Source organism: Nicotiana tomentosiformis, chromosome 6, assembly GCF_000390325.3.
Source record: "Nicotiana tomentosiformis chromosome 6, ASM39032v3, whole genome shotgun sequence".
NCBI classification, from domain to species: domain Eukaryota; kingdom Viridiplantae; phylum Streptophyta; class Magnoliopsida; order Solanales; family Solanaceae; genus Nicotiana; species Nicotiana tomentosiformis.
This window is the reverse complement of record NC_090817.1, coordinates 146465907-146537995: the sequence shown is the minus strand read 5'-3', so window position 1 is coordinate 146537995 and position 72089 is coordinate 146465907. Positions and strand designations below refer to the sequence as shown.

At 34.7% G+C, this 72089-nt stretch overlaps 3 protein-coding genes and 1 non-coding gene across 12 annotated transcripts; 2 read left to right on the top strand and 2 right to left on the bottom strand.

Annotated features, from left to right (window-relative positions):
* Positions 1-33054: 33054 nt before the first annotated feature.
* Positions 33055-51698, top strand: LOC104088108 (myosin-9-like). Of its 9 annotated transcripts, none has more exons than XM_070178007.1 (33): positions 33055-33471; positions 34896-35036; positions 35609-35752; positions 35879-36024; positions 36110-36266; positions 37041-37099; positions 37212-37371; positions 37469-37618; positions 37695-37831; positions 37915-38061; positions 38148-38249; positions 38326-38383; positions 38469-38570; positions 38712-38749; positions 38891-39017; positions 39125-39307; positions 40207-40338; positions 40418-40527; positions 40655-40715; positions 41395-41572; positions 43120-43325; positions 43411-43530; positions 44253-44351; positions 44576-44797; positions 44961-45100; positions 48564-48817; positions 49099-49308; positions 49928-50036; positions 50232-50478; positions 50556-50718; positions 50795-50986; positions 51093-51221; positions 51338-51698. In XM_070178007.1, the coding sequence occupies exons 1-27, from the start codon at positions 33469-33471 to the stop codon at positions 49149-49151; spliced, it is 3429 nt and encodes a 1142-aa protein (XP_070034108.1). In that variant the 5' UTR covers positions 33055-33468; the 3' UTR covers positions 49152-49308; positions 49928-50036; positions 50232-50478; positions 50556-50718; positions 50795-50986; positions 51093-51221; positions 51338-51698. The 9 variants fall into 9 exon arrangements, with proteins under 9 accessions (XP_070034108.1, XP_070034106.1, XP_070034105.1 ...); XM_070178005.1 differs by having other exon boundaries at positions 50232-50491; positions 50576-50718; XM_070178004.1 differs by having other exon boundaries at positions 50232-50491; positions 50851-50986.
* An 863-nt stretch (positions 51699-52561) lies between these two features.
* LOC104088107 (uncharacterized) lies at positions 52562-55363 on the bottom strand. The gene is made up of 2 exons (XM_009592726.4): positions 54932-55363; positions 52562-52894 (listed from the first exon to the last, which is right to left on the bottom strand). Exon 2 carries the CDS (start codon positions 52884-52886, stop codon positions 52704-52706), a length of 183 nt encoding a protein of 60 aa, XP_009591021.1. The 5' UTR covers positions 52887-52894; positions 54932-55363; the 3' UTR covers positions 52562-52703.
* A 1261-nt stretch (positions 55364-56624) lies between these two features.
* TRNAG-GCC (transfer RNA glycine (anticodon GCC)) lies at positions 56625-56695 on the top strand. Its single transcript has one exon. It is a non-coding gene; the product is annotated as a tRNA-Gly (tRNA).
* A 2054-nt stretch (positions 56696-58749) lies between these two features.
* Positions 58750-60232, bottom strand: LOC104088106 (LOB domain-containing protein 16-like). Its single transcript, XM_009592725.2, has 2 exons — positions 59852-60232; positions 58750-59188 (listed from the first exon to the last, which is right to left on the bottom strand). The coding sequence occupies exons 1-2, from the start codon at positions 60131-60133 to the stop codon at positions 58880-58882; spliced, it is 591 nt and encodes a 196-aa protein (XP_009591020.1). The 5' UTR covers positions 60134-60232; the 3' UTR covers positions 58750-58879.
* Positions 60233-72089: the final 11857 nt, after the last annotated feature.

The window sequence follows — 72089 nt, the reverse complement described above, 5'->3', positions numbered from 1 at the left end:
TAAAATATTAGGTTTTAGAGGTCTATAACATACGTTGAACACCTTTTGTCGTGAAAATTTTCTTCACTTCTTTCAAGTTTGAACACCCTTGAAGAAATTTTTGGCTTCGCCAACTGATCAGAACACAATAAAACGTAATGAAAAATTCTCATACCATCATCTTATTCATTAAACTTTTTTAGTTTTAACAATAATACCAAACTGTATATAGTACAAATTAACGTCCTTTTCTGTTGACAAGGAAGAAAAGGCTATATCGAGCAAATTCAAGGATAAAAAGTTAAGCGCGTTGCCAGTATTATATAGTTGGGAACATAGGCGTATCCAAGTCGAGGGATATGGGTTCACGTGAACTCATACTTCTCTCCCTAAACTATGTATAATAATATTATATATTTTTTCAAAATTAATTAAATATATGTGTGTGAACCCCATGCTCAAAGACTATTATGGTGCAATTATTGGGTGCACCTCTACAAGTAAAATTGGCAATTCAAATCTCACTCTGAACGGTCTAGTTTTCGACACGGAGTATAGATATATATGTAAAAATTACTAAAATTTCAAAAAGAATATAATTTTGAACATATACTTTTAAAAGTGTTCTGGGTCATGATAACTAAAGTTAAATCAGTCAAATATAAATTCTAGATCCATCTCTTCATAATAATACCCCTATTCTCTTGAAATCCTGGATCCGCCTTTTGTCAGGAGAAACGTAATGGGAAACAAAAAAAGATAAAAGGACATTTCCAATTTCAATCACCAAATTTGAAAGTGTTTCAAATTTTCTACATGTTTTTTATATGTTAAGTTTATATGTATTTTTTTCCCCTTTTGGGGGCGGAGGTGAGGGGTTGGTTTACTTATGTTAAAAGATTTATTAATGGTTTACTTATGTTTTATTCCCTTGAACTATGGTCATCACTTTGAATGTATTATTACTCGCATGCGATGACTTTGAAAATTATAAAATTTTCAGGTTTGTACCAATCACTGCTACATAAGTGTGCTAAAGATTTCAAGATTTCACCCCAAAATAGAATTGAACAAAGTGAAGAGAAAGGGTATTTGGTTGAATCATATTCCTAGAGTATTAGTTCCGTCACTTGGGTGGCTAAGGTCGTAACCCATACGTTATTGACTAAAGTCTACATTAATGTCTTGTAAAACTAGGGGAACAAAAATCATTTGACTTTTGTCTTCGTTTGGGGTTAAAATTACCCAAAGATACTTTTAATATAATGTGACATTGTCCGCTTTGGGTCAAGGTAAAAATTGCATGGGACGCCCTATTTGGTCTTCCATTTTTAACTTATACCCGTTTTATTTTTTCGTTTGCATCCGTACCTATTTTTTTTATTAAAAGCATTTTAAAAAGATGATTTTGCCCTTCTTTAATAAAAGATTATTGACAAACTGCAAGACAAAAACTTAAGCATGTTTAGGCTGAAATTTTAACAAATAAACTAAAAAACTTCAGTTTGTTTAGACTGAAATTTCTGATAAAACTCAGGACAAAACTGTAGACTGCGTTACAAAACTTCAGCATGTTTTGGCATGAAATTTTAGCAAATGAACTAAATAATTTCAGCATGTATTAGTAAAAACTCTTTAGAAAATTATATACTGCAAGACAAAAACTTATGCATGTTTAGTCTGAAATTTTAGCAAATGAAGTAAAAAACTTCAGCTTGTTTAGTCTGAAATTTTAGCAAATTAACTAAATAACTTCAGCATGTTTTGTCTGAAATTTTAGCAAATGAACTAAATAACTTCAGGATGTATTAGCAAAAACTCATTAGAAAATTACATACTACAAGACAAAAACTTAAGCATGTTTAGTGTGAAGTTTTAGCAAATGAACTAAAAAATTTAAGCATGTTTAGTCTGAAATTTTAGCAAATGAACTAAAAAACTTAAGCATGTTTCGTCTGAAGTTTTAGCAAATGAACTAAATAACTTAAGCATGTTTAGCCATAAGTTTTAGCAAATGAACTAAATAACTTAAGCATGTTTAGTCTGAAGTTTTAGCAAATGAACTAAATAACTCCAGCATGCATTAGCAAAAACTCATTAGAAAATTACATATTGCAAGACAAAAATTTAAGCATGTTTAGTCTGAAGTATTAGCAAATGAATTAAAAAGCTCAAGTATGTTTAGTTTGAAGTTTTCGCAAATGAACTAAATAACTTCAGCATGTTTAAACTGAAATTTTAGCAAATGAACTAAATAATTTCAGTATGTTTAGACTGAAATTTCGGATAAAACTCATGACAAAACTGTAGACTGCAGGATAAATAACTTCAGCATGCATTAACATGAAGTTTTAGCTTCAATGTGAAACAATTTCATGCTATATTAGCATGAAGTTTTAGCATCCAATAAATGATAATAAATCCATATACATGAAGAATAATTTTAGAATCTGAATCATTTATATGTTGATACAATATCATGTGTTGTGAGTAGCTGCTGATTCAGATACTCATTGACATTCTGTCATGTAATCAAGTATGTCCCAAAATATTCTTCAACATATGAGATTCAAAAAAAAAAAAAAAAAAACCAACCCATAAGAAATACTATATAAATAAGTAAAATTTGATAAAAGTAGAAAAAAAGAGAGTAAAACATTGGTTGAAGCGAATGCGTACATATTTTGATAGTCCTGTAACTTTATCTGAATTTAATGAACGTGTTATGTTATGCTGATGAATAAGGCAAATTTATCAGGGGTGTAATTGTAATACTATTACGAATTTTTTGTCAGCTATTTACCAAATCAATAATTTTTAAAAATAGAGTACAGATTAAAAGGTGACACAAATATAGGGTACAACTGCAAATCTCCCTGGGTCAAGTCCGTACTGTTTTCCCAAAAGGCCTCACACTATTAAGACTTTCTAATACCTTGAATTTTATTTTTGCTTTCTATGTGAGACTTTGTTCACACGCCCAACAATCTTCTCCTTGAAGAAGTTCTACGTGATCCATCACTAATTTGGAAGATTAACTGTGTGATAAGTTCCACATGACCCATCACTAATATGAAGATTAACTGTGTGTCACCCACATGATCCGAGTATTTACAGTCAATGAAGTCCATGGAGAAGTTGTACATGTACACGTCTTTAATTTGAAGCTACGGGTAAAGGTAGTAAATCGGCCCATAGACGAGCAAAGGCACTAAGCCGGGCCCAACGCCATCACTCTGCCATATTCATACTCGTCCCCCCAAACTATTAACTCTCATACCAGTTGTTGAGCTAAAATGGCTCAAAGATATTCTTAATATGATGTGATATTATCCGCTTTGAGCCAAATCCGCACGATTTTCCCAAAAGACCTCACACCTAAGTGTTTCCAACACCTTATAAGTAGAATCCTTTTCTTTTCTACTTTGCATGTGGGATTTTGTTCACGCCCAACGTCATGTACCTACCATTGCAAATCCTAAATAGAGAGTGGATATTAAGAAGAAAAAGGTATTGACGATAAGGTCTGCCAAATCTATACACACCGTATCAAATGAATACATCACATGTATTTTTTAATTTGTTATTGCACTAATCAGAGCTAATTAATAGACTCACATATCAATGTATCAGTTAATCATGGAAAATTAATATAATTTGGTTTAAATATGGAGTACGAATCAATTACTATTACCTTTTGTACATTTTACAGTCGATGTATACATATCGCGTTAAGAATAATATAGAGACAGTTTATACTTTGTACCCAACGGTATATTGAATTAGTCCATGTATGAACTTCTCGTTTCATATACGTACATTGAAATAAATAAAATGATCAAAATCATATAAGAATAAAATAAATAAAATGAATATCCTAAAATTAATTAGTTTATAGCACCGTCAGCTGTAGTTAGGTCCTGTTGTTAATGGGGGCTAATTATCTTCAATGGGCAGCTAATTATTAGCTAACTGTAGCAGTGAATATTCATCATTTGAAGTTGGAGGAAGAGGAGGAGGATGAACAACTTCTTTACGACCAGCAAAATTCCTTTCTGTAATTTGGTTAGTAATGTCAGTACTAGTAGTATGTGCACCAGTACCGGGATTGGAACTAGGAGTACGAACTGGTGGCCGTTTTTGCAAAGAAGGTAATAAAAGATGTTCGTCATATCTAAGAACTCTTCCTGCAACTTCACTTGTTTGACTGCAAATTGTAAAAATAATTAGCACTAATATGATTATCATACGAACAGGAGCTGAAAATTTGTTAATTTGAGTTTTCATGATGTTGATATTTTCGTAAAAAGCTGGGAATGAAGGAATTAGATTTTGATGAGTTTTGATATGAAGATGATTATAAGAAACTTATCTTCTGTTATTATATAGTTACATAATATAACGTGTGTTAAGACTTTGATTATTTCGCGAACCGCTAGTTTTATGGGAGGGCTTTGACCATTGACTGTTGGGCTTGAACTGAACTGGTCAGATTTGAAAAAAGAAGGAAAACCTGAACTGGTCATATGTGATTAAACATAATAAACGCGACACCAACAACAATAATAAACTCAGTGTAATCCTACTAGAGGTGAACCTATGCTAGTAGAAGAGGCAGGGGCGGATGCAGTGGTAGTTACGGGTTCAATTGAATCTATAACTTTCGACGCGGGGCAAAAAATTATATATAAAAATTCATTAAAATTTTAAAAATAATAGATATGAACCCATAACTTTAAATATATAATGAGTTCAATGTTAAAAAAATTTAAAGTTGAACCCATAGAATTTAAATTCTGGATCTGCCTCTGAAAAAAGGGGTGACCCCGTTAACTTCGGCATTGAACATATATATATTGAAAACAATCATAATTTTATTCAGAACCCTTAAGATCAAAAGTTCGATGGGGGCAGTGGTTGAGCAGTTCGCTCATGTGCCCCGCCACCTTCAGATCCTAGGTCTGCCTCTAAATCCCACAAGTGAGGTATGCGAAAATATTATCTAATTGCTTACTTTTTTTAAAAAAAAAAATTATGTTGGTTTATGAAAAAAAAAAAAAAAAAAAGATTATGAATGTAGTTTTACTTATTTGTCTGTTGTTTACGTTGCCTGATCAATATATGCTTTATTATAGAAATTATTTGTAATTGACTTTTGAATGACATGAAATTGTAATTGTTTTTACACAAGTACGATTACCTGATATATAACGGGTCGTTTACTCATGTTTTGCATGTCACTAATACAGGATTATTACAAAAGTTACATGTGTAATTATTTTTTTATGACATGAGAAAGTAAATTTTATTTTGCACTATGGAATTCAAACGATGGTAGTGGCAAATCACACGCAACTTGGCGCATTTAATTGAACAAAATACGATAAACATAAGAGAAAAGGAGAGAAAAATGAAACAAACATTTTAGCGTTGGCCGGAGCATGAGGAATTTGCAAGCTTAGCTTATTCTTTGCAACTTGTATATTTTACCTAAACCATTTAGATTGAGGACTAATTGCCAGTTTGACCAAGCTTCTTTTTGGCCAAAGTATTTTTTTTTTTTTTTTTTGTTCTCAAGAGTATTTTTTTTAAAAAAAAAATTTAAGTGTTTGCTCAAACCTTAAAAGGAAAAATATACTTTTAAGTAGAAGCAGAAGTAGTTTTTGAGAAGTAAAAAAATTAGCTTCTCCATCAAAAGTACTTTTTTCGAAAAATGCTCTTGGGAAAAATATATTTAAAATCACTTTTAAAAGTTTGGCCAAATATTAATTACTGTTCAAAAATATTTTTGAAATAAATTAGCCAAACACAAAATATTTTTCACCAAAAATACTTTTTGGAAATCACTTTTGAAAAAATCATTTTGAAAATAAGCTAATTTTAGAAGTTTGGCCAAGCAAGCTATAAATCTCATTGATAATCGTTTCTTCTTGCTCACGGCCTATCCTAAGTCAAAAAGTTTGACAAAGAAGTAATTAAAATAAATTTGGTTTGCTAATTATTACTTGTTAGTTAATCACACTTTTTTACTGTTTCCAAATTTGAAAAAGAAACATTTTTTTATCACTTTCAATAACCTCTCTAGTCTGATACCCAAAAAAAAAATAAAAAAAAAATTCTATGCTTAAATTATAACTTCAAAAATCGTGCGTCCCCTTGAGCTTACATGCAAATGTTCGTGAAGCAGTTAAAACAACTAGTTTCACTCCCTCCATTAATATTTATCAAGTACACAAAGATTTAAGAAAATATTATTTCAAATTCCATACCTCTCTTTTTGCCCTTATATATAAAAGCAAAACGCAATAAGTAAGAGAGAATTTTCTAGAATCTATTAAATTAGTAAAAGCTAAGATATCATTAGTCAACTAATTGTTAAAGAAGAGAAAATATACTTACGAAAGACTAATATCTACTGCTGAGGAACGAAAAAATAACTTTCATAATGCTCTCTAGCATAGTCAAATAATGTGGGAGAGAGGAGCACGATGGAGGGAAAATGTCTTATTTCTATAATCGTCTCATATTTTGTTCAAAATAATAGCTTCCTCATTTTCACTGTCTTTATATTTATTTATTTTTTGTTTTTCTTCTCCCTTCCCCTTCGCCAAGGTCGAATCCTTTTTCTAATAATATATATATTGCCTTTCTCTATATTTGTTTTCCTTCTTCTTCCTCTTTTTTCGTTTCTTTCATGCATAATTGGCAATACTAATTTGTGTTAACAGTAGTGATTATAGCAATTTGATTGAAGGTAATATATATATATATATAACCAATACAAAATTAAAATTAACTACATCAAAACTAGGACCAGTAACACTATAGTAAAGTCTATAAAAAAATAGGTAACTTCAAATGTAATATTATTTTCATTATTTGGATTTGCTTCGATGTGAAGAATGATAGGGATTACATGTAAAACAATAAAATAATGAAAGAAAGAAGGAATAATCTTGTATTATTTGACAGGGCTCCGGGTTGAATAGTTTGATACAACAACTGCATGCTACCGCCTCAATTGGGGTCGACTACATGAAATTTACTATTTATGTTACTCCATTTAAACTCGTCTTGTTCAGCTTTCTGCATGTGGATTCCAATTGGAAGAAGCACGAGTTGGTGTCTGAGTGAGAGGAGAATGGGCAACCCTACTGCGACCGGCGAAGTTCTTCTCCATAACCACCGCTCGGCTGGCGGTGCCGCTACTTCCGGTGCCGGGGTTCGGTGTAGGAGTGTGAACGGGATTATACAGAGATGATAACAAAAGATTTTTGTTATTTATCCCTCTAACTCTTTTTTCTAACAGAACCCTAGTGGCTTCTGCATGTGGTGTGGTGCTAATTAATAGCAAAATTATGGTACTAGTTAAGAAGATAGCACTGCTTTGGGGTTTCATATTGATGGTTAATTAGTGGAAAGAAAATTTTGAATCAAGAAATGTTTTAAAAAAATTATGATGGAGTGAATGCAAAAATAGAGGTCTATTTATATGCATGAAATTGAGTACGTAAGAGGAATCAAGTTTCTATTTTGACGAGCTGTAATTTGAGTCATTGGAAGGAACTTTGACTGTTGACGGCAGGGTTTAACGACGAGAATTTAGAAATTGAACGGGTCACAAGTTATAACATAGGGAAATTCATATAGACCACCGTTAGGACCAAAAAATATTGTTCGAAAAATTACTCATTTGTTGTGTTTGGTTGTAAGAATTTTTTTTTCAAAGAAAATATTAGGAGTATTCGTCAAAATTCAAAAGGTAAACCTTGACTTCCTTAGTATCGTTTCGTACGGCCTCGAGAGCTGATCAGGAATTTTTTCCTTTCTATACACTATATAAAATTTATTTACATAAATTCTCCAAATATTATAAATTACCCGCCATAAACAGGGTTTCCCTACCAATATTATACAATCGCCTAATATAGCGTCCTTCTAGCTGAGGGCTTCTCTAATTAGGTGGAGACTTTTTATCTGGTATTGCATGTCGGAATTTTACCTTTTTTTGGGTGAATCTTGTGTAAAAGCACCCAAATCAAATGTAAGAATTTTACCATCTCTAGAATCAGTAGGTTTTTTAGGGCTTTTCGTCGGAGTTCCTTTTTTCTTCATCGATATAGAAGGAATTGTTGTTGAACTAAGGATTTCGAATAATGTCAGGCAAACCTAGAATTTTGAGAGAGAAATTGGAAATATTTTTTAAAAAAATAAGAAAGTCCAGCGTTAATGGAGGGAGAGAGGTTCAGAAATGTGGGGGAGTGGGAAAGGAACGTTAGAGAGACACGGGAGTAATTGATATCTCAATTAATTCTTAAAATATATATAATTGGTAAAATATATATACCCATATAATTAAGTTAAAATTTATTTAGAAAGGGTAAAAAAATTCATATAGTTTATAGCTAGGTAAAAATCCCTTCAAAATATGAGAGTCTAACTAAAAAGAGTAGCCTACTAAATAGGAGAGCCCATTCAACCTATAATTTAATTTGAGGAATTTACATAGAATACAATTTAATTTTAATGCGCTTTGCAATGAATGAGTAATTCAATTACTTTATGACACTTTAATACTGTTCTATTAACTAGTATCTATAAACGTGCGTTGCATGTTAATAATGACACATGATGGTTTAAATATTTATTTATATGAAGAAATAATAAAATTAAATTAAATAAATGATCAATTTTAGTCATATTAAGTTGATAATTAAGTATCGTAGTTTAAAGGTATCGAATGTGATGGTATCTTACCAAACACTTCTTTATAAACAGTATTTTTTTGTATATATTTCCTTCTAATGCTTTGGTTACTATTGTGATAAATATAGTTCAATATTTAGGATGTTTGTCCTTGTGCTTTATTTATTATAACTACAAAACATAAACATACTGAAAATTATTTTCACACAAATTTAAAAGGATATTCTTTAGTTTCGAAAGATAAAGTTGCATTCGGGGATAAACACATACTTAGAAGTATATTGACATGTATCATAAATTCTGCATGTATGACGTTATTGTCAAAACTTCTATATACCATATGTGTACTATTACATAAGTTATTCAACGGATCTAAGTTTTCAGTAGCATGACAGGCACTATATGCAATGAAAGATCAATTTTAACTTAGTCTATTATATATATGGTGACACAAACATACGTAAGAAATAATGAACTTGACAACAAACATGTACGGTAGAAAGCCAATTGGTATTAAAGTATTTAAGTATTCTTCTTGGTAGTTATTGTTGGTATTATCTTCTGTTGAGTCAAAACTGAAAAATATTTTGTTTTTACCATAAAACTTAGCAATCAACCTTTTATTTAGTTGATCAACATATTCATTTCTGCTAGCTAAGATAGCTCTTTAATTTCTATCATATAATTTGCACAAATTGTGTTTTAATTTGATGATGAAAATATTTTCCTTATTAAATGCACTACTGTTACTATTGGGGTTGATAACCAAGTTTTCTAGAAGAACCAAATCATCTTTTATTGGATGCTCTTCTTCGTTTCTGACACCAAGCAAGAAGTCACTGAATGTTTGGATCTTTTCTTACTTTTACATTTCTTATCATTTGAATTTGAATATTTTTTATTTGAGATCATAAGTATAATTTTAGCAAGCTAGTTTTTACAGTTTCTGCTTTGGTCATTTTTGAAACTACTGATCGTACTTGACAGAAATCATCTCCCAAACTATTACTTTTCTACCAAACGGTTCATCGATATCCAATATATCTCTAAAACTATGCGCGATTGTTTCGATCGTCTAACGCTTAGCCAAAAGAACTTCATCCCACATTATCACTTTTGCTTTCCTTATAAATTTAGTACTATTGATCTGATTTTATATATTTGTGATGATTATTTCAGTTATTTAAAGAGGTATATCAAATTTAAAGTGAGTTGTACGATTTCATAATAAAATCATTGCTAGTACACCACTTGTTCTTATTGCTAACAATATCATGCCTCTTGATATGACATTTGCAAGTAATGCATTACATAGGAATATTATTTCGATTCCGCCGGAGGCATCTATAAAGGATAATTCTGCTATACCAGGATCGATTTTTTATAATATAGTCTTGAAAGCTTATTCTTGTTCAGGATTTAGCTTTGATTGTGCTTCCTCAAACACTTGTATGGCCTTCTTAATATTATATATTTTTTCAATTTGAAAAATAATTTTACTCATATGATGAATTTAAAAAATAATTTAATTAGATTCTCTTGCTAAATAATTAATTAAAAATTTAATTATTTGGTTTTAACATAAAATATAATTTGTCACACCTCCTTTTTTCCGAGGGGATAGGGGATAGGGGATAGGGGAGTTTTGCTAATTAAAGTGACATAAATCGAAATGAGATTGTTTATTGATTCATAGTCGCCACTTGAGATAATTTATGGTGTCCCAAGTCACCGATTTATTTTAAATCCCAAATCGAAGAAATTTGACTCTATTTATGGTCTGCGAACACAGGAGACCGGGTAAGAAATTCTGTTAAGCCGGGAGAAGGTGTTAGGCATTCCCGGATTCCGTGATTTTAGCACGGTCGCTCAACTATTAATAATTGGCTCAATTATCTGACTTATTACATATTTAAAACCTATTGTGCTTTTTAGCCTTCTGACCACTTTTAATTATTTATGGAGTTTGTTTGAATAAGTCGCAATATCGTACACTTGTCATTTTGGCACACGTCGCAAACCGCACCATATGAAATGCACCCGCAATTTACGACATGCTTATTTTAATTATTATTAGAAGTTGTGGTCGGGTCACATGAAATACACGCCCGAATGAGATTTACGTATCGTGACCATGCCACGAAAACCGTACCCATGGCCACGATGATTCATTATTAATCACGCCTAAAGCAAGCTACGATGTTCGATAAGTTATTCTTATTTCTATTAATTTACAAGAGATAAAATAACCTTTTCAATTACTTTGAGCCTTAAAAAGATCAAATTATTTCGCCCAAGTTTAATTTTCCAAAAAAAAATGATCACTCCATGGCCAAAACAATTGAATAGCCAAACTTACTACTTGAAAGGTTAAGCCAGCTTCTACCTAAACCAAATGAACTTAAAAGCTTCATTCTCAAAAGATACCATATGACCCATTAACGGATAAATTAGCTCCTAATTATCAATTGCCAAGCATGAATTTTTCTTCTAAATCTAACACCCACTGTGTACCAAAAATCAACCACTTAAGCAATAAACCAGCAAAGCTTAATGATAGGATGGAACAAAAGTTAATAAGAGAATTATTTTAATCTCACAAATCACATAAAGACAAAATCATATATCCATGAACTTAGTATTCAATTAAATGCACATCGGAAGAAAGGAACCTCAATGGCAGCCGCTGAGAAGAATACTGAACAAAAGAACGAAGACCGTCGAACCGGACCTCGGAGCGGCGAGCGGCGACCTCGAAGCCTACCGGTAAAACTCGAAACTCAACAGTGGTTCGGTGTTGAGACGCAGCTGATTTTGGGTGGTTTTGACAGAGTTTTCTGCTGCGTTTTTACTGCTGGAAATTCGCAGATTTGGATGACGTTTTGCTGGTATTTTTTTTACTGCGTTTGGTGTTTGTTTGTTGGAGTTTTTTGTGTGGAAACAGGGCTGTTTTTGGGTGATATTCATGGGTGATGGGGGCTGGACTTGAAGGTTGTTTTTAGGGACAAAAATGGCCGGTTTTCATGGAGATTTGAAGGTCGCTTTACTTCTGCATTTTGGGGACTGATTTCAGGTTATTTGTGGTGATTTTGAGAGTGGTTTAATGGAGGATGGTGGGTGGTTTTCTCTGATTTTCAGAGCTGTTTATGGCTACTTCATGGAGCCGCTACTTTGAGGAAGGAGAAGCAGTCCCCTTTTCTCTCGTTTCTCCTCTGTATTTTTTTAGATCTCAGGTGCTTTGTTTTTTGTATAGGTTGCGGCAGCTGGTTCTTTTTTGTGTCTGAAGTGGGAGAATTAGCCTAGGGTTTTTGGGTGTTAATTTGGTTTTTATATGGTAGTGGGGAGTGAGTATTGGCTTTTGGATAAAAGTAGATCAATGGCTATGATTAAGGGAGGGGTTTGATGGGTGAGAAAAGGGTTTGGGCTAAAAGGGATTGGGAAGAATAGGCCTTTGTCTTGCTGGGCCACCAAAATACAAAAATGAGCTCCCAATTGGCCCAAATTCAATTCTTACTCATTGAGCAAAAAATAAAAATAAAAATACTAATACTATCAAAATATACTAATTAATACAAAAACTATTTTTTGGTATTTTCAAATAATAATAAAAATAATATCTTTCTAAAAATACCTAATACCTAAATTAAATAGAGAAAATAAAACTATTTTTGTATTTTTTCAATTTTTATGCTTTAAAAAATAGAATTAAAATTAATAATAAAGTGAAATCCTATAGAAATAAACTCAAATAAATATTCTAAAAAATACTAGGACTATTAAAGGTAATTCTAATGTGTGGGTCAAAAATTACGTGCTTACAGCTGCCCCTCTTTGCTTGGAAACACAAAGTGTTTTTGAACAAAGAAACAAGTAAGCAACGTAATTGATTTTTGACCCGATACTTATTCAAAAAGATTGTGACCGAGCCCTGGTATCTGAGCTGCCTACATATCCTTCGCTATAAAGGAATCAGGCCACGTGTAGTTCAGAAGTGATGGAGTGTGTGGAGAGGATGAGAGAGTCGAGTGAGATACCGTTCCGTCGAGGTTCCGGTCCGCGATCCTGTTATTACATCAAAATCAAAAATGAAAAAGACTAACTAAGCCTGTCAGCTATGAGTTACAAGATTCCTATCTATAAGTCTTCTGGAGCTTGATCTTGAGTCTTGAATGGTTCTTCATGCAGACTTTTGATTTGAACATTGATGCTTGCTAGCTGCAGGTGCAGATTCATCTCTTCAGCTTCTTCGGATCAAGACGGGGCATGCAAAGCTTACGACTTCAGTCATGTCTTGAGCAGCCCATATCTTTTCATCTGCTTCTGCATTTTGAATTGACTTTTTTTCTTTTATTCTGGATTGAGACTTCTTCTTTTGGTCATCTCGGACTGTCGGCTTGCATTCTTGAGGCGAGCTTCTGTACTTCTAACTTGAATTGAATTCTGAAACAACTTCCCTCATTCTTCAGGTGGGCGCCTGCATTTGACTTGAAATGTGAAATGAATTCCCTCGTTCTCCAGGTGGGCGCTTGCTAATGACTTGAAAATTGAAACAAATTCCCTCATTCTCTAGGTGGGCGTCTGCCGCTAACTTAAAACATGAAATGAATTTCCTCGTTCTCCAGGTGGGCGCCTGCTAATGACTTGAAAATTGAAACAAATTCCCTCATTCTCCAGGTGGGCGCCTGCCGCTAACTTAAAACTTGAAATGAATTCCCTCGTTCTCTAGGTGGGCGCCTGATGCTGACTTAAAACTTGAAATAAATTCCCTCGTTCTCCAGGTGGGCGCCTGATGACTTAAAACTTGAAATAAATTCCCTCATTCTCCAGGTGGGCGCCTGCTAACTTTAAAAACTTGAAATAAATTCCCTCGTTTTCCAGGTGGGTGCCTGATGTTGACTTAACACGTGAAATGAATTCCCTCGTTCTCCAGGTGGGCGCCTGAAGTTGACTTAAAACTTGAAATAAATTCCCTCATTCTCCAGGTGGGTGCCTGATGTTGACTTAACACTTGAAATGAATTCCCTCGTTCTCCAGGTGGGCGCCTGATATTGACTTAAAACTTGAAATAAATTCCCTCGTTCTCCAGGTGGGCGCCTGATGATTTAAAACTTGAAATAAATTCTCTCATTCTCCAGGTGGGCGCCTGATGACTTAAAACTTGAAATAAATTTTCTCATTCTCCAGGTGGGCCCCTGATGACTTAAAACTTGAAATAAATTCCCTCATTCTCCAGGTGGGCGCCTGCTAACTTAAAAACTTGAAATAAATTCCCTCGTTTTCCAGGTGGGCGCCTGATGTCTTAAAACTTGAAATAAATTCCCTCGTTCTCCAGGTGGGCGCCTGATGACTTAAAACTTGAAATAAATTCTCATGACTTAAACTTGAAATGAATTCCCTCATTCTCCAGGTGGGCGCCTGATACTACAACAAAATAGACAAAACAAAAGAAACTTTTCTGCCCCAGTTTGCACTAGGAAGATTTGTGAGTTGTTAGCAGAACTATAAATCACCTATGCTATTGATAAATGATGCAATGATGAGAGTAAAATTGAAGACTCGACTAGGATATGCGTCTCCTAAACAAATAAAAATCTGAAAAACCCAAACTAGGAAGTGCATCTCCTAAATTTGAGATTGAGCTTGCGAAAAACTATAAACTAAGCTTGACTAAACTAAAAACTGACCCTATTCTCCAGGCGAAACCCCTGATTTCAAGAAAATTAAAGATTGATAACTTAAGAAAACTAAAAATTGACTCTTTTTTTAATCCAGACTTCCCTTTTTTTTTAAACTTATTATCCTAGGAGAAAATTCATCAGACTAGGTTTTTTTTTATGGTATCTTAGGCGAAAGATATCAGACTAAGATTTTGATCCTAGGAGAAAATTTATCAGATTAGGTCCTCTTTTTTTTTTGTTATCTAAGGAGAAAGATTCATCAGACTAAAATTTTGATCCTAGGAGAAAATTCATCAGACTAGGTCTCTTTTCTTTTTTTCTTTTTTGGTATCTTAGGAGAAATATTCATCAGATTAAGATTTCTATCCTAGGAGAAAATTCATCAAACTAGGTCTTTTTTCTTTTTTCCTTTTTTTGGTATCTTAGGAGAAAGATTCATCAGACTAAGATTTCTATCTTAGGAGAAAATTCATCAAACTAGGTTTTCTATCTTAGGAGAAAGATTCATCAGACTAAGATTTTGATCCTAGGAAAAAGTTCATCAGACTAGGTCTTCTATTTTAGGAGAAAGATTCATCAGACTAAGATTTCGATCCTAGGAGAAAGTTCATCAGACTAGGTCTTTTTTTTTTTTGTATCTTAGGAGAAAGATTCATCAGACTAAGATTTCTATCCTAGGAGAAAGATTCATCAGACTAGGTCTTCTATCCTAGGAAAAAGATTCATCAGACTAAGATTTCGATCCTAGGAGAAAATTCATCAGACTAGGTCTTTTTTGTTATCTTAGGAGAAAGATTCATCAGACTAAGATTTCTATCCTAGGAAAAAATGCATCAGACTAGGTTTTCTATCTTAGGAGAAAAATTCATCAGACTAAGATTTTTATTTGGAGAAAATCCATCAGACTAGGACTTTTTATCCTAGGAGGAAAAATGTGAAGAGCAATGGCAATATTTTATGCATACTAGCAAGACAAATAAAGGCAAAGATTTGAGAAACTTCCCTTTGTCGACTCTTCTCTTCTCTTTTTTTTTCTTTCTTTTGAACCATTTTTCTTGCACTGCTTTGTTCCTATTTTAAACAAAGGAAATTTTGTCAGTTTTAAAAGTGGTGGTCGGTTTGTGGCCTTGAGTCTTGGGCAGCTTGGCTTTTGCTCAATCAGCTTGAGTCGGTTTCAAGAGACTTTTTTGCTTTACATCAACCCTGATCGTTTTACACCCAGTACCATTTGTATTTGTGGCTCAATCAGCCTTATCCCAACTGGAGATCTTTGCTTAGGTGACCTTTTCAATGTCTTGAATGTCTTTCTAATTTTTGAGCAATTTGTCTGTTAGAGAGAATCACTAATTATCTTTGCTTTCGCCCAGTAGGTTGACAAGAGTCTTTTGGGGGCAAATATTTTCACGAACCCTCAAGGCATGTTGACAGTAACGACTAAATGTGCTGGCCAAATTTACTTTGTACAACTGAAAAGCTGGTAGCAGATTTTGAAATCTTTTATTGCTTGTTTTGACAAGGACTGACTCAGAGTGAAGGATACAATGATGCAAAGAAACAAGTATTAACAAGAAATGCCCCTGTCGGAAGGACAGAAAGAAGAGTTTTTTTTTCTTTTCTTTTTTCTTTTTATTTTGCGGTAACTAGTCTTAATGATCATGACATGCATTTTGGATTTAACAGTCTGATCTATCAAACTGACCAAATCTTCCCTTTTACCATTCTTATGACTTTGAAGCCGGGCTTGTTCTTACCAATCCTTTGCATCAGCTTCACGACTCACTTTCAACAAGTAGTTCCCCGAGTGATTTTCGCCAACAAGCCTCTCTCATTTATTTATCTCTGCTTACTGTCGCCTTACAGTGCCCGTGAGGGTTTTCACTAGTAAGACTCTCTCATTTTTTTTCTTCTTTATTTTTCTTTTTCTTTTGCTTTCTAGTGTGAGCAAATTGACAATGTTCTATGCGTGTGGCAACTGTTGCTCATTGCATGCGTCTCTTGGCATTCTTGAAGGCATATCGGGAGGTCTTTATTTGGAAGATTTTTGGATAGGGTTGGAAAGAAGGGTCGGTGTGGAGGCTCTAAGTAGACTCAATATGATGGGTTGTACACTTTACAACTCTTGGAATTGACTCTTTCAAAAGTGAAATAAAATTTTTGCCCCAGTTTCTGATACTGGGGATTTTTGTATTTTTTTTCTTTCTTTTTTTTCTTCTCTTTTTTTTTTTTTTGAATTCTTATTTGGTTGGACCGAACCGTGTAAAGCTGTCTACGTATCCCTTTTTTAAAGGAATCAGGTCTAACGTAGTTCAAACATCTGACCTAACTTTTTTTCATCTTTCTTTCTTTTTCTTTTTCTTTGTCTTCTTTTTTTCTTTTTTTTTTCTTCTCTTTTTTTTTTTTTTTTTAAACAAGTTGCCCCAGCTTTTATTTTCTGGGGTCATGGACCTTTGACTGTTCTTTTCTTTTTTTCTTTTTTTTTCACTTAAATTTTCTAAGAGTTGCACCAGTATGTACTCTTGGGGTATGGACTTTTCTTTTTATTTTTTTATATTATTTTTTTTGGACTTTTAACTCTAAACTTGATTCCAAAAGAGGGTGGTCAAAGAAAATAACACAGGCTCAAAAGGGGTAACAAAGGGTATAAAGTGTTTGGGTACCAGAAAAAGCGCCTTCCAACCTCGAGAATGCCAATCTTGTTAGCCTTTCACAATCACGACATTGATGGACATGTTGCTTTCTGGGTCTCTTTTCAGTGCAAAGTTATATGAGCAATACTTTCCTCGCAGTGAATGACTCTTGTCAATTTTGGTGACTTTTTCTTGGATTTTGTATTGATGTAGAAGATGCATTTTGCCACTAAACTGATCCATTTCAAGTTGTCTGAAATACACCTTCTTTTGAAAATACTTTCTGTCTTTTAGTGCTAAACAGACTTCAACCCGTCCGATCATCCTTAAGCCCGATCTTCTTAATGATTCAAAAGGTAGAGATCCTTAACTTCCATGAGCCTCACTGCTTTGGTTCCATGAAAACTTGGCTCATGTTTATTTTTCAAAAGTTTCATGTCTATATTCATCTTCAAAAGTGTCTCTATCTCACGTTATCCAATTCAAGACTAAATCAGTTTTATAAGGTCTGGCCAAAATTTTCGCATGCATGTCATGTCACTAGAACTAGCGTGAAAAGAACTATGCACAAAATGGACACAAACTGACTGACTGCTTTTTTTTATAGAATAAAGGATAGAAGGGTCCGATTGCACAAAAAGAAGAAGAAAAGACGACAAAATAAACTACCATGACTCCTCCCTGTCTAAAAGAGGAGTGACTTTCCAGTTGCTAAGCGACATCTTAGCCACAAATTTGCACATCAGTACTACTATGGCATTCAACCTTTTTATTCCTTCTAATTCAATATTCAAATTTTGACTTTTTGATCAAAACATTCCCAATATTGGTTGCCGGATTTCAGGACTGACGACATGTGAAATTTCAAAGCAACTCATTTACTAAAAGACTTGGAAGAATTCTCATGTCTCCCCAACATCAAATTATCCCGAACAGGCCATGTTTTATTGCTCAAATCTGGTAAAGTCAACCCCACATTTGCCACTATTTTTTTATTTTTCACCGCCAACTTGCCTACTTGCCTTTTCGTGATTTTGGATCAACAACAGTGGTCCTTGTTCCATTGGTTGAGAAGATGCTTTTATTTCCGAGGGATCCTGGACTCGCCATTGCAAACCAACAAACCGACCACCTTAAACCAGGTTTTATTTCAAAACAACAAACATGTTAGAATGAACACTCTTTTTTTTTTTTTTACTTTTTCTTTTTTCTTGTCACTTTTTTCTTTTTTTTCAAAATCATTCGATCGAACCTGATGTAGGTTGCCTACGTATCATGTTGGAACATGAATCAGATCTTGCGTAGTTCGGGAAGATTAGATATAAAGTAAATAAACTAACTCTTTTTGGATTTTAATTGTTTTTTTAATTTACGAAAGAAAGACTTATAAAGAAGAAAGAAAATATTTTTGGAATTTGATTTTTTTTTCTAATTTTTTTCCGAAAGAAGGACTTCTACATAAGAAAGAAAAAACAATTTTGGTTTTTGATGTTTTGGTTTTTTTTTTAAAGGATTTTTGGGAGAAAGACTTTCTAAAAAAAGGTAAAAAATATTTTTTTGGATTTTGATTTCATTTGTTTTCTTTTTCTAATGAAAGACTCCTACAAAATAAAATATGTTTTGGTTTAAAAATTTTCTTTTTTTTATTTGTTTGGGATTTTCTAAAGAAAAACTCCTAAAGAAGGAATTAAAGGAAAATATTTTTGGATTTAAAAAAAAATGGGGGTCGGAACCGATTAGGTTTGCCTACGTATCTCACATCCGGTGAGAATCAGACCCGCGTAGTTCTGCCAATTTTGATGCACAAAAAAATATGATTTGTTTTGAAATGATTCTCTTTTTTTTTTTGAAATTTCGACTGAGTAACGGGATTTTTGAATACCGGGATTATCAAAACCAGGCGTTTTTCTAGCCTACCTCACTCTTTGATTTTTCTCTTCTATTATTTTTTTTTTTGATTTTTTTTTTCTAACTCAAGAAGCCGGTCAACATACAAGCCAAGCAAATTAATGCACAAGTAGCACGTAAAGAATGCATCAGGATGGTCCTTTAATTTTGGGTACGCCTATCCTAGACGAACCCAACCCCTGTGTTGAGTCCCATAAGTCAAATGCATGTGATGCAAGCAAACGTACCTACTAGGGATCCGGCATGAGGCTGTGTTATTCTAAATTTAAATCCTGGGTGTATTGTTCTAGACCTGGCTTACCCGAGCGGACAACTCGAGCCGAGGGGGGGCAGCGTACCGGGAATACAGAAGCTTCACCAACTTTGCAGCTTGTCCGAACCTCGTTCTAAAATTAGGATATGACTCTAACAGGAAAGAATCCACGCGAAGTGCACGCTTCCCAGAAGATTTAGAAGACTCAGAGAGAAGAAGGGTTTCGTAGCAGTTTATATACAATTCATACAATATCAAAGCGGTAAAAAAAATGGCATTTAGCTCATTAGGCTCAAACACGTAAAAATAAGACAATCATGAAAGCCAATCATAACAGCTATTCTAAGCTCGAATTCTGAACCCTGAACCAGAGATTCTGGGTTCTTGTCCCCAGCAGAGTCGCCAGAGCTGTCACACCTCCTTTTTCCCGAGGGAATATGGGATATGGGAGCTTTTTCAATTAAAGTGACATAAATCGAAATGAGATTGTTTATTGATTCAGAGTCGCCACTTGAGATAATTTATGGTGTCCCAAGTCACCGGTTTATTTTAAATCCCAAATCGAGAAAATTTAACTCTATTTATCGTCTGCGAATACAGGAGACCGGGTAAGGAATTCTGTTAATCCGGGAGAAGGTGTTAGGCATTCTCGGATTTTGTAGTTTTAGCACGGTCGCTCAACTATTAATAATTGGCCCAATTATCTGACTTATTACATATTTAAAACCTATTGTGCTTTTTAGTCTTCTGACCGCTTTTAATTATTTATGGAGTTTGTTTGAACAAGTCGCGATGTCGTACACTTGTCATTTTGGCACACGTCGCAAACCGCGCCACATGAAATGCACCCACGATTTACGACATGCTTATTTTAATTATTATTAGAAGTTATGGTCGGGTCACATGAAATGCACGCCCGAATGAAATTTACGTATCGTGACCATGCCACGGGAACCGTACCCATGGCCACGATGATTCATTATTAATCGCGCCTAAAGCAAGCTACGATGTTCGATAAGTTATTCTTATTTCTATTAATTTACAAGAGATGAAATAACCTTTTCAATTACTTTGAGCCTTAAAAAGATCAAATTATTTCGCCCCAGTTTAATTTTCCAAAATAAAACGATCACTGCATGGCCAAAACAATTGAATAGCCAAACTTATTACTTGAAAGGTTAAGCCAGTTTCTACCTAAACCAAATGAACTTAAAAGCTTCATTCTCAAAAGATACTATATGACCCATTAACGGATAAATTAGCTCCTAATTATCAATTGCCAAGCATGAATTTTTTTTCTAAATCTAACACCCACTGTGTACCAAAAATCAACCACTTAAGCAATAAACCAGCAAAGCTCAATGATAGGATGGAACAAAAGTTAATAAGAGAATTATTTTAATCTCACAAATCACATAAAGACAAAATCATATATCCATGAATTTAGTATTCAATTAAATGCACATCGGAAGAAAGGAACCTCAATGGCAGCCGCTGAGAAGAATACTGAACAAAAGAGCGAAGACCGTCGAACCGGACCTCGGAGCGGCGACCTCAAAGCCTACCGGTAAAACTCGAAACTCAACAGTGGTTCGATGTTGAGACGCAGCTGATTTTGGGTGGTTTTGACAGAGTTTTCTGCTGCGTTTTTACTGTTGGAAATTCGCAGATTTGGATGACGTTTTGCTGGTATTTTTTACTGCGTTTGTTGTTTGTTTGTTGGAGTTTTTGGTGTGGAAACAGGGCTGTTTTTGGGTGATCTTCATGGGTGATGGGGGCTGGACTTGAAATTTGTTTTTAGGGACGAAAATGGCCGATTTTCATGGAGATTTGAAGGTCGCTTTACTTCTGCATTTTGGGGACTGATTTCAGGTTATTTGTTGTGATTTTGAGAGTGGTTTAATGGAAGATGGTGGGTGGTTTTCTCTGATTTTCAGAGCTATTTATGGCTACTTCATGGAGACCCTACTTTGAGGAAGGAGAAGCAGTCCCCTTTTCTCTCGTTTCTCCTCTGTATTTTTTTAGATCTCAGGTGCTATATTTTTTGTGTAGGTTGCGGCTGCTGGTTCTTTTTTGTGTCTGAAGTGGGGGAATTAGCCTAGGGTTTTTGGGTGTTAATTTGGTTTTTATATGGTAGTGGGGAGTGAGTATTGGCCTTTGGATAAAAGTAGATCAATGGCTATGATTAAAGGAGGGGTTTGATGGGTGAGAAAAGGGTTTGGGCTAAAAGGGATTGGGAAGAATAGGCCTTTGTCTTGCTGGGCCACCAAAATACGAAAATGAGCTCCCAATTGGCCCAAATTCAATTCTTACTCATTGAGCAAAAAATAAAAATAAAAATACTAATACTATCAAAATATACTAATTAATACAAAAACTATTTTTTGGTATTTTCAAATAATAATAAAAATAATATCTTTCTAAAAATACCTAATACCTAAATTAAATAGAGAAAATGAAACTATTTTTGTATTTTTTCAATTTTTATGCTTTAAAAAATAGAATTAAAATTAATAATAAAGTGAAATCCTATAGAAATAAACTCAAATAAATATTCTAAAAAATACTAGGACTATTAAAGGTAATTCTAATGTGTGGGTCAAAAATTACGTGCTTACAGCTGCCCCTCTTTGCTTGGAAACACAAAGTGTTTTTGAGCAAAGAAACAAGTAAGCAACGTAATTGATTTTTGACCCGATACTTATTCAAAAAGATTGTGACCGAGCCCTGGTATCTGAGCTGCCTACATATCCTTGGCTATAAAGGAATCAGGCTACGTGTAGTTCAGAAGTGATGGAGTGTGTGGAGAGGATGAGAGAGTCGAGTGAGATACCGTTCCGTCGAGGTTCCGGTCCGCGATCCTGTTATTACATCAAAATCAAAAATGAAAAAGACTAACTAAGCCTGTCAGCTATGAGTTACAAGATTCCTATCTATAAGTCTTCTGGAGCTTGATCTTGAGTCTTGAATGGTTCTTCATGCAGACTTTTGATTTGAACATTGATGCTTGCTAGCTGCAGGTGCAGATTCATCTCTTCAGCTTCTTCGGATCAAGACGGGGCATGCAAAGCTTACGACTTCAGTCATGTCTTGAGCAGCCCATATCTTTTCATCTGCTTCTGCATTTTGAATTGACTTTTTTTTCTTTTATTCTGGATTGAGACTTCTTCTTTTGGTCATCTCGGACTGTCGGCTTGCATTCTTGAGGCGAGCTTCTGTACTTCTAACTTGAATTGAATTCTGAAATAACTTCCCTCGTTCTTCAGGTGGGCGCCTGCATTTGACTTGAAATGTGAAATGAATTCTCTCGTTCTCCAGGTGGGCGCTTGCTAATGACTTAAAAATTGAAACAAATTCCCTCATTCCCTAGGTGGGCGTCTGCCGCTAACTTGAAACTTGAAATGAATTTTCTCGTTCTCCAGGTGGGCGCCTGCTAATGACTTGAAAATTGAAAGAAATTCTCTCATTCTCCAGGTGGGCGCCTGCCGCTAACTTAAAACTTGAAATGAATTCCCTCGTTCTCCAGGTGGGCGCCTGATGCTGACTTAAAACTTGAAATAAATTCCCTCGTTCTCCAGGTGGGCGCCTGATGACTTAAAACTTGAAATAAATTCCCTCATTCTCCAGGTGGGCGCCTGCTAACTTTAAAAACTTGAAATAAATTCCCTCGTTTTTCAGGTGGGTGCCTGATGTTGACTTAACACATAAAATGAATTCCCTCGTTCTCCAGGTGGGCGCCTGAAGTTGACTTAAAACTTGAAATAAATTCCCTCATTCTCCAGGTGGGTGCCTGATGTTGACTTAACACTTGAAATGAATTCTCTCGTTCTCCAGGTGGGCGCTTGATGTTGACTTAAAACTTGAAATAAATTCCCTCGTTCTCCAGGTGGGCGCCTGATGACTTAAAACTTGAAATAAATTTTCTCATTCTCCAGGTGGGCGCCTGATGACTTAAAACTTGAAATAAATTCCCTCATTCTTCAGGTGGGCGCCTGCTAACTTAAAAACTTGAAATAAATTCCCTCGTTTTCCAGGTGGGTGCCTGATGACTTAAAACTTGAAATAAATTCCCTCGTTCTCCAGGTGGGCGCCTGATGACTTAAAACATGAAATAAATTCTGGGCGCCTGATGACTTAAAACATGAAATAAATTCCCTCGTTCTCCAGGTGGGCGCCTCATGACTTAAACTTGAAATGAATTCCCTCATTCTCCAGGTGGGCGCATGATACTACAACAAAATAGACAAAACAAAAGAAACTTTTCTGCCCCAGTTTGCACTAGGAAGATTTGTGAGTTGTTAGCAGAACTATAAATCACCTATGCTATTGATGAATGATGCAATGATGAGAGTAAAATTGAAGACTCGACTAGGATATGCGTCTCCTAAAGAAATAAAAATCTGAAAAACCCAAAATAGGAAGTGCATCTCCTAAATTTGAGATTGAGCTTGCGAAAAACTATAAACTAAGCTTGACTAAACTAAAAACTGACCCTATTCTCCAGGCGAAACCCCTGATTTCAAGAAAATTAAAGATTGATAACTTAAGAAAACTAAAAATTGACTTTTTTTTTAATCCAAACTTCCCTTTTTTTTTAAACTTATTATCCTAGGAGAAAATTCATCAGACTAGGTTTTTTTTTTTTATGGTATCTTAGGCGAAAGATTCATCAGACTAAGATTTTGATCCTAGGAGAAAATTTATCAGATTAGGTCCTCTCTTTTTTTTGTTATCTAAGGAGAAAGATTCATCAGACTAAGATTTTGATCCTAGGAGAAAATTCATCAGACTAGGTCTCTTTTCTTTTTTTCTTTTTTGGTATCTTAGGAGAAAGATTCATCAGACTAAGATTTCTATCCTAGGAGAAAATTCATCAAACTAGGTCTTTTTTCTTTTTTCCTTTTTTTGGTATCTTAGGAGAAAGATTCATCAGACTAAGATTTCTATCTTAGGAGAAAATTCATCAAACTTGGTTTTCTATCTTAGGAGAAAGATTCATCAGACTAAGATTTTGATCCTAGGAGAAAGTTCATCAGACTAGGTCTTCTATTTTAGGAGAAAGATTCATCAGACTAAGATTTCGATCCTAGGAGAAAGTTCATCAGACTAGGTCTTTTTTTTTGTATCTTAGGAGAAAGATTCATCAGACTAAGATTTCTATCCTAGGAGAAAGATTCATCAGACTAGGTCTTCTATCCTAGGAGAAAGATTCATCAGACTAAGATTTCGATCCTAGGAGAAAATTCATCAGACTAGGTCTTTTTTGTTATCTTAGGAGAAAGATTCATCAGACTAAGATTTCTATCCTAGGAAAAAATGTACAGACTAGGTTTTCTATCTTAGGAGAAAAATTCATCAGACTAAGATTTTTATTTGGAGAAAATCCATCAGACTAGGACTTTTTATCCTAGGAGGAAAAATGTGAAGAGCAATGGCAATATTTTATGCACACTAGCAAGACAAATAAAGGCAAAGATTTGAGAAACTTCCCTTTGTCGGCTCTTCTCTTCTCTTTTTTTTTCTTCTTTTGAACCATTTTTCTTGCACTGCTTTGTTCCTATTTCAAACAAAGAAAATTTTGTCAGTTTTAAAAGTGATGGTCGGTTTGTGGCCTTGAGTCTTGGGCAGCTTGGCTTTTGCTCAATCAGCTTGAGTCGGTTTCAAGAGACTTTTTTGCTTTACATCAACCCTGATCGTTTCACACCCAGTACCATTTGTATTTGTGGCTTAATCAGCCTTATCCTAACTGGAGATCTTTGCTTAGGTGACCTTTTCAATGTCTTGAATGTCTTTCTACTTTTTGAGCAATTTGTCTGTTAGAGAGAATCACCAATTATCTTTGCTTTCGCCCAGTAGGTTGACAAGAGTCTTTTGGGGGCAAATATTTTCACGAACCCTCAAGGCATGTTGACAGTAACGACTAAATATGCTGGCCAAATTTACTTTGTACAACTGAAAAGCTGGTAGCAGATTTTGAAATCTTTTCTTGCTTGTTTTGACAAGGACTGACTCAGAGTGAAGGACACAATGATGCAAAGAAACAAGTATTAACAAGAAATGCCCCTGTCGGAAGGACAGAAAGAAGAGTTTTTTTTTCTTTTCTTTTTTCTTTTTATTTTGCGGTAACTAGCCTTAATGATTATGACATGAATTTTGGATTTAACAGTCTGATCTATCAAACTGACCAAATCTTCCCTTTTACCATTCTTATGACTTTGAAGCCGGGCTTGTTCTTGCCAATCCTTTGCATCAGCTTCACGACTCACTTTTAACAAGTAGTTCCCCGAGTGATTTTCGCCAACAAGCCTCTCTCATTTATTTATCTCTGCTTACTGTCGCTTTACAGTGCCCGTGAGGGTTTTCACTAGTAAGACTCTCTCATTTTTTTCTTCTTTATTTTTCTTTTTCTTTTGCTTTCTAATGTGAGCAAATTGACAATGTTCTATGCGTGTGGCAACTGTTGCTCATTGCATGCGTCTCTTGGCATTCTTGAAGGCATATCGGGAGGTCTTTATTTGGAAGATTTTTGGATAGGGTTGGAAAGAAGGGTCGGCGTAGAGGCTCTAAGTAGACTCAATATGATGGGTTGTACACTTTACAACTCTTGGAATTGACTCTTTCAAAAGTGAAATAAAATTTTCTCCCCAGTTTCTGATACTGGGGATTTTTGTATTTTTTTCTTTCTTTTTTTTCTTCTCTTTCTTTTTTTTTTTTTTTTGAATTCTTATTTGGTTGGACCGAACCATGTAAAGCTGTCTACGTATCCCTTTTTTAAAGGAATCAGGTCTAACGTAGTTCAAACATCTGACATAACTTTTTTTTCATCTTTCTTTCTTTTTCTTTTTCTTTGTCTTCTTTTTTTCTTTTTTTTTTCTTCTCTTTTATTTTCTTTTTTTTAAACAAGTTGCCCCAGCTTTTATTTTCTGGGGGCATAGACCTTTGACTGTTCTTTTCTTTTTTTCTTTTTTTTTTCACTTGAATTTTCTAAGAGTTGCACCAGTATGTACTCTTGGGGTATGGACTTTTCTTTTTATTTTTTTTATATTATTTTTTTTGGACTTTTAACTCTAAACTTGATTCCAAAAGAGGGTGGTCAAAGAAAATAACACAGGCTCAAAAGGGGTAACAAAGGGTATAAAGTATTTGGGTAGCATAAAAAGCGCCTTCCAACCTCGAGAATGCCAATCTTGTTAGCCTTTCACAATCACGACATTGATGGACATGTTGCTTTCTGGGTCTCTTTTCAGTGCAAAGTTGTATGAGCAATACTTTCCTCGCAGTGAATGACTCTTGTCAATTTGGGTGACTTTTTCTTGGATTTTGTATTGATGTAGAAGATGCATTTTGCCACTAAACTGATCCATTTCAAGTTGTCTGAAATACACCTTCTTTTGAAAACACTTTCTATCTTTTAGTGCTAAACAGACTTCAACCCGTCCGATCATCCTTAAGCCCGATCTTCTTAATGATTCAAAAGGTAGAGATCCTTAACTTCCATGAGCCTGACTGCTTTGGTTCCATGAAAACTTGGCTCATGTTTATTTTTCAAAAGTTTCATGTCTATATTCATCTTCAAAAGTGTCTCTATCACACGTTATCCAATTCAAGACTAAATCAGTTTTATAAGGTCTGGCCAAAATTTTCGCATGCATGTCATGTCACTAGAACTAGTGTGAAAAGAACTATGCACAAAATGGACACAAAATGACTGACTGCTTTTTTTTATAGAATAAAGGATAGAAGGGTCCGATTGCACAAAAAGAAGAAGAAAAGACAACAAAATAAACTACCATGACTCCTCCCTGTCTAAAAGAGGAGTGACTTTCCAGTTGCTAAGTGACATCTTAGCCACAAATTTGCACATCAGTACTACTACGGCATTCAACCTTTTTATTCCTTCTAATTCAATATTCAAATTTTGACTTTTTGATCAAAACATTCCCAATATTGGTTGCCGGATTTCAGGACTGATAACATGTGAAATTTCAAAGCAACTCATTTACTAAAAGACTTGGAAGAATTCTCATGTCTCCCCAACATCAAATTATCCCGAACAGGCCATGTTTTATTGCTCAAATCTGGTAAAGTCAACCCCACATTTGCCACTATTTTTTTATTTTTCACCGCCAACTTGCCTACTTGCCTTTTCGTGATTTTGGATCAACAACAGTGGTCCTTGTTCCATTGGTTGAGAAGATGCTTTTATTTCCGAGGGATCCTGGACTCGCCATTGCAAACCAACAAACCGACCACCTTAAACCAGGTTTTATTTCAAAACAATAAACATGTTAGAATGAACACTCTTTTTTTTCTTTTTCTTTTTTCTTGTCACTTTTTTTCTTTTTTTTCAAAATCATTCGATCGAACCTGATGTGGGTTGCCTACGTATCATGTTGGAACATGAATCAGATCTGGCGTAGTTCGGGAAGATCAGATATAAAGTAAATAAACTAACTCTTTTTGGATTTTAATTATTTTTTTAATTTCCGAAAGAAAGACTTATAAAGAAGAAAGAAAATATTTTTGGAATTTGATTTTTTTTTTCTAATTTTTTTCCGAAAGAAGGACTTCTACATAAGAAAGAAAAAAAAAATTTGGCTTTTGATATTTGGTTTTTTTTTTTTAAGGATTTTTGGGAGAAAGACTTTCTAAAAAAAGGTAAAAAATATTTTTTTGGATTTTGATTTCATTTGTTTTCTTTTTCTAATGAAAGACTCCTACAAAATAAAATATGTTTTGGTTTAAAATTTTTTTTTTTTTATTTGTTTGGGATTTTCTAAAGAAAAACTCCTAAAGAAGGAATTAAAGGAAAATATTTTTGGATTTTAAAAAAAATGGGGGTCGGAACCGATTAGGTTTGCCTACGTATCTCACATCCGGTGAGAATCAGACCCGCGTAGTTCTGCCAATTTTGATGCAAAGAAAAATATGATTTGTTTTGAAATGATTCTTTTTTTTGTTTTGAAATTTCGACAGAGTAAAGGGATTTTTGAATACCGGGATTATCAAAACCAGGCGTTTTTCTATCCTACCTCACTCTTTGGTTTTTCTCTTCTATTATTTTTTTTTTTTGATTTTGTTTTTCTAACTCAAGAAGTCGGTCAACATACAAGCCAAGCAAATTAATGCACAAGTAGCACATAAAGAATGCATCAGGATGGTCCTTTAATTTTGGGTACACCTATCCTAGACGGACCCAACCCCTGTGTTGAGTCCCCTAAGTCAAATGCACGTGATGCAAGCAAACGTACCTACTAGGGATCCGGCATGAGGCTGTGTTATTCTAAATTTAAATCCTGGGTGTATTGTTCTAGACCTGGCTTACCCGAGCGGACAACTCGAGCCGAGGGGGGACAACGTACCGGGAATACAGAAGCTTCACCAGCTTTGCAGCTTGTCCGAACCTCGTTCTAAAATTAGGATATGACTCTAACAGGAAAGAATCCACGCGAAGTGCACGCTTCCCAGAAGATTTAGAAGACTCAGAGAGAAGAAGGGTTTCGTAGCAGTTTATATACAATTCATACAATATCAAAGCGGTAAAAAAAAATGGCATTTAGCACATTAGGCTCAAACACGTAAAAATAAGACAATCATGAAAGCCAATCATAACAGCTATTCTAAACTCGAATTCTGAACCCTGAACCAGAGATTCTGGGTTCTTGTCCCCAGCAGAGTCGCCAGAGCTGTCACACCTCCTTTTTTCCGAGGGAATATGGGATATGGGAGCTTTTCCAATTAAAGTGACATAAATCGAAATGAGATTGTTTATTGATTCAGAGTCGCCACTTGAGATAATTTATGGTGTCCCAAGTCACAGGTTTATTTTAAATTCCAAATCGAAGAAATTTAACTCTATTTATGGTCTGCGAACACAGGAGACCGGGTAAGGAATTCTGTTAACCCGGGAGAAGGTGTTAGGCATTCTCGGATTTTGTGGTTTTAGCACGGTCGCTCAACTATTAATAATTGGCCCAATTATCTGACTTATTACATATTTAAAACCTATTGTACTTTTTAGTCTTCTGACCGCTTTTAATTATTTATGGAGTTTGTTTGAACAAGTCGCGATGTCGTACACTTGTCATTTTAGCACACGTCGCAAACCGCGCCACATGAAATACACCCACGATTTACGACATGCTTATTTTAATTATTATTAGAAGTTATGGTCGGGTCACATGAAATGCACGCCCGAATGAAATTTACGTATCGTGACCATGCCACGGGAACCGTACCCATGGCCACGATGATTCATTATTAATCGCGCCTAAAGCAAGCTACGATGTTCGATAAGTTATTCTTATTGCTATTAATTTACAAGAGATAAAATAACCTTTTCAATTACTTTGAGCCTTAAAAAGATCAAATTATTTCGCCCAAGTTTAATTTTCCAAAATAAAACGATCACTCCATGGCCAAAACAATTGAATAGCCAAACTTACTACTTGAAAGATTAAGCCAGCTTCTACCTAAACCAAATGAACTTAAAAGCTTCATTCTCAAAAGATACCATATGACCCATTAACGGATAAATTAGCTCCTAATTATCAATTGCCAAGCATGAATTTTTCTTCTAAATCTAACACCCACTGTGTACCAAAAATCAACCACTTAAGCAATAAACTAGGAAAGCTCAATGATAGGATGGAACAAAAGTTAATAAGATAATTATTTTAATCTCACAAATCACATAAAGACAAAATCATATATCCATGAACTTAGTATTCAATTAAATGCACATCGGAAGAAAGGAACCTCAATGGCAGCCGCTGAGAAGAATACTGAACAAAAGAGCGAAGACCGTCGAACCGGACCTCGGAGCGGCGAGCGGCGACCTCGAAGCCTACCGGTAAAACTCGAAACTCAACAGTGGTTCGATGTTGAGACGCAGCTGATTTGGGTGGTTTTGACAGAGTTTTCTACTACGTTTTTACTGTTGGAAATTCACAGATTTGGATGACGTTTTGCTGGTATTTTTTACTGCATTTGGTGTTTGTTTGTTGGAGTTTTTGGTGTGGAAACAGGGTTGTTTTTGGGTGATCTTCATGGGTGATGGAGGCTGGACTTGAAGGTTGTTTTTGGGGACGAAAATGGCCGATTTTCATGGAGATTTGAAGGTCGCTTTACTTCTGCATTTTGGGGACTGATTTCAGGTTATTTGTTGTGATTTTGAGAGTGGTTTAATGGAGGATGGTGGGTGGTTTTCTCTGATTTTCAGAGCTGTTTATGGCTACTTCATGGAGCCGCTACTTTGAGGAAGGAGAAGCAGTCCCCTTTTCTCTCGTTTCTCCTCTGTATTTTTTTAGATCTCAGGTGCTATGTTTTTTGTGTAGGTTGCGGCTGCTGGTTCTTTTTTGTGTCTGAAGTGGGGAAATTAGCCTAGAATTTTTGGGTGTTAATTTAATTTTTATATGGTAGTGGGGAGTGAGTATTGGTCTTTGGATGAAAGTAGATCAATGGCTATAATTAAGGGAGGGGTTTGATGGGTGAGAAAAGGGTTTGGGCTAAAAGGGATTGGGAAGAATAGGCCTTTATCTTGCTGGGCCACCAAAATACGAAAATGAGCTCCCAATTGGCCCAAATTCAATTCTTACTCATTGAGCAAAAAATAAAAATAAAAATACTAATACTCTCAAAATATACTAATTAATACAAAACTATTTTTTGGTATTTTCAAATAATAATAAAAACAATATCTTTCTAAAAATACCTAATATCTAAATTAAATAGAGAAAATAAAATTATTTTTGTATTTTTTCAATTTTATGCTTTAAAAAATAGAATTAAAATTAATAATAAAGTAAAATCCTATAGAAATAAACTCAAATAATATTCTAAAAAATATTAGGACTATTAAAGGTAATTCTAATGTGTGGGTCAAAAATTACGTGCTTACATAATTTATTTTCTGTTGATTTAGATTCTTAATATTAGTTCATCTCATGTTTGAATATTTAACCGTGATTATAATTTTACCACCATAAATTTTATTTTCAAAGAGTAAAAAGATCGATGACATTCCAATTTTAGATCTTTATGTTTGCAAAATCATTAGTGGTATTGGCTCTTACCAATATTTTTTTTTCTTTTCTCACACATTTATATTCTTAAAAATTTTCTTAGTTGTTCTTTAATAACTTGGTATATTTTTCTATATTACACAAAAAATTAATAATAAAAAAATTATTTGAGTAGGAAAGGAGTTCAAATGTAATATAATAATATATTATCGTGGGAATTTTTTTCTCAATTTTAACGCTTTATGCAGTCCATTTAGCATTACTTTTTTTTTTGGTATTGAATATTATAAAGTTGTAATGTATTACCAATATGAAGGATTTGTATGAAATTGGTTTTATTAAACCTTCCTACATATTTTTAATAAGAATTATTAATTTTAAAATCTTAAATATTAAAAAAATTAACATAAAAGTTATTGTAGTCCAAAAAACAAATTATTACAGCTATGTCCTTTCCCTATGAGTTCTTTTGTTTAATATTTTAGGGATATTTTGGTCTATCTATATTATATTCGTGCTTTTATAATAATATATGATCTCCTGTTTCTAAATGGATTTGGACAATATAACGCGTTTTCAAATTAAATTAGTAATAGATTTTTTTTAAGAATATCCTAAAAGTAATAGGATTACAAGGCTAATAGGATTATACTAATAGGATTCCTACAGGTAATCATGTAGAATTCCTAACGTGTTGTATTATGTCCTAAATTTAATATGATTACAAGGCTAATGTCTAGAATTTCGATTATGTCCTTTTATTATGAGTTATTATGATTAATATTAAAAGGTTATTTTTGTAATCCAACATTTTATTCATGCTTTTATAATAATATAGATAAATTTGCAAAATTTGAAATACGATTACTAGTCATTATTGATTATGTTATTTAAAATTAACTTTACTTTTAAAAATGCATTATAAAATTAGAATACTCTTTTTAGCTAATGCTTTGACTAGTTGTTCTTCCTCTTTTGGCAACAAAAATTTAATGCTTGCTATTTGCGTAAACAAACAAATAATAGTAATGCTACTGCTCCATTTTATTTAGTCAATAATGTATGGCAAGCATCTCTAGCTTCGATATTATTCTTTATTCCTTGATGACTATACAAAAAGAATTTAGGTTTATTATTTATAAGAATGTTTTTGGTTCATTAGTTTCTTTCTTTCAATCCGCCGGTGGCAAAGAATACGATAATTAGCCTTGCCTTTCACTCCTTTTTAAAGCAATAATGAGTTGTTCATCGTATTTCTTGTCCTAACATTTCTACTCAAAAAGTAGAAGAGATGAAAGAAAACGTAGGCACGTTATTTTTTTTGTTTCTCGCCTGGTGTTCGGTATTCATATTGGGGCCCGATTAAATTCGGATTTGCACCGAAAAATCTTATATCGGGGTAAAACGCTCCCTAACAAAGGAACGTAGGCACATTGTTAATGTCATAGGTTGCCTTCTTTTTCAGGCCAACAAGCCATTCCATTTTTTGGTAGATGCATGTCTATATATATGTCACCTTTCTAATTAACACTACTCATTTAATTACAGTTGACAATCCTTATGTATTCGAGTCACCGCTCTGAGTTTCAGCCTCGAGAGCTGATCAAAATACGAGAGTCTAACTCAAAAAAGTAGCCAATATATTCAAACCAATGTTATTTACAATCAATAAGATACTCAATTGTTTCACATCAACATATCTTACACTTTAATAATGTTTTACAAGTAATAAAGTTTGCAAATTTAGAAATTTGCATAAAAGTTAGGATTACTACTCAATATTATTGGAATAATTATTTAATATATTTTTTTTACTTTTAATAATGCATTATAAAATTACAATATTCCTTATTTGATAGGGAATAGTACTAGGACAGGATATTATATATAGTAGTACTATATACATATGGAAAGTAAGATTTTGAAGCCGTTGGAACGATTGGAATGGACAGCCATGCACACAGAGAAGAGGGGCGAAGAGAGCCACAAGAAGCTCAAGAAAATCGGCGAAGATTTCGAAAACTCCTATTTCGCAGCGTACGCTTTCTCGACACGAAAATTATCGCATTCCATTCATCAACATTCAATCTCTCTGCAACGCCGGCCGATCAATTACCTTTTTATCGACGATACTTTTATGTATCAACGGCGATCAATTTATTACATCTCTGTTACGGCGGTGCATTTAACGGTGTAATTCCGGCGATTTTTGATATCTGGAATTCGTCAGCTAGGTTTCTCAATGTCAGACGAAAAATTGATTAAATGTACATGAGCTTTTTCTTTGGATATAAATGGTGCGTCATTCTTTCGATACTTGAACTGCATTTGTTCCTTTTAGAAAAAAATGTTTTTGTTTCTTTTTCGTGCAATAGTAATGCAATTAGAGAAGGGACACATTAAGATGTAGTAATTGCATTCATTTGAATTCAGCACTGGAGAATTTATTCTTTTCGAATTACTATTTATAATCCAATAGATATATCCATTAATAGTGTATTAATGTTTTTAGAAATAGTATAGTCCAAAGCCTAAGAAAAGACTATATGAGTTCAGATTAAGTGCATAGTCTGTTACTCCATATTGTTAAGGCGTAGTAGTAGTTGTTTGGCAACAAGTTGTCGTATTTTTGTGCGTGAACACTAACTTAAACCGATATTTGAAATACTTGGAAGCCTTATAGTTCTTGAATTGTACTTCCATTTTTTGAGTCGATAGTCTGTTAGTCAGTACTGCAAAGAAATGAGAGAGAGTAAAAAATCAGCGGTGTTCCTGTAGCTGCTTAGGAGAGAGGAGAAAACCAATCTAAGTGGAATAAGCATTCAGAACAATGAAGTGGGTTGAGAACCATGAGGCCGCAGTTTCAAATCCAGCGGGGGCAAAAATACTAGGTGATTTCTTCCGATCTCCAAGCCTTAGTGGATAGAGTTACCTGATATTTGTTGCTGATCGGAGGTAGTAGGTATCCCGTGGAATTAGTCGAGGTGCGCGCTAGCTGGCCCGGACACCACAATTATCAAAAAATAATTTTTAAAAATAATGAAATAATACTCCAGCATTCAGAACTGTTCAAACTCCATGTTAGCCTAGGAAACTAGTGATGGCGTATTGCCATCATGTTAGAATGCTGCAGTAGCATCAAAGTGGTGACTGATCAAAAGAAACAATTATACTACATGAAGAGTAATTTTGACATGTATAATGTAAAACATATGATATATGAACCTAAAAGAATTGATGGAGCATTTTTAACCAGTGAAGTTCTGTTTGATTTGGGGTGGGGGTTTGTTGGGGGGGGGGAAGGGGGGGGGCTATGTTGAGTAGTGGTGAGAAGGTTCTCTGGCTTTTGCTAAGTTGCATCTGCGTAAAGCAGGACATCTAGTGTCACATTGTCCTTATGGATGTATTACTCATCCTATGTTCTTCTTGTGTTTTTTGGACTTTATGTGTTTGTGATGCAAATGAACATTTACCAAAGCTATTGTAAAGTTTGCTGTCCTATTGCTTTATATGTAGGAGCATAAATTGAAACATTCTGGTGCTACAAAGATAGTAATTGAACCGTTTGCATTTTAGCATCAACAAAGGCATTTTACAACACTTAATGATTCTATGTCTGAATATATTTTCTTGGTATATCCATAGATTGTGTGATAACAATTTCCTTAGCCTCTTCTGAATCTTTATATAAAACAATTACTACAGTCCAATAGAATCTTAGTCATTTATGCAGGGCATTCCAGTAAATATTACTGTAGGTTCTCATGTGTGGATCGAGGATCCATCAGTTGCTTGGATTGATGGACAAGTATCGGAGGTTAATGGACAGGAAATTCAGGTTCAGACATCTGATGGGAGGACGGTATATCTCTTTTACATTGAGTAGTATTCATTCATGAAATTACTGTTGCTTTATTTGTTTTTCCATAGAAGTTTAGTGTGTACACTGGACTCAATTGTATGACCAACTCTAACTTAATTGAAAATCTTGTTCTCCTATAGCCTAATTGATTAAATTAACTAAATCGACTTGAAAATAATACAATATTCTGATGATGGAATTAATGTCTTTTAAATACTGCGACAGAGGATCTAATTCACTAGTCTTCTTTGGTTGTTGCCGTAGTTTGCAACTGTAAGGCTTTTGCGGCTTCCATACCCATATGGGCCATATGTATCCATTTCTTCTATCTGTACTTGAACTGTATTTTCATTTTACCCTTCTTTCCATAAATATTGGCACATTAGCTTAATTGTTTTATGATATTTTAGTGGTAAAGGAAAGATCCACTGCAGTTGTTCTAATTTACTGCTATTTAACTCTCTAGTTTTCTGCTAAGGCACATTGACACAATTCCCAATTGACAATGCACATCTCTAACCTGGCAATGACCTGGTTTATATTGTTGCACATTTTCCTTTGATTTCATCTAGGTTGTAGCAAATTTATCAAAAACTTACCCCAAGGATGAAGATGCTCCTGATGGAGGAGTTGATGACATGACTGAACTTTCATATTTGCATGAGCCTGGAGTCTTACATAATTTGGCAACAAGATATCAACTCCATGAAATCTATGTAAGTTTATAGTCCAATGCTCAAAATTTTATTTACTTTATGTTCAATTTGGCTAAAGAAAGGATTGAAACTGCAGCTACAGATGACTTTCTTATAATATTATATCATACTCTGACATTATTGCAGACTTATACTGGAAGTATTCTTATAGCAATTAATCCATTTCAAAAACTGCCTCATTTATATGACGGCCACATGATGGAAAAATATAAAGGAGTACCACTTGGTAAACTAAGTCCTCATGTCTTTGCTATTGCTGATGCTGCTTACAGGTACTCCTGCATACAACTTCAACTCCACATAAATTTTCTCATGAAAAATAATGCTATTGTAACTGAAATCTTGAAAATGAATTAGGGCAATGATCAATGAGGGTAAAAGCAATTCTATATTGGTTAGTGGAGAAAGTGGTGCTGGTAAGACTGAAACTACAAAAATGCTTATGCGCTATCTTGCCTATTTGGGCGGCCATAAAGGCACTCAAAGGCGGACTGTGGAACAGCAAGTACTGGAGGTAAGCTAAATGCTCGGATTACTGTTTTAAACTCTTTTACTTCTTAAAATTACTAGGGCAGGTAGGTAGGAACTTGTACTTTCCTTTGAGGCTTAAATTCTGCATAATTTCAGCTATATAGACAACTTATTGCATGGCACGAGTGCATTGTCTAATCACAAGTAAGAAGAATATATATGAATATGCAACATTATGCTTTCTTTACCAAACACAAAAGAAACATGTCATGTTCTGGCGGTGTTAGTAATGCGAACGTCAGTCATGGAATGAAATTTCCAAATAGAGTGGAATAGATATAGAGGATTTTTACAACTAACCCCAACTAGTTTGGGTTGATTGATTGATTGATTTTTGGAGATGTGAATGCATGGAAAAGAAATGAAATATCTATTCACATAAAAATCTGAGCTTAAGATAGGATTAAGCCTAAGAAAATGATCTAAGTTTCAGAAACTTCACTGTCTATCTTATTATAAACTTCACAGATTCTTTTCCAATATAGTCTTATATATATATATATAAATAAAATGAATTTGATAGTAGTTTCCTTAATTGAAAGTTTGTAGAGGGGTCAATGTCTATGTGAAACTGTCAGTATTTTGAAGGCTTTCACATCCATTTGAATTAAATAATTTCCAAGAGGCTCTTTTTCATGTCTAAACAGTCTAAATCATGAGGACAGGGCTTCAAACTGATAGGTAGTTTCTCTATTTCTCTTAAAGCCTTCTCTATTGGTTATCTCATTCCTTTAACTCTTGGTTGTTATATCTCCAGTCAAATCCAGTACTTGAAGCATTTGGCAATGCCAAAACAGTTAGAAATAACAATTCAAGGTGAGATACTGGCTCTACGCGTGTTTCCAATAAAAAAATTGTCTCATGATTGCTTCAACAATCAGTTGAAACTTTTTGCTTCTGAAAGCTACTTAGACACTGTTGTTTACAGCCGTTTCGGTAAATTTGTGGAGATTCAGTTCGACAAGAATGGAAGAATATCTGGTGCAGCTATTAGAACTTATCTGCTTGAAAGGTCTCGAGTTTGCCAAGTTTCAGACCCTGAACGGAACTATCATTGTTTCTACCTTCTCTGTGCAGCACCGCAGGAGGTAATCTGCAGCAATGCTATTCCTTTTTACATCTTTCATCACCCTGAGTAAATTTGATTGTCACAATACCCTTTTGACATTTTCTTAATCATAACAGGAGATCAAAAGGTATAAGTTGAGGGATCCCAAATCATTTCACTATCTCAATCAATCAAATTGCTATGAACTAGTAGGCGTTAGTGATGCTCATGACTATCTTGAGATAAGGAGGGCAATGGATATCGTTGGAATTAGCGAGAAAGAGCAGGTAATGCCCTAATTGCTTTTGTCTGTCCTGCAACTCTCCTTTCTGATTTTAAGAAGCTACTCTGTTTCTTCTTCAGGAGGCAATTTTTAGAGTTGTGGCTTCTGTTCTTCATCTTGGTAATATAGAATTTGCAAAGGGCAATGAAATTGATTCATCTGTTCTGAAAGATGACAAATCTAGGTTTCATCTTCAAACTACCGCAGAGCTTCTGATGTATGTTCTGCCCTTCATATTTCACTACTCTTCCTTTGCTCTTTCCAGCATGAATTTTTGATTTGATTCAATTTTTCTATCAGGTGTGATGTTACTTTACTGGAGGATGCCCTACTGAGACGTGTAATGGTCACTCCTGAAGAAGTTATAAAGAGAAGTCTTGATCCTGAAGCTGCAGCAGTAAGCAGAGATGGGTTAGCTAAAACAATATATTCTCGCTTATTCGACTGGTATGATTCTACCATCACCGCCAGATCAGTGTGGTTCTTATCTGTTACATTGAACACTAACGGAAAATTATGTCTACTGTTCACAGGTTGGTGGACAAAATTAATAACTCGATCGGGCAAGATCCTAACTCCAAATCTCTAATTGGTGTTCTTGACATTTATGGTTTTGAAAGTTTCAAAAGTAATAGGTAGGCACTGGTGGACAAACAAAACAAGTAGTAAATGTGATGTCATGCATTTGACTTTTCTAACTTTTATTCCCAGTTTTGAACAATTCTGCATTAATTATACAAATGAGAAGCTGCAGCAACATTTTAACCAGGTATGGTAGTTCAAATTTTATAGAAGCAGTTCTGTCCATTTTTGCTAAGCACAACTCAATTACTGTGAAATACATCTTTTTTCAGCACATGTTCAAGATAGAGCAGGAGGAATACTCTAAGGAAGAGATAAATTGGAGCTATATAGAATTTGTGGACAACCAGGATGTCCTAGATCTTATTGAAAAGGTTCCATCGTTTTGGTTTATAGTGAAACCTTTTGGCTTCAAATATACAAATATATCTGTTTGCGCATTATAGTTGTCGTTCGGTATAAACCACTTATGTGAAAATGGCATATCATGAATTGATTTATATTGCTGTTTACAGAAACCTGGAGGTATCATTGCTCTTCTTGATGAAGCCTGGTAAGATATGTAATAGTTCATCTACTATGGGCATTATACTGCTTGTGTGTCCCCGCATTTAGCGTCTAATTTTCTTTATATGAGCTTCTGTGGGAGAGAGGGATCTTCTAATTGACGTTTTCCTTGAATGAATTTTTCCAGTATGTTCCCCAAGTCAACTCACGAAACATTCTCACAAAAGCTTTATCAGATATTCAAGGCCAACAAACGCTTTATCAAACCAAAATTGTCCCGCACTGATTTTACCATTGCTCATTATGCTGGAGAGGTAATATGATATTTGTTTTTTCTTAGAAGTCTGGTCAAATGCTTCTACGGTTGGATATGGGGCATTATTTACTACTTGCTTAAAATGTTTCCTTTTTTTCCCACCAGGTTCAATACCAATCTGATCAATTTTTGGATAAGAACAAAGACTATGTTGTTCCTGAGCATCAGGATTTGTTAAGTGCTTCTAAATGCCCATTTGTAGTGGGCCTTTTCCCTCCTGTTGCTGAGGAGTCAACTAAATCTTCATCCAAATCGTCCAAGTTCTCATCCATTGGTTCTCGTTTCAAGGTAGTTACTAACTTATATACTTCTGATGAATTTTGGTGATCAATACTAATTATCAATAGCAAATTAGATTGATCGGCTATATAAATTTACATATCCTCTCAGTTTCATTCCATTTATGCTTAATAATTTGTAGTTTAATCCAAATCAGCATTTGTAAACTAGGGGTTCTCTAAAATCTGAACACTTATCCCTACATGATGTACTTAATCACAACTAATATGTATTGCATATATGAATTGTTTATACTCATTGTGTTATGCTCTAAGCTAAATCCTCATGAATTTTGAGAGGCTGTAGGTCTTTTGAGGCAACTTTCCCTTGTGTGATTTTAGGCCTACCGTCCACTTTTAGTACATTCAATCATCATAGTATCACAATTGCGACAAGTTCATGTGAAGGCCTATGTTGGACATGACCAGACCATCTCTGTCGACATTCTATTATTTTATCCCTTTGTGTGCCACACTGCCGCTTGCATTCTCCTATTTAAGTATCTACTCATTAAGGAATATCAGGTATCAAATTGCGGTGATATGGTCGTTCTAATCTTGTCTATTCTTGTATTATTTCAAATCCGTCTTAATTCTGCAAATTATGACACTCATCTCATGGATGTGTTATACTTCATAGTTCCAACATTCACTCTCAATAACAGTGCTAATCAATAACCATAATATAAAACTTTCCTTATATTTGGTAGGTGTCACCCTGTCACATATGACTATCATATCCACCCCTCCATTTTGACCATTAAGTTTTAATTCTATCTATTACTTTATCTGTTATGTCCTCTTGGATTTTTGTGATCTAAGAATATTTTTCACCAAAGAACTAACACCTAGTTCCAAGTCCTAACTTTAAATAGGTGATAGAATCTAATGGCCAATTTACTGTTGCAGTTACAACTCCAATCATTGATGGAAACCCTGAATTCTACAGAACCTCATTACATCAGATGTGTGAAGCCTAACAGTCTTTTGAAACCTGCAATATTTGAGAATGTTAACATTATGCAGCAGCTACGTTGTGGTGTAAGTAAATTTCACATTTTCATATGAAGAAATTCCTTTTTAATTCTTGAATTATGTGCTTATATTTTGTTGTTTGAAGGGTGTTCTAGAGGCAATTCGAATTAGTTGTGCTGGCTATCCTACGCATAAGACATTTTCTGAATTTCTGAATCGATTTGGTCTTCTTGCTCCAGAGGTCTTGGAAGAGCAGTAAGTACTGGTCTTGTTCCTGTTCATCAAAAAAAAAAAAAGACAAAAAAGGATATTTGTGGTTTCCCAGTTTGACCTCTTGATTATCAGCTGATATACTATCTTTCTTTAACTTGTTTGTGGGCAGCGTTGATGAAAAAGTTGCATGCGAAAAGATATTAGAAAAGACAGGGCTTGCTTCTTATCAGGTTATTTGATGCTTGTCTTGCTATTTTTTGTGAACTGATTTCTATTTCTTAAATGTCTATTATCAATACTATCAAATTATTTACTTCTATGCGTACACACAAAAGAAATATGTATGTGTGTGTGTGTCATTTCATCCAGTGCCTCTTTGTAGTGTAGAAGTTAACAATATTTCCTTCACCATCATTTTCGAGAATGTAGCCCAATTCATGATAATAATATCATTTTTACCTACCTTGCGACCTGCCTAAATTAACAAGTCTTATTTCAAGCAGCAAGTTTGGATTTTTCTAATAAAAGGTTCTTTTTTTTTTTTTTTGCAAAAAAGGAATCATGCTCTTGCACTTCGAGCATGTCGGTTAAGTTGCTCTCAATTATTAGACTATTGATACTTTGTCTTTTACTTGCAATGATTGCATATCTTTGCTGATAGATAGTTGCATATACTTGCATAGTAGAATTTGCTAATCTGAGGCACTCAGAGCTTTCCTCCTGTTACTCTGCTGCTGATATCTGTAATATAATTGATTTAATGCGTGGAAAAGTTGTCCACAATATTTTCATGTACATGTTCCAAGGATCATTTTAAGCTTGACAATTCTTCTTCTTTCATTTAAATTAACTTCCCAAATTTATGAATCAAGTTATACTTCAGACAGGGTTGCTAATATTGTTTCGCAGATTGGAAAAACAAAGGTTTTTCTGAGATCAGGGCAGATGGCCGAGCTAGATGCACACAGAGCATTAAAGCTAACCACTGCAGTTAAGACAATACAAAAGGAAACTAGATCTCATATTGCGTGGAAATATTATGTTTCTTTGCAGAAGGCTGCAATTTGCTTACAATCCTTGTGTCGAGGTTTGTCTATCATTATCTGTTTGGCTTGTCTCTCTCACATTGTGAACTTTGTTTTGAATGTTAGATGTTTTACCCATTTACTAAGTTTCATTTTGCTACTTACTGGGGCATTTTGGTAGCTTACTTCACTCATGTAATCTGTCGCTACCTCAATTCCTTTACAGTTAGATAAGTGAGCAATTCCAGTAGTGAGTCTTCCTCTTGTACATTGATCAGGTTGCAACGTAAAGCTAACAAGATACATTTTTATTTTAATCTAAGTATATTCTCTTAAAACGAAATTGTCTTAAAGCAATCCATCGAAATCCAGACTTAGCCAAAAAAAAGAGAATAATGGAAGAAATATTCCATACAGGCAAAGCCAACTAGTTGAGATCCATGCAGACTTAGCGAAAAATAGAGTACAATGGAAGAACATATCCATATAGGCGAATCCAGCTAGTTGAGATTAAGGTTTTGTCTTGTTAGTACGCTCACATTAGTCCAATATTTGCTAGTTGTTTTTTTTAATCTTGTCAGGTGATTTGTAGATCAGTAGAAAATGTTGAGAACTTCTAGGATTAGAGAAGCTAGTTTATTGAATAATGGAACAAGATGAGTCTAAGTAGAGCAAAATGGATAATGAGGACTCATATAGCCAACCTTAAATAGCTTAGTACTGAGGCGCTTAGTGTTGTAAATTCTCTGTTTCTCCTTCAAAGTACTTATGGTTCCTTTCTTTGCACACCACCCACCAAATACATGCTGGAATTGTATCCCTTCTAGATTTGTCAGCATTATTTGTTTTATTTTAGAAGTAATAGGGCAAAGGTTTGGAGAAAGTGGAAGTGAGAACTTTCAAGAAAATAATGGGAGTCATATTTTGTAAGATTTACATCCAAGAAAAAATAGACCATCTCTTTTATTTGGAAGGGGCCCGGGGGGTGGGGTGCGGGGGTGTGTGGGTGGATTATTAATATGCCATTACATATATTGATGTATGTGAATTTCTTACTGCAGATATAAAAGGCCAGGATAACAAATCAACTTTTGCTTTCGTATCTGTTATTTAGACAAGTTTAATAAAAAATCAATAGTACTTTCTTTTCTGGATAGATACTTCTTGTTCTCAGAATATTGATTGTTTTTGCCTTTACAGAGTTCCAAACCATTAATTAATTCCCCATAATCTCCTTTCATCACCATGATCTAAGGTCTCTTATGTACAAGCTGCTGCATTCCAAAAAAAAGAACAAGATTAAAAAAACGTATTTGTCAGCTTAAGATGTGATACAAGTGCTCAGTTAGTTCATCTGTGCATATTGTCTGAAGTATATGATAGTAATACCGTCACCCTGACATCCTCCTCGTTTGCTAAAAGTTAGATCACTTATGCATGTTCCGTGTTGTAAATATGAGCATCGTGGATATAATTGCTGTATTTTCACACCTTTCTAGAACTGCATCCACATTAGAACAAGCTTTTCAGCTTGGTCTACTCTTCCAATAGGCTGCCCTATTTTTCCGCATTCTATAAATTTATGTGCTCGCTCTCTCATATTCTTCAGCAAGGTTTGCTTTCAAATTGTATGTCACCATGAAAAGAGAGGCTGCTTCTCTCAGAATCCAGACAAAGTTCCGTGGACACTTGGCCAGAAAATCCTACACAAAACTTAAATGTTCAGTCATTGCTCTTCAGACTGGAATTCGAGTGGCAGCTGCACTAGAGAAGTTCAGATATGAAAAACAAACCAGGGCAGCAATTATTATACAGGTTAGTTTGTTGGGTTTTTTAATTTATTGATTCGGGGTTCATACTAAGTTTGTTCTCTAGTGCTGACAAGATAACATTCTTGCAGGCCCATGAGCGTCGTCACAAAGTCTTTTCATATTATAATAAACTCATATGGGCATCAATTCTAGCACAATGCAGATGGAGGGGAAGAGTTGCAAGGAGGGAGCTTCGGAAACTAAAGATGGTAGGTTCTGGATTACTATACTCTTATATTACCTGTGTTCATAGTTTTCCAATTTCCTAAGCGTAGTAGTGGCCTAATGGTTTGACGATTTGAATGACTGGATGATCTATCTGCTAGCTAGGGCTTGATTACTGAAGTGATACATGGTTCACTTGTTTGTTATTATTTGCATAATAGAAGTACATGAGAGGCTGTTTAAATACTTCTCTGAAGCTTTTAGTGGAAAGTATTGAGTGTCTACGAAGCTTCCTGTCAGTAAACCTTGTAGACCAGTGGTTAAAATGAATGCATATTAAAAACAGATCAAAAGTATTCATATCCTTTTAATATAGGAACTGTACCATTTGAAAGTACATATGTACATGTCACTTACTTTGAGAGTACAATGTCACATGCTAACAAGAGATATTTAAGCTCAAATAGTTATTACTGTAAATTTCCACATCAGGTAAAAACAGATGTATACATCATAAATTATGCCTTTAAGAAGGAATCAGGCGTAAGTCGTTAGTCTTAGTGCATCTCTCAATTAGTTTCATTTTGATTTCATTTTCGGTAACATGATTCCCCTAAATTTCCTGCTGTGTAATTGCCCTTTTCCACGTGAAATACAGAAGAGTGCATCAGAATTGTTGCTTGCAAATTTGATAGGTTAATCTATTGACTATTACAAATATTCCCTAACATCTATGGATAGATAATATACATTTCAATGTCTTCAGGCTTCAAGAGAATCAGGCGCACTGAAAGAGGCAAAGGTTAAGCTTGAAAAACAGGTTGAAGAACTTAAATTGCAGTTGCAGTTGGAGAAACGTCTAAGGGTGATATACTTGTACTAAGCAGATAAAATGTTTCTTTTTTCCCTGCACCGTATGTATAGCACATTGGAGATTTTATTTGTATAGCATTGGTAGATAAGATATTACCTGAAAGTCCAAACAATCTGGGATTCTTGGGCTTGTGGGTTACAATGAGTTTTCCATTTTGAGAAAGTTGAACTATTTGAAGCATTCGACAAATCACAAATAGGAAAATCTCTTTTCAGATGGACTTGGAAGAGGCAAAGGACCAGGAAATAGCAAAATTGCAGAATTCATTGCGGGGCATGCAAAGCAAACTGAATGAAACAAATACATCGCCCATCAAGGAATATGAGGCTGCTCAAAAAGCTATTGAAGGAGACTCTTCAACAGTTGAAAAGAAAACGGTCCCAGTTGAGCATGCAGAAACAGTTGAAGCTTTAACTGCAGAAGTGGAAAATTTAAAGGTATGACAGTCAATTCATAGAGTGATCCACACACCTTTTCCCTTCACATTCCTCCACCCTAAAGGCCTAAAACTGAGGAGAGAAGATAGAGAAAAATAGTTGAAAGCATTCATCTTTTGCCAGTTACATATGGTTGATGTCTCATGCTTATACCTATTGATAGGTGTTATTTAAAAAAGAAAAGCACCGTGCTGATGATTCTGAAAGGAAATGTGCTGAAGCTCAGGAATCAAGTAAGGAGAAGTGCCGGAAGTTAGAAGAGACCGAAAGAAAAGTTCAACAACTCCAGGACTCGCTTAACAGGTAGCATTACTCGAATAATTGGTACCAGATTTAGTCTTTTCATCTTATAAGAACATGGATCACCAAGGTTTGAGTCGGCAAAAATATAAACTGTGATAATGCCTTTTAAAACATACTGGGGCGGGGGAATATCCCTTTTTCTCTTTCTATTTGAACCATTTAGCAACTGAAACCAAACTTGAGAGTTATATTTCTGAATGAAGTTATTGGTTGCTCTTTCTACCCATTTCATGTGAGGGAGGACTGGACTTCAGGAATTAACTGCAGGAATTAATCAGGACTCTTTTACCAAATTCTGACATCACGTTTAATTTGTCACCTGATTAATAGGTATATTGATCAAAATGTGCTTGAAAGGGCTCTTAAGTTAGTGGTCCCTCTGAAGCAATGTGATATGTGCCCTTCAAACTATGCGTTTGTTAAAGATGAAGACAAACATATAACATTAAATAAAATACCTTATTGTAATTGCAGATCTTCTACAAAGAAATATATATTTGACAAAAAGAAAAGGATAAATTGGTATCAAAGTGTATACAAAGGAATCCAAAGGTTGGGGTTCCAATTTAGAAAAATCTAGGGAATCTCCTAAGTTCGAAACTGTACAAAATATTCGGAAAATAGATTTTTTTGTTTCTCGAAAATCTGCTTTATATAAAAGTTCTAGTTACCAGTTTGACTCTGAAAACAGCATGCTATTTGAGTTCAATGTTTGACTTTGATTCTAAAAGACATGATGCTATCTGATAGATTTTTGTAACCAGTCAGACGCTTCAGATTGCTTAATTTTCCTTTGCATTGGAACTTCTCATCATGGCAAAATGCTCAGCCAAGACAAATAATTGGCATATATTCCTATTAGCTTATAATATACAGATAAGAAATCATAAACAAATTAGTCTTAATATCATATTTTCTAGATATCTTTTACAAGGAGTGCTGCTTGGGATGCTATACTCACGGCGCATAACCTGAGGAAGAGGGATACATCACTATATCCGATGTTGTATGTGCAAGAAGAATTGAGAAGACACCAATCATTTGCTCCATCACTCCAACTATGCCACAGAACCTCGGAGTGTGGTGTACTCTTTGTTCAAGTATCTCTTGGGTACTCCCTAGAACTAATGCAGAAAATAGCATCTTCGAGGATGAGAGAGGGGAGAGAGAGGAGGAAATACGAAGGTTAGCAACCTTGTACATCTTTTGGTAAATATGAGGATAAGGGAAACGGGGATGCTTGAAGGAGTCGAATAGCACAAAGAAGATCAAGTGCTTATTGTATCTATACTTTTGGTGTAAAGAAAGCATTCCATTATGTATAGACAATGGAATGGCATTTTGGAAAACCTTCTAAAGTCTTGTAACTTCGGCCTTGGGGCATATTAATAAAATGATTTATTTGATTCATCAAACATAAGAAAGAAAAAAGAATTACGAAAACCACCTCAGCTTGGACGATTATCTTTTGACGAACTGAATTGGTCATATAGAACTGGTAGAATCATTGTGCACTACTAGATGGAAATGATACGTTAAACATGATAAACTTCCTGATTTGTAAGGTCAGGCTGGGGTTAACTAAAGGGCGCGTACAATGACAATTATGTGGAGAAATTTTCTAGAATTTGTCAAGTTCTCCTGGTAGGTCTGCTGGAAATTCTATGAAGTGGCAGTTACAGGTGATATCTTGGAAATGCTTGAAATGGATGTTTGTTCACATGAAGAGTTATTTTTCCTGCTACTGTTGCATTAAATTCATAAGCTTTAGTGTATGTGGTGAAAACTGCTAAGTCATATTTGAAGCATCATGTATCTAGCAAAGTATGCCTTATAGATGATTCATTTGCTATCACTCATATCTATGGTGTTGTGAGTCAGGTTGGCACTGAAAGGTGCCGACGTAATAAATGTGTCAAGCGGTGCAATGTGTCTTTTAGTTATTATCCACACATGTTTTTTTTTAAACATTATCTTCATATGTAGGAATAGGTGTTTTTGGAAGAAGAATTGACCAATTTTCTGTATTCTTCATTCCTCATAGATTTTCAACTGTGGTATAATAATTGCTTTCTATATATGAATATTTCTTTTTGGTCCTTTTTATTAGAGTCTCTGCTGGAAATCCTCTATAACCTTCTATACTTAAATTGGGATCTCCTTCGATTTACTCCTTTTATTATCACTGGAAATTTGAATCATTGGATGTGATCATAGCATCACATTTGATCCCATCAGAACTCCAAAACTAAGCATTGAGTGAGAGTAGAATATGGTGGGCGACCCCTTGAGAAGTCTCTGCGTTGCATCTTCCTTCTGTAAATAAAACAAAAGTTTGCATCTTCAGTACTTTTGTGTTAATCATATAACTTTGAAGATTTTAGATCATTGTGAAGTCCGGCATCCATATGTTGATTATTGATTATTCTGGCAACATATAATTTTGAAAACTGTTATTGGCAACAATCTTAATAAGGCAGATGTATGCTGATTCTTTACGGTGAAACTGAATCTAGAGTTCTACATGTACTCAATAATGTTAAAATTTATTAGTTTTTTGAGTTACATGAAGCCTTCAAGCAATTCATTGGCACAAAGGCATCCATGGAACTGCATGTTAGAATTACCTTTGATGTTATTTATCTTTATCTTAGAATTTATTGGATCAGACTACCTCAGATCATTGACAGCTTCAAGCTGGTCTTTTCTGTTGTCTTGCAACCTCCCAGCAAAAGACAAGCATAAAAAGAACTCTTTGTACCCTCACTTTTATCCACTTTCTTAGTCATAAAGAGGAAGACTTCACTTCCGGTCTTGCTTCAGAGCAGAATGGATTAGTTAGTAACATGTAACTATATTTTTGGCATGTTAAATCTCCCCTTTTTTGCATCCTTTTTTTTATATGTTGTGTTTTTGTTTGGTTGGTGATGTTTAAAAAGCTTTCTCTTCTATTGTCAATTAGAAATTGCTCTCCTACTGAGGAAAGGACAGAACTGTTTAGCTTGTGAAAGACACTTCCTTTTTAAGCTCTATGTAAAATACTTTGCCAGCATAGTGGTATCTGTTAGCTCCTTTTCGTATGAAGTTTCCAATTTTTCCCAAGTGATATCCTTTTCTTGTTTTTTCTTGAACTATTCTGGAGACCATACATGAATGTTTTTTATGGAGAAGGCACTTTTGACTCTTTGGTGAAATGAGATATAATCACCTAAGTCTTTTACTTAGTGACTTCTAAGATGCATCTGGAAAAGAAACTGGAATGAAAACAGGGTAAGGTATATTGTAGTAAACAAACGGGACTAAGGATAAGTGAAGATAGGTAGTGTCATTAAGTTTCTACATCCCTGGGAAGACTTTAAGATTTTTACCATAAGTTGAAGGAGTTAAATCTTATAGCTTCCTTTTAACATTAGAATCTCTTGTGTCATATGACTAATACTAGCTATGATCTAGTGTGCCTCAGGATGATTTACAGCATATCAGACCAATTCTCAGAGCTGAAAAAGATATTACGTCCCTCCTCCAGCCAGAGTTCAGCTTCAGGACTCATTTCTAGAGGTTACCCAGATGATGCTACATCTGCTTCAGCTGATGCTGCGTCTGCTGACTCTGACTTCACATTTCAAGCTCCTGGTTCAACTCCACCACATTTATCTTCCCCTGATCCTCATGATTTCCAGCTTATAGTTCAGGATCTTGCAGCAGCTGAAATCTCAGGTCAGTCTAGTGTCCCTTAGGGTGGCTTGAGCACTTTTACTAGTCCTAAAGTACGGCACCATTCACTTGTTCTCCACGAGCAAAATCAGGATGCTAAATTCCTCTTATTCTCATTGCAGGGAATGAAATTCTTTCCATTTAGTAGAAGTCTCCCGTTTATCCTTTAGACAGTGATAGTTTAGTTACAGCTGCATAATTCTTTTTGTTTTTTGTTAAACTGAACCTGCTACAAGAAACTATATTATATATCCCTTTTTCTCTTGGTTGGTTGTGTTGTGCAGGTTCTGGAAACTGGGAAAATGACCGAGAGGGGGTATTCGATGACTTTTTCTGATGGAAATTGCTCTTCAATTTGTTGTGTCTCCCTATACACACTACAGAGATGCTAGCACTTTACTAGATGAATAGCCTACTTGAGCTTATACTAGGCATCTCAACCAGATCTTTGACAACTACTTTGTACAGTAGAATCCCAGACAGTTAATGTTCAGGTACAGTTTCTCAAGCAAAGGTTTCGTTCCGGTATTAAGATTTTTCTATAAACTTCTTTTGTATGTCCTGAATATATGTCTGAATGAGTAGGTAACTGAAGTAAAATAGTCAATTGAATGTAGACTTGCAAGAGCTGTCGATCCTCTTTTAAGACATTTATAGTGCTTTCCATGAGTTAGAGCCACTCCATCTGTATGCAAAGCTCTTGAATACCCTTTCTGTGCATTACTCCAACTTTTCATTTGCTCCTCCTGATTTTTTCTGAAATCTTCACTGAATAAAGACTCTGCACCCCTCCCCATCAGTACAGTGGCGGGCACTGCATATAGCAGCATCGTCTCATTATCTTGTCTCAGGTTTTCATCCTTGTCACTTAAAACATTCTCTAAGATATCAATGTTGTGCTTCAGCCAACTCCTATTTGTAGGCTATCTTGTCTATGTTCATATCATTTTCTTCCTATTCTGTGTTTTTATCCCTTTCCCTAACTAGGTCTTCTGAAGGTCTCCAATAAAAAAATGCCAATGGACCACGATCATGTCTGTTATTGATATCCATCTTGGAATAGTTGAATATTGCGGGATTTACTTCATTAAAGTACTTGTCCTTTTTCAATAGGCTTGACGAAAAGCTGACCAACTTACATTTGGAAAACAAAAATCCAAGTCAGCTGGCTCTGTCAATGGCTCAAAATATGAGATGCTGTTGCTCCAGATCAACGATTCAGGTAATCCTGAGCAAAATGCTCCTCTTGGACAATAGAGTCTTTATCTTTCATACTGTTTACGCATTTATGTGATATTGACTGAGGACCTGAAGCAGAAACTGGAACATAGTTAGTCAAGGGCTTGCAGATTAGTTGTCCTTCAGGTATTTTGCTTACCTCTTCTATCGGTTGACTAAGAGCTGGAATTTGTAATAGGATCTGGCATAGCACATCATTGAATTCAAGCGTGAACTCAGAGGTTGAGTGAAGACCACAAAAATAACTTAATGAGAAAAAACAAGTGTCAAGAGTCAAGACTTGCTCATCCAATGTATTGCACTGCACGTTTACTTCTTTAAGGAAAGAGCTGTTGCTGCTTGCATTATCTACAAGTGCCTTAAGCAGTGGCGTCCATTTGAAGTTGAGTGGACCAGTATCTTTGACAGTGTGATACAACGGATAGGCAAGCTATTGGGGTACGAATTAATGTTGTTAGAATGTTGTTATGTGCAAAGCTTTGATTCAATTAAATAAATGCAGGTTCTTTTTCCACGTAAAAGGTAGTTATTCTGAATTAAAACCTATTGGCTAGCCGAGACATCCACTCTGTTCGTGCTGCTGCAACACACATTAGAAGTTGGTATTCTGCTGGGTAATACCCCACAAGCAGTGACATTGGCTACTCTTCCGTAGAATGACACAGGTAAAATTTGATTATTTTGTACATTGGTTGTTACCATTTAGCAGTTAACTCCACTTGACGATAAACATTTTCCTAGAGCTGTCATAGAACCCCCTCAAGGAGTTAATCTTTCTCTCATTAATGATGATTCAGCTGGTGTAGTGGATACCCTGAGCCATTTTGAAGACAAATATCCTCCTTTGCTGTTTAAATAGCAGCTGAACAGCATAAGTGGAGAAGATTTATGGACTAATCTGCGATAATTCTGCTTTTTGGATTCTGCATCAAGGTTCAGAATGTAACATTTTTCAGTGTAATTATACAAATATAAAAAGAGGACATAATATGTGATGTTTACCTGATGCCCTTCTGATTTATTTCTATAACTGATTTAGGCTACAAGATTATCCAGACCAGGAATACTTAATGAGACAGCAGTACACTCGCCAATGCTGCTACTCAGGAAAATTTTGGTGCTCACTGCTGACGTGTCAGCGTTGCTGTCTTTCTAAAAATCCAATCATGTAAAAGCCTGCATCCTTAAATTTGCTCTTTCTTCCACACTCTCCTTTCTTTTCTTTACTTTTCTCTTCTCTGGCTTCATAAGAATTCCCTGTTTGTGCACCAAATTCTTTTTCAGGTTTATAGCTGACTGGTGGCGAACTGCGGAAAGAGCAGGTGTGCCAATAAACATGTGTAAAACTTGGAAAGCCTGTAGATTAAGAGAGAGACACCAAACACAATTTTGCTACAGAATTATGCAGTAGTAATAGTTACACTCTGAGCACAATATTGCAGCAGAATCAAAAGTTCAATGAACAATCAATCGACTAGATCTGTATCCAAAACTATATAAGTCATCTGTTTATGTTTAGAGGATTCTTCATAACCTAATTATTTTTACCTAGCTGTCAACCTACTATATCCCTCATCTTTTATGACCAAGGATTAAATATATTTTTTAATGCATCATATTACATAGGGGAACTTTTCTAGTGAAACGAGTTCGTCCCTTTTAAGTCTGAAACATAGTAGTAATTCATTACAAAAAGAGGTAGGGTATCAAAAAACAACAAATCATCTTCACTTTCTTCAAGTTCTCTTTTTGCTAATCTATGCTTTTACGATAGCCTTCCACGACTAGTCATGAGGCACTTGCAATCAGTTAATTCATGTAAGTATTTAATTATCTTTTATATTTAATAGCATGGTTATAAATTATAATCAAGGAAAAGAGAAATGTTTATGCCAAAAATAAAAAAGGAAAAGGGAAATGTTTGGCAATGAAAATGGAAATGGTGTTTCTGTAACCGTACCGTGGAAATGCCTTATTATAGCATGTAAAAGATCACTGGTTAAGTTCGGAAATGAAATAGTATCTCACTTTGTGAATTGGGGGACAATTTTCTTGCCTGTCACACCTATGATTTAAAGACAGTAGCTGAGCTTTTATTTGTCATTTTCAGTTTCCGTATCAATACCATGTCCCGCTTCGTTCATTTCCAGTTTTTAGTTGGAACTCAAGGCAGAGGCGGAGCCAGGATTTAAATATAATGGGTTCGGGATTCTATTACTTCTAAGTTACTGGGTTCTAAATTAATAATTTATACATATTTAATAAATTTTTAAAGATAAATACAGAGTTTGAACCAAAGCTACTGGGTTCGGCCAAGTCCCTGTACGAAGCTCTGGCTCCGCCCCCGACTCAAAGACTCAAAAACATCATAGTTCAAGGCCTATGAAAGGTTCTTTCAGCTAATTTTCTGTAATGTGAGGGCAAAGGTTATTGCAGTAAACAAAATTAATCGTTGGTCCACAGCCACACTTTTATAATTATGCTTCTTTCAACATGATCATGAACGAATTCAGAGAATTACAATACGTAGATTGAACTAAATAAACCAACCGTATTGTTGTGCTACAAGTTTCTTTATCTAAATTCACGTCTGGTTGCTACAAACGAAAGCCAAATGTGAAAAGAGTCTGGTACAAGTTTGGCATTTGTATCACTTCATCTTTTCTTCCTTGAACAAAACATGACGATTCACACGAGGATCAAACTTTCTAAATTCAAGTTTTGTTTGACTCGTTTGAAGCTTTTTGGTCTTCTTCTTTACATAGAAAAACCCAGTTCCAGCAGCTGAAACGAGCCTCACGAATAGAGCTCCAGCCTTCTTCTTATCACCCATTAGCTTATCTGGTAGAGACAACCAAAACAGATGAAAATTTGGTCTTCCAAAGATGTGTAGAACTAAATAGTTGACAAACCAACAATAATCAAAAGACAAGTTTAAATATAAAAGAAAATTTCAGATAGTGGTACATAATTGTTAGGTTAGTAGGTTGGCAATGGTTTAAAGGAGCTAATCAAGTGTTGATGGCCAGATAAATTTTAGTGTTTGGTAGATTATTGATTTTCATTCCAAAACCTGTGAGCCTACATCCGAACTTGCACAAAAACATGTTTGAAAAATTCTCCTATACCATACCCAAACAACAAAGCATAACCAGCATTATAGCAAAACTGTTTGCTGGTCCAAAATGAGTTTTTCTTCATTTGCTTTTGGTTTGTCTGATTCTAGTTTTCACTTAAATGTCATGGTTCATCAACGCTAAATATCGGGAGCGAGATCTCCTTAATGCATATATAGGCATATGAGCACTAGGCGCACAAACTCAGCAGGTCAAGTTGGAATGGAAAAAGTTCGAGCTAGATTCAAGTTCAACAAGGATTGCATGTATAGCTTGATCTGGCCTTCATCCAAGCTTACTTTTCAAGTGTGATGACAGAGAAAGAAAAGACAGAATACTTGATACGAAGAAAAGGAAGATGGAAACTTATATCCTTTTACCATCATATTGACTAACAAAAACAGAAAATTAGAAGTTCACATGATAAAGACAATCTCTTTATAGTTCACTCAAGACACAACGGTTATAGTATTCAACTCGGATGTCTTTCCTTTTTTCAAATTTTTTTTCTTTTTGAAAGAGAACAAGGCTTATGTCAACTTAGCTATGTAAACATCTTCAACAGGAAATTCGGAAATACCTGATGCCCTCAACCCAACCACCCCTTTCCGTCCAACCAACTAATATATCATTAATAATGAGCCAACAATTTCAAAAAGCAAAAAAGTAGTAGTGCAATTGTATGACCTAAACACCATTCAATACTTTTTTTCCCTTTTGACAAGTCCATTCACTTCTCCACATACGAATATTATATGAATGCCCTCAGGAAAACCCCCTGGGAAGGTTTCTTCTTCTCATTTCATCATAATCAGGCTGAGATGGGTCCTATATCCTATTAGTAAATATGTATTCTTTTTGTATCCTTTCACAGTTTCACTGCTATAAGAAAGAACTTTAACAGCAACAACAATTGTTACACAGATCAAACAGGAAGTAAAGGAAAGATTAGGACATAAGAAATGCGCTAGTGTTCATAGAGGTAATTTTTTTATCCAGAAGTTTTGTAATTAGTTTGTTAACTAGAGGCTTGGAATTACTCAACACCCTTCCTAGTAGGTGGTTGTAAATTTCGAGTGCTCTTTTAGGTGTATCAATTTGGGATGGTTTATGGTAATATATTCACAGTTATTACCAAAAAACAAAAAAAGCAACAACAAAAATCACAACAGCATGCTTCTCCACAATCACCCACCTACAAGTTCTAGTCTTGCTTAGGGAAATTTCTCAGGTCAAGAATTTCACTATAGAAGGGTCCTAATCAGCATATAGCCTCTTCTCTTACAAATAAGATATAAGGACAGCTCGTGTTATAGTAATAGTGAGACTGCATAAATAGTTCATACTATTTGTTTCTTTGACGCTTGATATACTTAGATATCATTTTCCTTTGGGCAAGATAAAAATACAAAAGCCTTCAGATATTCTTCAGAGGGCATTATTCTCTCCTAGAAGCTAACCACTCTCCCCAATTCAAGGTTTTGTTTAGTCCAAATAATATGTTGTATATAATAAATATATAAATTTCACACACACAAATGTAGGATGTTCCCATATCATTTAGGTATGATATTTCTACATCGGAAAAACCAGTCAACAAAAATGTTTACTGAGAAGTGCAATTTGCAGTGATGATTCCCAGATTATTGTATCCTCTCGCTTATATACTAAACATACTTAACGGCCAGTAAGTGTCATCAGAACTTACTCATAAATCACAAAGAGGTAATAAGAAAAAGGAGAAATAGAGATAGAAACTAACCTAGACGATGGGTCTGTCGCAAATATGCCGTACGCCGCCTGTTTCCGTACCGTTCACCGCTTGCTGCCGCCCACCGTCAGTCGCAGGGATGGAGTGCAAAGAGAGAGAGAGAGGGAAGGGAATGAAAAAATAAGGGTTCTAGCCAAATAAATTTTAAAAAAATTAGGAAAAAGTCCCACTATGTTTTAACCGAAAACAATTCCCAACTATGGTTCTTGAGGATTAGATCATCCATATAATATACAAAATGAAATTCTAGATACTTAACATTTTTCTCTTTGAATCATTCCGAAATAGAAGAGGGTAAGATCCCGAATCAAAGTTATTCATTTCATTCGCCCCTACTATTACTATTCAAGACAAAAAGACGAATAAGGTATGGGGCTAGAACCCATAGGCAACAGACTGAGGTATGAAATGGAGGACTAGTTTCACTTGCTTCGGGCTCAAGTTCAGTGTATCATGTATTTTAGTTTTTTTTTATTTAAATTTTTAAGATAAAATAAGTACCGACTAATCCTTAAGTAAATAATTATTTGTGTACTTTCCCATGTTTTACCTTCTTTATCAGTTTGGCTCATTTTATATCTAACTTTGAAATTCTTCTTTTAATTCCTTAACCAAATATTAAAGACCTACCAAAACTAAATGTAGGTCCAACCTTCAGATTCACGACATTGATCAGTTATCAATTGCTCTCTTTCTTTATGGTCAGGTAATTCTTCGCGATTCACATCTATAGAACGGTCTAGTAGTACATTACAAAGGTTATATGACTTCTTAATTGGATTAACAAAAAAAGAAAAATATCAACTAGTAGCTAACCTTCTTTAGGATAGAAGTTTCCAAGTGCAATTTCAAGATGAAACTTCTTAGGCGTTAAACTGTTCCTAAGTTTGAAAATTCGAGAAGTGCAGTAGCTAGAATAAAAAATTGCTTTGTACAAAATCATTATACATACACTATAATAGGTCAGAAAGTGATAGCTTGTTTTGTCAAGCTTTTTTTTTTGGGGGAAAACGTATTTTTGGCTAGAATCAGAAGCAGTTTTGAAAAAGTAGGAAAAAATAACTATTCTCCTGAAGCAGAAGTAGAAGCAAAAGCAAATTTGACTTTTTTTTCCTACCAAAAATACCCTTTGCAAAATATTATATATACCAAAATAACCTTACTTAGTTTAAATTATTAAGTAATATAAATGACTTTTGGGATAAACTTTCATATTTATTGAATGGTTTTTTGATATATTTAAATTATTTTGAAAGAATAAAGTACTTTTCAATTTTATTTTTATATTTTACTTAAATAAAATAAAAAAATTAATTATTTTCTTTAATAATGAATATTTGTAATTATTTATCTACTTATATAATATTAACTATTAAACAAATCTCTTCATGTCCTTATTTGTAATTTGACACTTAAAAGCACTTTTTGAAAAGGTTGGCCAAAAATAATTATTGTTCAAAAGTGTTTTTCAAATTGATTAGCCAAATACAAACTGCTTTTCTCGAAAAGTACTTTTGCAAAAAATACTTCTAAAAATAAACTGATTTTTCCTGTTTGGCCAAATAGGCTATGAGATTTGAACGCATGACCTCAGTGAATCTTTGAACCCACATTACAGAGGGTTAGTATCAACATTTATACCAGACGGGTAATATGTTAAAGATGGGAAATGCATAAACAACAAGCACCAGTGGTCTAGTGGTAGAATAGTACCCTGCCACGGTACAGACCCGGGTTCGATTCCCGGCTGGTGCAATAAGTTGTATTTTTCTTTTTTTACCTTTTTTCCCCCTTTCCATTTTGAGCTCTTTTCATATAGTCAGAGTAATAATGTTCCTATGGAACGGCATGGTGCTTGCCACTGGAAGCTTTTTTGCATACTTAATCAGTTGTCTTAAGAATTGGAAACGCCCATTCTTTTTAGTTAATTTTGCGGCAATCTTTTTTTTTTGTTTTGGTAAATAAAGAATTCTATTATCAATTGGTCATTATGTAGAGAAAAAAATCAGCAGTTGAACATATTGTTCCAACAGCTGACGCTAATCAAAACATCTACTACCTGCTACTGCAAACTTCTACTACTACTCTAGTGCTAACGATAAAAGTTCAACATTTCCAATTTTCGAGCAAGCTTTGGCTTCATTGATCCCCTGCAACAAATTTCTTGAATGATTTGCTTTATAATAAGATCTGGTGCTGAATATTTATCTTGAAACACCCTTTGATTTCTTTCCCTCCAAACATAGTATATGTTTTCTGCAAGTGCTATCCTATAAACTTCTGCTTCAGAGCTTCTCCCCTTTGCATGTTCTTCTGCCCACTTCAATTCCTCCGACCAATCCGTGGCCTTCCTGTTTACTCCTTGCCAAAACAAGATTTTATTCCAGATATAAGCAGCATAGTCACATTGAAAAAATAAGTGTGAAATACTCTCGATCCCACTATTACAGAGGGCAAGATTGTGCTACATCCATTCCCCAATGAAGTAATCTATTTCCGGTAAATATTCTTCCATGTGCCACCAACCTCAATATTTATACCCATTTAGGAGCTCCTAGATTATTGCATACTAGCTTTCTCCAAGAAACTTTAGGAAATTCTCCCCTCAATTTAGTGTACAGTTGTTTTATAGAGGAGATTGTCAAGGACTCAAATTCAGTTGCACCCATTCCTATTTGTTCAACATAGCTTTTGGTCTTTAGTATTTTTTGAACCACACATGATGCTTGTTTTGGTGTTATATCCCACACATGTATGCTCTTTATATAGTAACTGTGAATCCATTTACCCACAAGCTATCATTTTTAGTGCATAATCTCCATAAAAGCTTGCATATTGTAGCTTTATTCCAACATGCAACATCTAAAACATTTAGCCCTCCCTCCAGCAACTTGTGGGTAGCAAACTCTATCCCATGCTAGTAATGCCTTTTTTGATGCCTCCACCCCATGTGACCACAAGAATTTTCTACAAGTTGCTTCAATAACTTTGACAATCTTTGTAGGTAGCACAAATATCTGTGACCAAAATACTTGAATGAAAAATAATATATTTTTTATCAATTGAACTCTCCCTGCATAGGATAATAATTTTGATGTCCAACGGTGGATCCTTCCTATAATTTTTTCTAGCAGTGATTGGCACTGGATCACTGAGAGTCATTTAGGGCTTAGAGGCACCCCCAAATATCTAATTGGCAACTCGCCTTTTGCAAAACCAGTTACTTCTATAATCAGTTGTTGTACTGCTTGACCCACGCCTCCAAAATATATAGAACTTTTTTCTCTATTGACAATAAGTCCCGAAGCTAAGAAAAACTCCTGGAAACATTCAAATAGCATATGAACAGACTTTCCAAAGAAGCAAATCATCTGCAAATCCTAGTTGAATAATTTTCATTTTCTCACATTTTGGCTGGTAATTGAAATCAGGTTCATGTCCCAGTCTCTTCAAAATTCTACTAAAGTATTCCATCACCAATACAAACAGAAATGAAGATAATGGGTCCCCATGTCTTAATCCTTTCTTTGCACCAAAAGCCTCTGATGCTTGTCCATTGATTTGAACAGAATATGACACAGTTTTTAGGCAGACCATAATCCAATGAGTGAAATGAGAAGGAAAGTTTAGCCCATTCATAACCTGCTCCAGGAAAAATGCCTCATTAGGCTTTGGTAACATAAAATGGATTTTTTTCCATTTTCTTTGTCAAGGTTTTCTCTCTCTCTTAAGTCTACATACAAATGATAGAGGGAGGAATTTGATCAAAGAGAGAACACGATAGTTTTTCTTGGGTATAACGGTCGTGCCAAATTCAATTTGCGCGCACTTTAACTATTTCACCGATTATGAGCTATGTACCACCTATTAATATAGGCGCCGGCCAAGTAATTTTGTCCACTAAATTATAAACAAAAGAAGACTCAGCTTTTCATCATCCTAAAAGCCAATATTCCTACTACTACTAGTATATGTTTGATACAAGAGTTGGTCTAGGCTTTGTATATCTTGTATATTCATCCCAATATCAGTGCAATTATCAGCAGATTCCAGTGAGCTTTGTGGTGATGAGTTGGACTTCACATTATTATAAGTTGGATTATTAGCTGGAAATGACGATGTCATTAGTCCACTAATTGATGCCATATTATTGTTGCTCCATTGAGGATTATATGAATTGCTTGAATTGATGAAGCTTTGAGCTAGCTGAGCCTTCACTTGCATTAGTTGAGCCTGCAAGTATGCTACCTGAAATATATATCCAAGAAAGAAATTAATTTCCAAAAGAAGGCTTGAGAAATTACTACTGGAGCAGACACTATATACGACTATCTGTTTTAATACTTTGCTTTCAGGGTTAATTTCACGCATGTCACTGAACTTACTCACTAACAGTAAAGTACAATTTTTTAAAAAAAAATTGTCACATTAACATAACTGAACTTTTATTGCTACAGTGAATAAAATTACTAGTTATTTTAGTGTAACAAAAAATTTCTATGACTATATGATTATACTAAGATAAAATCATACGTAAAATCAGAATTTTGCTTTCAAGCATATATAGATGAATTTTGTTTATTCGGATGTCAAACATTATGGCTTTCGATGTAACACTAGTATCGGATTACTGATTGTTTCTAGCCATCAAAACTAGCCAATTTTAAGGAAGATCTCATTCTCACTTATTTATCATATATAATAATTAGCTAGTTGGAGAGAGATTTTTCAATTAAGTAACAACAAGTTGGTTTAGTGGAAGCTAGCTTTTGCCAAAAAATAGTACTATAATTTTATGCTTCAAAGGTTTATGGAAACATAAATGCAGATATGAAAAGGAAAAAAAAATTAAGAATCTGATGAGATATATACAGTATTTATTATACTTTTAAAATTATGAATTTCATGTACCTGTTGTTGTAAAGCGAAGATGTTGGCAACACAACCATAGACAGGATCTTTAATCCTAGCTTGAGCTTCATAAGCAATGGTGACAACAGCATCAGAACGATCAGCAACAGGAACATGCAACAACAATTTAGACACATTACTTGCTCCAAACACTTTGTGAATTGCAGCAAATTTAGCAGGACCTTCTTCTGAACAAAAATAAGGTGCAAAAATACAATCAACAGCACACTTTCGCCGCAGAAATTTGCATGCACCACAAGGTGATCCTGTCCCAGTTGCCATTGCCAATATAGCCCAAAACTTATTCAGAAAGCTAAAGAGAAAAGAAGGTTGAAAAAAGAAATGGGGTGCACGAGCACACTAGGAAATGATGGAGATATGAAATGTAAAGTGGGGCTAAATGGTGGATTTGGACAAGTCTTATAAGTCTGAAAGTAGGGACATAAAAGGTTTGTGTGTTGGGTTCTAAGGGGACAATTATTAATGGCTTATGCAATAGTCAATAAGAATTTGTTAGCCTAGTTTATATTATTCCATTTTTATACTACTGTATATGATTGCTTCTTAAGCTTATTTTGTTAACGCGGTATTCCCGTCAGCTTGTGCGCATCGGACTAATTTTAGGGTACCTATTATCGCTCACTAACAGAAGTATTGAACAACTTTATTTACTAAGGCTTAATTAAACAAATTGGATGAAATCACTCTTTTTTATGCTTCCACTGAAATTTATACGTAAAACCTTATAATTCTTAATCCACTTTATTGTTCTCTAAACTGCACCTTAAAACTATATGTTTGCTTCTTAAGTTCTTAGACTTAGCTGAATTTTTCGATTAGTTTATTAGTTCCAATTGAAGAAGAAAAGTCATTGTTTCTCTATTGTTTGTTTACCAGCTTTGCTAATATTTTTAATACACGGTTGGCGGGGCCAATGGCCATAGTCAATAAGAATTTGTTATCCTAGTTTATATTTTTCTATTTTTATACTATATAGATTGCTTCTTAAGTTTCTTTTATAATATTGTGTTCAGGTTAATTTGTACGCATTTTGATTATTAGGATATTAATAACATAAATATCGAATAACTCTATTTATTAAGGTTTGAATAGATTTGACGAACTAGAATTTGAACTTAAGGCTCGTAATTCTTAACTAAGGCTCGTAATTCTTAATTTATTTCATTGACCTCTAAACTATACTTGGAAGCTATATGCTTAGCTTGCTTCTTTATGTTCTTAGACTTGAATGAGTTTTTCGACTAGTTTATTAGTTCCAATTGAAGAAGAAAAGTTATTCTTTCAATAGTTAGGAAAAGAAGAATATATAGTGACACGGTTGGCGGGGCCATAGTCATTTGTCATGTTTAATTGAACGGTTACGTTTTATTTTTTAATAGCAGAAAATAATTGTCCATGTTTATTTGTTTAAGTATTTTCCCGCCGATCGCCGCACCTGGGAACTGCTGCTTCTTTTTTGTTACTTTCTCCAATTTTATTTTCTTTGCTATTGCCATTTGCGAATAACACGTGGAGATAAAGCTTTGCCGACAGCTTTTTTTGACTTTTTCACCGTCACAGCTTTCTTTGACATTTACTGCTTTCGTTCGTGTATATACATTCCTAGTGCAAATAATAATTTTACACTATTAATTTATTTTAATAGGATAGAGTAAGTAATTTGTTAATATTTATCATTGTAGATCATCTTGACGTAATGATATTAAAAAAATTACACTTTCAATTCACATAAGTTAAGCTCTTCGTTTGTTCATAAGATCTTACTAATTTAATAAAAATTTGTATATAATTAAGGGGTGTGGTAGGATATATAGATATGATCTTATTCTTAATCATAGATTTTGAATTTGAATTCCGATAATGAAATAAATTATGATACGGAGCACTTTCTCCTTTAATAAACCTTACGTAATGCGAATTCAAATTAATTAGAATATCTAAGCGAGAATCGGGTGGGAATAAAAGGAATCTGCATGTATAATCCCGCACTCTTATTGCTGGCTAGTGTTTACAAGTAGCCTTTTTAGCAAGTCTTTTTCCAAACATGCAAATGATATGGTTGGGAATTAGGGTGGGGGAAAGAACTGCAAGAAAACGAGAAGATATCATTAGTGTTGGAAGCAAGCACACGTTGGAGGTGAGAAGTGTCTAATAAATCAAATGTTTCTACTTAATTACCTAGGGTGAAAGAGAGTTGTAATTAATTAAGCAGGTTTACCTAACATTAAGCACAATTTATAATTTTAATATCCCGTAATCATAAACCCTTGTACTCTAATTCTCAGACAAAATGTCCCCTTGATTGACTGCAACTTTGCTAATTAATGATCCACAAATTTTATTAGCTCTAGCGTAGGTCAAACCAATCTTCCGTTCTTGAGCAAATTATATATACATTTTTTTTAATTTACTTGATACATAAGATTTCGTTTTTTCCCTACCAAACATCTTCTTAATACAAATTAAGTTTTTCTAAACATGCTTGGAAAGTGGACAAGATAATATGTACAATAGTTTGGAGTCAGGCTAGATGAATCTTAGCTTTTATATTCAGTTAAAGTATTCATTTTAGTATATTTACCTATACAATTTTCCCTTTTATCTAGTCTCGAGACTAATTATACTTGGTGAAAGTCATATAAACAAAATTTAATTATCAAAGATTAGACGGTTGATAAATGAATAGGGGAAAAATAAAAAGGCTAAAGAATAGGCAATGACCTACCTTTCCAAAAAGAATTAACAATCAAAAAGTTTAAATGAACCTTTCCTATCCCAATGACGGAGCTAAAGGGATAGGCGAAACTACTTCGCTAGAAAAGTGTACTATATATATATATAAGGTTAATTTTACTAAAATGTATTTATATTGAAAGTTGAATTTCTTTGACTTTTTATATATTTACGTTATTCTTTTTTAATTTCCTTAGTGAAAATTCTGCATCCGACATTGTTTACTTCATTAGATCACGTATACTTCGAGCTAATGGCCAAATGTATAGAAAGCAAAAGAGCCAAATTTAGTCGAGCGGCAAGTAGCAATTTTGAAACTTCTTTTCGGCATTAAAAAATTGAGAGATGATGAAAAGAGATTTTGGTAAGTTGTTTAGTATAATAGACTCCATTAATTAATTGAACTAAAAAACGTAATTATTCGCTCAAGCCATTAATTTAAAAAGCACATGATGGGTGGGGCTTTTGTTGATCAGAATCAAATTTCAAGAAGGCTAGCTCTGACCAAAAGGTGAAACAATATAAAGAAGACAAATAAAAACAATAAAAAAAAATGCACTCTCATTTGTCTATTTAGTATTAAATAAATTAACAAGCATTTGGTAGTCACTTTATATTAGGAACCGTATCGCACTAAATCAATTTTTAGGTTTCTTTTAAAAAAATCGTATGTTTTTTTATAAATCTATAATCGTACCGGTAATTAGGGTAGATTTTTTATTTCACAAAAATAAACCGAAAAAATACCGAACCGTACCGAATAAATTTTACATGTGGAATATTTATATAGTAAGTTTAAAACTAATATGTAAAGCATTAAATTTTTCATTGAGCCTTGGAATTATGAAAACTGTTACAAGCCAACAAGTAATTAAACTCAAAATACTAATTCCTAAAACCTATTATGCTACTTATACTTAAATTAAGTTATTTCAAGTATCTTTATTAGCAAGACACAAAGTATTCTAGCGATTATGAGTAGCAAACTACAATGTATTGAATATGTTTCCTTTCATATAATTTAGATTTATCTTTTTAAATATTTAATATAAACTTTATTCTTGAGTCTCAGCTTGGTTAATATCTTTTATTTTCTTTGCTTTTACTTGATTTCTTTTACGTTACTGTCGAATAGTTGATGGATCTATAATCTAGCTAGCCATCTTTCATGTTTTTTAAATTCATCACCCTTTAAACAGTAAAAATGTCTAGAAAGTTTTGCTAAATCCTATAAAAGAACGTATGTTATCTACTGGTGAATTTAAATGACATTTAAAAAAATACCGAAAATTTACCGAATCATACCGATACCGAAGTGAAACTGACATGATTGGGACGGTTTCGAAAAGTCTAATTTTGGTTATACATAATAGAATAACCGAAAAATTGGTATGGTACAAATTTTATAAAATAACCGGCCGAACCGAACCATTGACACCCCTACTTTATATGGCCCGATCGGTTTGTCTTGAGCTTGACATGTATTTTAGAGGCGGATGCTCCAAAATTTGAACTTTATGAATTTGTACTAAACTCATTCATTTGAGTTACTGAGTTCGAATTTTAATATTATACATATTTAATATATTTCTTAACATATAACTGTCTCAGCCAAAAACTACTGTATTTGACTAAACCTATAACTTGTACTCTGCATCCGCCCATGTGATGTGGGCCAAGGAGAAAATTAAGGGGCTCGGCGGAAAGAGGAGTATACCATGAGAAAAGCAATAAGATCAATCTCTTTTGAAGAAACTGTTAGGAGTTGTCTTGATTTTCCTACCATATTTGGTTTTCCCATCTCTTAAAGGAAAGGGCAACATGTATACCATAATTGAGTTTTCCTATTCTTAGAAGTAAATATAAATATTCTATATTTGGCGAGTCCCTTTTCTTGGAAAAAAATATTTTAGACTTCTATAAATTGAGGATCCTTCCTTCTTATTCAACAACATCCACAATGTAGCCATATGGGATTTGAGAGTCGTGTTTAGGAGGAGAACTTTATGGGACATGTGTTAGTGTGTCACTTGTGTTTGCCTATTCGTGAGGTTGTTCTCTCGATATTTTGTACTCTCTTTTATATAGTGAATTGCTCATCTCCGCCATGGATATAGGTCAATTGACCGAACCACGTTAAATATTTATGTCTCTTTTGGCATATTTCTTTTTTGTTGTTTGATTTATCGTCATTCAAAATTTACTTTATTAACTTTCATATGACATCTAATTATTTCGGTCCTAACATATACACAACATGAATTCTCGCAATGTAGTTGGACTCTCATGTCGATCAATCATCCTTCCGCGGAGGTAAATCTTTGCCTGCTAGGCAAGAGGATAGCAAGGACATGTATTTTTATTACTATGAAATTCACAAATGAAGTAGTTAATTACTGTTATCCTTTTTGTGGTGACGAAGCATGGTCTAATATATTTGCATTGTCCACATTAATAGCACTAATGGAAATCAACAAGATACAGCTGAAAAATACAGGTGTATTTTCTCGTACTATGGTATCACCAGTCGAACCAAAAGTATAGAAGATTTAAAAACAATGGACAGGAAATTACAACATTCCGTCCCTGAATCGGGGTTATGAGATTGTGCCACTTGAACTAAAATCTATCTGAAATTCAATGTTTGAGGACAATGTAAATGCTTTACCCGTAAAGAGACTAACGAGAGCATTATTTATGTACTTCCTTTTTTATATATGGACTAGCTCCCGCACCTCGACTATTCTAAAGGAAACCTGTTACCTTCCACTAGCGCTATTATTCATCTAAAAACAGATTCATCGTTTGATGAACCAGGCATACCTTTAAGAACATCCCTCAATGCATAATAATGGCTATCACATTTGTGGTCAGAAATTATGTTATTTGATAGCACTATCCTCTGAAAATGTTCCCATGAATGTCTCTTCAAAAGTGTGAAATAGTCCCTAATATTGCCATTGTTCCTAGCATGTACATTCCTCTTTAAAATATAAAGAGTTCCAGGCATAAACAACTCAGCTAGGATCATCCTCTTCCTCTTTACAATTGAAGATGTATTGACATTATGAATATGTTTAAAATATCGAATTAAGGATCGATGTCTAGAATCACACGCTCGAAAAGACCCGAAAATTGTCATATAGAACTGAGAAAAAAAGAATGATAGACACACAGTGTAGGATTAGTAAAAGCCATTACAATGCTCATGAACATACCAGATTGCTTAGTTTGGCCTCATAATTTGACAATATTTTTTGGATGACTTTGAAGACAAAGCTAACAGAGTTTTGGCATATTGGGTGATGTAGCTTATTTCAAGTTCAAACTCACAATCTAATGATTCTTTGCTCTTGTAAAGAAACAAATAAGCAATAAAGTTGCGGAATCTTTTTCTCTTGATATATTCACAGTATTTGCATCTCTTTATACAAGTAATCTAGCTAAAAAAAAATATAAAATAAAATGATATTATACACTTGTTTAATTCCTATTCCCTAATGCTACGACAGAAAAGCTAATTTTATTCCCTCACATGTGATCGCATGTGCATCTTACTTGTAAAGTGGCTTCCTTCTATATTTTATTCATTCACATTTGCTCACATGCTCCTTCTTTACGGTTGTATTTACATATTAATGTCACATATTAAAATGCCTCAAGAGTCAAATATAAAAAGGAGAGATAGATAGAGACTTCTATCTAGAAAAGTACGAAGCCACATTTCTTTGTCCGAAGACTTTCTTCTTCTTCATTTCTAAACCCGATGAAATCCCCTTCTTCTTCTTTGTTTCCATTTCATCTTATTTCAAATTAATATGGGGTTTCATCTTAACATCCCCCTTCAAGTTGGAGGGTGGAGAGAAAACCCCCAACTTGGGCAAAATCTGATTGTGAGAAACCCCTGTCAAAGGTTTGCTGAAAATATCGGCGAGCTGAAGCTTTGAGGGAACGAAAGAGAGAGTGATTAAACCTGAGAGATACTGTTGGTGGACGACGTGGCAATCCAGTTCCACATGCTTAGTCCTTTCGTGGAAGACTGGGTTGCGAGCAATATAGATGGCCGCCTGACTGTCTGTGTTACACCCCATATTTTTGTACGTGAAAGTACGTCGTAAGTTAATTGATGTAAGTTTGAAAATGAGATCCTCTTTGAAAGTATATAAAGTGATTTAACGATGTTACAACCCATTTTCGCAAGCCTTTAAGAGTTATCATTCGGGGACAAATATTTCTGAGGAGACATGTTGTTACACCCCGTACTTCAGACGTATTTGTTAATCATGATTTAAATGAGTTTAAAGTCATGATATGACTATATATAATGTTTGGATATAAAATATAAAGTTTGAAAAAATTCAAATTTAAGTTGCGGAAACATCGACTGCGGATTTGCCTTGTAACGCAGTTTTTTGAGAAATATATTTCGTGTGTTATATGAAGTCTTTTTGGGATATATTATATACCAAATTGAAGGTCTTGGAATCTAGTTTCCAGCGCTCTTAACCGTTCATTCATACGACGTGCGTATAAAAAGATATAAGCATATGAAGAAGGGCCAATCATAGGGTGCCAAGTAGCACCTTTTTGACTTTTAAAAAAAATGAGATATTTACATCCCATCTCGTCTATTTCTTCATTTTTCTAGAGAGCACGCCCAAATAACACCCCTAACCTTACCCTTAAGCTCTCTACAAGTGCTTCAAATAAGGTTATTATCCCGGGCACGAAATCAAGTAGCGATAACATTAAAATGATCCTTACGACGTAAGTATCGCTATATCGCCTCTCTTTTTCTTTGTAGTATGAATTTTGGAATGTATTTAATAGTTAAGAATATGACTACTTTCTGTATTTAAGCTTTTAAATATCAATAAATGTTGTAATATCAATTCGTTTCCAAATATCAATTCGTTTTCTAATAGTTAGAACTCACGGGACGGTGATCGAAAGCCGTAAGTTTCGAGTTATTTGACTTGTAGTGGACTGTTTTGTGGGTTATTTCGTGTTGCTTTTGGGCTGTCTATTTTTCTGCTATTTAATAGAGTTTTTGGAGGAGAATTAGTCTGTAGAAACACCACATAATGACAGAATGGTGGGCTGGTCGTTCATCGTTACATTTTTTAGGTTGTTTGACACTACTTTGGTTGTCGTTTTATGTATGAAGTGATTAGGGTGTGTGAGCTGTTTTGTGGTATATTGTGATGGAGATAATGTTGGAAAATGATGCTTACATATTGTTATTTTTGTATTCTTATTGTTGGTATATGGTATTGGAGGAGAGCCTAGTTACAGGGAAGATGCTGCCCAAATTTACGTAAACGAGCTACTAGTTTAAGTTGCGGACTTAGCCTTTACTCAGCACTAATTTTGAATCTCCTTATGTTGTGGTAGATTGAGTTGAGTTGTTTGAAGAATTTCTTGGAAGGTATTAAGGACTCAATAGAGTTAAGGTATGTTAAGGCTAAATCTTTCCTTCATTTTGGCATGATCCCGTAACTATATATGTTTGATAACGATAGATAAAGAGAAGTTCGTATTCATGAATTTATTCACATTATCCTAGTCTCAAAAGTTACAGTATTCTCCCTTATCGGGACTTTATATTCAGTTAAGTATTGTTTTATTCCCGTCAAGAGAGCAGAGGGGCAGGCCCCTATTGGGCAACCTCTGATCAGATGGTAAGTTATATACCGAGCCTACTGTGGCCGAGCGCCTATGAGCGAGTCCATGATGGCCGAGATACAAAGCCTAGTATGGTCGAGCGCCTATGAGCGAGCCTACTATGGCAGAGCAGTTACAGATACCGAGCCTTATAGGGTCGGGCATATATCTTACTTACTATATTGAGAGAGATGAGTCAATATCAGCAGGTAAGCATATCTTCAGATTATCTTTTGATTCCCAGTTACTTTCAGTTATTATATTATCAGTTCAGTTTCAGATTTCAGTTATTCTGTTTCCTTACATACTCGGTATATTATTTCCTATTGGCATCCCTTTTGCTGGGGACACTGCATTTCATGCCTGTAAGTCCTGATAGACAGTTGGATAGACCTTCCAAGTAGACAGAGCCAAACATCAGCTTGGTTGGTAAGCTCCACTTCCTCGGAGTTACCAGGTCTAGACCTTGGAGTCTATTTCTTTTATATATATAGGTAAGTCGAGGCCCTGTCCCGACTATGATACAGTCATCTCTAGAGGCTTGTAGACGAGTCCTGTATATTTTGTATATCAGTAGATGTTCATGGTGGCTTCGTCGACCTGCACAATATATATATATATATATATATATATATATATATATATATATATATATATATATATATATATATATATATCAGCTTTTAGGTATGTTTACCCCACTGATAAGAGAGACGTTATTTTCAGACGATTCAGAATATGACCTCATCGGCCTAAGTTAAGGGTTACAATATATATATATATATATATATATATATATCAGCTTTTAGGTATGTTTACCCCACTGATAAGAGAGACGTTATTTTCAGACGATTCAGAATATGACCTCATCGGCCTAAGTTAAGGGTTACCCCTCCAGAGTTCACAGTTACATAGTGGTACGCTCGAGCCGAGTATGGCACCGGATGTCGGCCACGCCTCTTCAGGTTGGGGGTGTGACAAACTTGGTATCGGAGCAGTTCTGTCCTAGGGAATCTACAAACCATGTCTAGTAGAGTCTTGTTTATGGGTGTGTTGTGCACCACACTTATAAGCAGGAGGCTACAGGGCATTTAGGACTGTCACTCTTTCTTCTTACTCTAGATTGTGTGGTAGAGCTCAGTTGTAAGAATTCAAACTCCTAAATTTTATTTTATTCATAATACAACGATACCTACATCCAGAAAGACAATTGGTAAGAGATTGAATGTGGTTGTGGAAGAGTTGAGTCAGAGGAAACTCGATTTTGCATCATGCTTATGGTGAGTAAATGTGAGGTCTTCAGCAAATCATGTGTATTCTAAGATGTGTAAGCTTTTTGATAAGGAGCCCTAAGGCAAGAATATCTATCCACCCATATGGTAAAAATAAATAAGAGAATCAGAAGGTAGATACAAGTTTCGGCAAGTAAAAGAAGCAAGATGAAGAAGGGCATGAGGTACCTAGTTAATGAAGATTATCAGTATTTGCAATTCAGACAGAGAAGTACAAGCATTATGAGTTACTTTCAACAGTAATAGAGTTATATACAATTGGCCACACTCATCTTAATTATGCCCTATGGGGCCAACAAATATAGTTTAAGAGAAGGATAGGATATCAAAATCCAACTGGGGTTAGAGTAACCCAAAAATAGTGGATGGATTGTTATCATTAGCTAACATTTCCGAAGATAGTGCAAATGTGGTAATAGATCTCCGTGTGAGACACCCAGATGGTGAACTATAGAATAGTACAGTCAGATATGAATACTAGAATTTTCAGAAATTTCAGAAGATAGGCAGTGGAATCCTAGAAGGGATAAATATTTACCTTAGTATGACTCCAGCCTCGAGTAAAAAAAAAAGAATATTAGGCATTCCGAAGAGCCAGTGCGATGAAGCAAGGGGAGCTGAAAGTGAAAGAACGTTTTGTTGAAGTTTTCAGAATAAAGTGATAGACAAATATATTATCCGGAGAATAAGAAGAGAGTAAATGAAGCATCATAAGTAAGATGTGATATATGGGTGATAACGGTACATAAAAATATGACACGATGACAGGCTCTATAGTCAAATGAAGGAAAAGACAAGAGGAGACATGCCTTGAAACAATAGAAGAGTATAAGCCATAAAGTAACATCCTTCTTTCGAGAAATAAGTTGGTGACTCCAACGTGATTGCCAGAAGGAAACGTTAGACCCCGGAGTAATGAAAATTAGTATGAGCTGATGAGCAAGATAAAATGAATATGAATTAGGGACCGAATGATTTGATAATAGCCGGCATCATGAGAATTTTAGAGATCACGTTACGGCGATAATAGAATGGACAACAGAAGAATAACCTTTAAAGGTCATTCAGGAAGACGTTTCCCTAAAGCGAGCACTGTGAGCAAAGTTAAGCTTAAGGGACTAAGTATGCCACTTACACTAGGTGTCATCCTCGTGCGCAAGAACTTTAGTTATCTTTGGTACAGAAGGGTTACCGCTAGGCGAGTAAGATGTCAGTGAAAATTTGGAAGAAAAAAAGCCGCCAAAGATGAAGAGGTAACTATGGAATAGGAAAGCAAGAATGCGGTAAAAAGGTGAAAGGAATGAGATTGTATCTATTCAGATCCTACAGATATGATATGACTTCAGAACATTATGCAAGCATGACGTCGGGGAGAAGCAGTAAGACTTCCGCACCCGATGATATTGATAAATAAGTGGGAATGAACACTTGATACATAAGGAGCCCGTATGAGAGGTAAGTTAAGACAAAGGACATAACCTAAGAGGGGTTAAGCAGAATATAGATATGAGAATAGACCAACGAGTAGTCTGTAGTTGATTCAGGAAGAGCCTAGTTATGGCTAGAGGTCAGGGATAAATAAATAGATCATGCAAGATAGACGTAGTAAACCCTAACATAGTGAATTCAGTCTCGCAGATATGACGTCGTAACCCTTGAGAAATATTCAGATAGGAGTTAGAGTAATTAAAGTTACCATATAAGTATTACGGAAATAAGAGAGAGTTCCACTAAGGAGACAATCAAAATTGAGTTCAGAAGTAACCTTACGAGCACAAGGGCACAAATGTATGTAACTAAGGATATTTGTAGGCGAGTAAGAACATCGAAAATTCCTTCGGGTATACAATATAACAAGCTCGTAAATTTACAAGAGCCGGAAGGTCTCCTTAAGTACTACAAAGAAAGACTAGCTGAGGAAATAAGGAAGAAGGCTTCTACTTAAGCATATTGACATAAAGAAGAAATGGTCTTGTAACAATAATCCCACTACAACATTGTATGCACTCAATAAGAAAGTGGCACATATCGTGGCTAATGAACGGGAAGAATAAAAAGAATCAAAGGTGATATTTGAGATCATATGAGTTACAGAAAATTCCAGTATTTGTGGGTAAACAAGATAAGCCAAGTATTCATGCAACAAGTGGCAGCACGACTAGAAAAAGTAATTGCTTACATTTAAAGATAGTTGAGAAGGCACGAAAGGAAATCTATGGTGTTAGCAATTTAAAGGAAGATTGCGAGTAGTATAAATAGATATGTGTAGGTCGCAAGCTAAAGTATGATATAGCGACAAGGTTTTAGGTAGACAAGAGTAAGGTTATGAAAATGTGAGTGAGAAGGCGACGAGAACAGGTAAGGCCTCGATATTAAGCCTATCAAAACAAGAGAGCTGGCGGTTTCCATAAGTTATAGAGAGCTTGGTACAGTCTAAATGAACTTAGAGGAGTCTAAGAATATGAGCAATTAGAAGAGATTAAATGCTGCCCTGGTAGTAGAATAAGGGTGTAATGGTGATAGATAAG

Coding starts and splice junctions, on each gene's coding strand:
- LOC104088108 (XM_070178007.1), top strand. Junction 44,352..44,575: donor AGTTGGAGAAACGTCTAAGG/GTGATATACTTG, acceptor ATCTCTTTTCAG/ATGGACTTGGAAGAGGCAAA. Junction 44,798..44,960: donor CAGAAGTGGAAAATTTAAAG/GTATGACAGTCA, acceptor ACCTATTGATAG/GTGTTATTTAAAAAAGAAAA.
- LOC104088106 (XM_009592725.2), bottom strand. CDS start 60,133: ATGGCAACTGGGACAGGATCACCTTGTGGTGCATGCAAATTTCTGCGG. Junction 59,189..59,851: donor TCTTCGCTTTACAACAACAG/GTACATGAAATT, acceptor TATATATTTCAG/GTAGCATACTTGCAGGCTCA.
- LOC104088107 (XM_009592726.4), bottom strand. CDS start 52,886: ATGGGTGATAAGAAGAAGGCTGGAGCTCTATTCGTGAGGCTCGTTTCA.